The sequence below is a fragment of the Haemorhous mexicanus genome, chromosome 4 (assembly GCF_027477595.1).
Source record: "Haemorhous mexicanus isolate bHaeMex1 chromosome 4, bHaeMex1.pri, whole genome shotgun sequence".
In the NCBI taxonomy this organism is placed as follows: Eukaryota; Metazoa; Chordata; class Aves; order Passeriformes; family Fringillidae; genus Haemorhous; species Haemorhous mexicanus.
The window spans coordinates 72023868-72093671 of NC_082344.1; the positions used below are offsets into that span (position 1 = coordinate 72023868).

General features: G+C 47.0%; 3 protein-coding genes across 9 annotated transcripts; 2 read left to right on the forward strand and 1 right to left on the reverse strand.

Moving 5' to 3' along the window:
• Positions 1 to 2866: 2866 nt before the first annotated feature.
• SMYD1 (SET and MYND domain containing 1) lies at positions 2867 to 29973 on the forward strand. 2 transcript variants are annotated; one of them, XM_059845411.1, is made up of 10 exons: positions 2867 to 3282; positions 13215 to 13391; positions 14880 to 15093; positions 16492 to 16622; positions 18364 to 18402; positions 21063 to 21255; positions 24742 to 24834; positions 26291 to 26454; positions 27943 to 28111; positions 29553 to 29973. In XM_059845411.1, exons 1-10 carry the CDS (start codon positions 3146 to 3148, stop codon positions 29709 to 29711), a joined length of 1476 nt encoding a protein of 491 aa, XP_059701394.1. In that variant the 5' UTR covers positions 2867 to 3145; the 3' UTR covers positions 29712 to 29973. The 2 variants fall into 2 exon arrangements, with proteins under 2 accessions (XP_059701394.1, XP_059701395.1); XM_059845412.1 differs by lacking the exon at positions 18364 to 18402.
• A 1832-nt stretch (positions 29974 to 31805) lies between these two features.
• FABP1 (fatty acid binding protein 1) lies at positions 31806 to 34893 on the reverse strand. The gene is made up of 4 exons (XM_059845420.1): positions 34780 to 34893; positions 33589 to 33761; positions 32467 to 32559; positions 31806 to 31926 (listed from the first exon to the last, which is right to left on the reverse strand). The coding sequence occupies exons 1-4, from the start codon at positions 34844 to 34846 to the stop codon at positions 31876 to 31878; spliced, it is 384 nt and encodes a 127-aa protein (XP_059701403.1). The 5' UTR covers positions 34847 to 34893; the 3' UTR covers positions 31806 to 31875.
• A 9695-nt stretch (positions 34894 to 44588) lies between these two features.
• On the forward strand, positions 44589 to 53262 carry THNSL2 (threonine synthase like 2). 6 transcript variants are annotated; one of them, XM_059845417.1, is made up of 9 exons: positions 44589 to 44703; positions 45366 to 45593; positions 46248 to 46442; positions 46687 to 46839; positions 47539 to 47769; positions 48619 to 48767; positions 51427 to 51552; positions 52498 to 52637; positions 52760 to 53262. In XM_059845417.1, exons 2-9 carry the CDS (start codon positions 45371 to 45373, stop codon positions 52992 to 52994), a joined length of 1452 nt encoding a protein of 483 aa, XP_059701400.1. In that variant the 5' UTR covers positions 44589 to 44703; positions 45366 to 45370; the 3' UTR covers positions 52995 to 53262. The 6 variants fall into 6 exon arrangements, with proteins under 6 accessions (XP_059701400.1, XP_059701396.1, XP_059701401.1 ...); XM_059845413.1 differs by having other exon boundaries at positions 44595 to 44703; positions 45369 to 45593; XM_059845418.1 differs by lacking the exon at positions 44589 to 44703 and adding an exon at positions 44914 to 45037 and having other exon boundaries at positions 45369 to 45593.
• Positions 53263 to 69804: the final 16542 nt, after the last annotated feature.

Sequence of the window (69804 nt, forward strand, 5' to 3'; positions counted from 1 at the left end):
TCCCAAGAATTCTAATAAATTTAACAGACAATAGGGAAAGCTGCTGCTAATGGATGTCTGACATACTTTAAATTGATGCATTGCTAAGTGTGGGGGTTTTTAGTTTTTTAACTTGATTTTCATTATACAACCCATCACTCAGTGCTTAACCACTGACCAAAGCTATCCAATGAATTGTAGTGACTGCTAGTAATTACTTAGTAACTGCCTTGTAATTACCTCAGACCTAGTAGAACCTGTCTAGTAATTCCCAGTAACTACTAGAGCTAGTAAGTCCCTAGGAACTGCTCAGTAACTACAAGAAGAGTTTCTCAGTAACTACTAGGAAGAGTCTAACAACATTGCAATAACTTAATAATAATAATATTATAAAATTAATATGATAATAATTGTGGTAACTTCTGGTAACATCTTAGTGCCTAACAAATGCTAGTAATGACTTTGTAGTGTCTAATATCTAACATTTACTAATATAAATATCTAATAATTACTTAGATATATCTAACATTTTCTAATCTAAATATTTAGCAATTGCTAATATATATCCAGCATTTACTAATCTAATATCTAACAATCACTAAATTACTAATTACTGCCTTGTAACTGCCTAGTAAATAATCTTTTCTGCCTAACAGCTCCTAGTAGCTACTCAATACCTGCCTTACAATTATTAGTAACTGCCTTGTGACTGCCTAGTTCATTCTATGCCTAATACCAGCCCTTCCCTTCATGGTCCCATTGACCCAGTTCTTTTCAGGGCTGAATTCCCCTCAGCCCCCTTTGTTCCCACCCCAAGGAGAATGAGCAGAGTAATTTCCCCCCACTTTTCCCCAAAAAGGGGCTTCATTGAGATCAGGGCCTCCCCTCACCCTGTGAGGGGTCACATTGGGTGGTTAAAGCTGGATTGCAGTGGCAGGAAGAGTCTCAGGAGGGATTTTCTCCTCCTGCTTTTTCCTTTTTTTCCTCTCTAATTCATGGCTTGCCTGAGCTCTGCTCACAACAGTCCAAAGCTGCTGCCATTAAATTTGCAAAAATCGTGCTTTGGATAATTTTTAGAGGGCAGCAGAGGGTGCTGTTAGTTCTCCTGTGGGAGGATGGGGACACTCACCCCTCCAGCCCAGAATAATCTCCTGCTGAGGGCTCAGCCTTGTTCCATGCTCCAAAACTGGTGCCCTTCCCCAGCTGGCTCTGAAATTCAATGTTTTTTTCAAGGGGCTCAGAGTAGGTTCACTGCTCTAAATATGGATTGAAAAAGAAGGAATCCCTGATACCCAGCACCTACTTTGAAAACATAGATTCTTTGTTGTAATTTTATTATTCTGTTATTCTGTTCTGTATTATTTGTTATCTGGGAACCAGAAACAATGCTTGGTGTGATTAATGACTGTGTTCAATACAGCCACACTCCAAGCTGTGAGAGTTTGGGAGGAAAAAACCAACCAGCAGTGATTTTGAGGTGCTGAAGTCCTTCTGGCAATTTCTAAAAGATGCCTAGAGCCAAGGGAATAACCTCTGAACAAGAGATGAGACCAGAGCATCCTGACATCACCCACCACACATGCAGAGCCTTGCAGCTAAAGCTGCAATTGCTTGTAGGAGTTAATTGCCTGTAGTGACTTTTCTGGGCTGCACAGGATGAACTGGGAGCCTTGTGCTGGTGGCTCTGGGACAGCTCTGGCTCTCCTCAGGAGCAGTGGAGGTGTCTGGTTGTTATGGAAATACTGCTCAGAGCCACATGAACAGCCAGCTCACCCCGAATTTGTGGAGCTGTGGATTGATACTGTTTGTGCTTGGCACAAACAAGACAAGGTGCTTGTCTTGCAGGCAGGCCATAAGACAGGGATTTGTTATGATACCAGACTTCATCTGCAGGCAAGAAACGCTGCCAGAGGCTTTTAGCAGAAGCTGCTGAGCAGTTCTGTGTCTCAAAGAGCCCAGGGATACTTCCCACTGCCTTGGAAATGTAAAGGATTTTACTGCCACAGCATGCACAGGATTTGCCTTCTTTATTTCTCTGCAGTTCACTTTTGCTGTTAAGCAGGCAGATTTTCCAGTGCAGCACAGAGATGTGGGAAGAGGACTGCAATCACTGTTATCTGCACAGTGCTTGGAGCAGGACACAGCCTCAGGTTTGTGAGATTAGCAGGACACAGCCTCAGGAGGGGGAGATTAGCAGGAAGCAGCCCTGGGCAGTGCTGTTAAATGATAAAGAAATGCTGAAGGGCAGCGTGGGCTGGGCTCAGTTTTCACAGTGAGTTCACTCTTACACATGAGGCCCTTTCCTTGTGTCTCCCTGAACTTGCACTGGTGCAGAGAGTAAAGCCAGGGCCTTGCTGCTCCTGAGTTTGGTTTCTCTGTTGGACCATCCTTGAGGTGGGGACAGCTCTCAGGTGCTGGTTCAGAGAGGTGTGGTGCATCTAAGAGGGTGAGAGTATCAGGATGTCCTGCTTGCTCCTGCAGTCTGTGCTGAACTGTTGGTGTCCTTCCAGCTCCTTCCCCACTGCTCTGTACACACGCTGCCCCTGGCATTTGGGACGTGCATTCCTCTTTTCCTGGTGGTGAGAGGATGCTGAGAATGTCAAGGCACATGTTTCTCTGTTATCCCTGCCTCTAAACTCGCTGTCCATCTCTTGGAGGGTAAAAATAAAGCAGCTTTGTTTGATTTCTAGAAAAAGCCAGACGGCAGTGCAGGGGTCAGAAATAGGCATCCCAGCCCTCCCCATCCCACTGTCTCAGCTGTTGCTTCCTGAGAGACAGAAGCATGTGGTGGCTAAAAATATCCTGTGAGGAGAATACACTCTCTCTCCAATGGGAGAGTATAAATTAAGCTGAGTTGTAATATATACAACTTCTTGTGCTTGGGAGAAACACCTCCCCACGTCACTTTTGGAGAGGGTTTTCCTAATGAAGCAGAAACCCCAGCCCTGTCCCATCCCTGCATAGCTCAGGGATATTGAGCAGAGGATCTCCTGCCTCTCCTGCTCCCACCCCCTGGCCCTCCTATGGGAATCCATGTGCCCAGGGGAGGGGGCAGAGCAGCCCTCCTTTTATAAGCCTGGCCTCACAGCACACCCAAGCTGGCAGGAGTGCTGGGAGGTTTGGCTTGCTCTGAGATACCCACCTCCCAAAGCCTGGGGTCCCTGGGATGACCAAAGGAGGAATGGAGTCAGTGGAATTGTTCACAACTGAAGGCAAAGGCAGGGGTTTGAAAGCCCAGAAGGAATTCTTGCCTGGGGATGTCATCTTTGCAGAGCCAGCCTACGCAGCCGTGGTTTTTGACAGGTAAGAGAAAAGCACTTGGAAAACTCAGACCAAAAATAATCTCGCTGCAAAATTTCATCTGGGTGGTTTCTATAAAAGTTTGGAGCTGCTTGGGTGACATCAGAGAAGGGATCAGAGGGAAGTCAGGAGCACTTCTGGAAAGACACATCCACAGCTTGTAGGGAATGTCCTTCCCAGGGCTCAGAGCAGCTGGTCCACTTGCAGCAGGTGCAGTTTGTTTCCATGTGACCTTGCAAGGTGCTCGGTGTTGTAACCTTTGAGAAAAGCAGTGAAAGTTGCATGCATTCAGTGCCTCACAGAAGCAGCCCCGTGCTACACTGCAGAGACCTGCCTGGAGTCAGGGTAATTCAGGTACAGGAGTCTCAGGCTGGCTTTGCTGAAGTCTCTGGTGGGCAATACACGATAAAAGTGAGTTCTGTGGTGCTCTGCTCACTTTTACCATCCCCAGCTGCCCTTCCAGCTTCATCACCCACTGCCCTGGAGCGAGGAGCTGGTGGGGATCAGCAAGTGACACTGTTTCTGTTAAAGAGATTTAATGTTTACAGCTGGCTGAGCTAACTGGAGACAAACGTCTGCTTTTGCTCTTTCACGAGACTGGTTTTAAATTTATGTTCACACTGATGGAGCCAGACTCTGAGTTCTGCTGCAAGGATATTTTTCTTTTTTGCTGCTTGTTTTAATCACAACATTCACTCAACCTGTATGGCTGGTAGGTACCCACTTCTGCCCTTTGGATCAGTGGAAGATTCACTTAAATAACCTGGAAGAGAAAAGATGCAAAAATGGATTTCTGTGTTAATTTCCACAGGGCTAAGTCTAAATTAAAGCCTCTGACACAAATGAAATTTCTTCAGCCTTATAGCATGGTAACAGAGAACAGAATGTGGCCCAGATTTTTAAACTGAGGACTTAGATGGCAGCTGAAGGTTTAATTCTGAGCTTAAGAAAGTTGTGAATGTTCTTCAAGGGCATCATGGTGAGTCCTGAGACTGAATGTTTAGCCCCAAACAGCTCCAGTAAATACCCTGCACCCTAAACAGGGCTATGAGCAATTCTGCTGAGCTGAGTTTGTCTAATTAAATCGGGTCTGCTAATGAAGTCTGGGCACAAGCAGAGGCTGTGCTGCTGTATTAGCCCTGGTCATCTCATAGCTGAGGCTGCTCAGTGCCACTGTGTGAGCTGGCAGTGGCAGAGAACTGGATATTAAATAGGCAGAAGAAGAAATAAGCTTTTTATGTGTCTTTCATTCACTGTTTCTTTGTCCTTTAACTGTCAGTGGGTGAACATGATTATGAATCTTTGCCTTAGCAGGAATGACACCTTTAGTTTTTATTTTAATATGTCATTGTAAGAGCTCACATTAAAAATGTCATTTTTCACTTTAAAATGTTGGGTTCTTGAAGTCTTAACCCTGAGCTCAATTACAGGAGTTGGTGACAAAATCATTTCTCCTTGATGTGTCCTTTTAGCTCTTCAGTCAGTACTTCAGTTTCACTCGTGTCACTAGCTGGAATTTTGTGGTGATTTGCTTTGGAAGTGCCTATGAACAATTATTTCTCTCATATGCCTTATTAAAAAGACTTTATTTTAAACCACTGAAAAGGTTTTGACTTTTAATGGTGGATTAAAAATATTTTTTTCTTCCATGTACAACGTTGCACCATGCATAGAGCAGAGCTGCCCATGTTGAAGAGCTGCAACTTTGCTGCATTTTCAAATGCCACTGGTGTAATGTGAGATAAGGGCAGAAGCTGTCCCTGCACCAGCTCACACTGCAGGCTGGGACTTAGGCTGAGGTTTCCAACAGAAAACCTCAGATGTGTTTCCCTGCTTCACTCTCTTCCTGCCCAAGTTTAGCTCCCAGAGGGCAGGTCCAGAGGTTGAGCAGCAGAAGTCAAGGTAAACACAGCCCTTCTCTGCAAGTGTTGTGCAATAATAATGGGTTCTTACCCTCCTGTGGCACATTTCATCTCAAAGCACCAAATATGGGTCAGGGGTGAAACACAGTCCCAAAATCTCTGAACCAGACCAAATGCTTGTTGGTTAGAGCTTGGCAGGATGCAGCCTGGCTGTGAGATATAATGGAAACACACATTTTACTTGTGGCAATTACGCTGATGCTTTTCTTCCACACCCAGGGCTTTGGTTTTAAAGGTCCCTTCTACTGCTCTTCCTGGGTTTCAGCTGCATCAAACTCCATTGAATGAATTGCTGTCAAAGAAGGGTTGCCTGCATCCTCATATTCTTTATTCCTGCAGATTAAATCCACACCTGGCCTTGGTAGCTGGTTTTACCCTATAGCAACAGCAGTTGCCTCTGCATGGATGAAGAGCCCAGTGGAGGGGCATGTGCTTTTCCTAGCCCACAAACAATGGTGTATGGCTCCTAAAATTGCTGTTGAATCTACACTATTAAAAAAGGGTCTCAGCCTGCACAGGGAAACCCAAAATCCAGAGTCCCTCATCCTAGCTCACCTCAGTATCTCCCATGCCTTGCTGAAAGCACTGTGTATGTGTCCTATGGAAAAGGGACTCAAATAGAAAGGATTGCTGGGTTTTTTTTGGCTCAGGCCCTACCCAATATGTGACAGATTTTCCAGAGATCTCAGCTGTCTCTGTGCATGAAGACCACACAGATGCACAAGAGTGCAGAGCTGGTCTCTGCTTTGCAGCCCTTTGAAGAAGTCAGTCCTTTGGGAAGTCCATTCCCAGTCTGTGGGTATTGAGACCCTGAACTCCTTCCCCTGATTTTGCTGTTGAAAGGTGAATGGAAGGCAGCTGTAGTGCAGAGGCCACCCAGGGATTTCTGCATGGCTGCATAGGATGTGCAGGCAAAGCAAAGGTGTGTTTGAGATTAGTAGGAGGAGCTCTGCAGAGACACAGCACCATTGTGCTGTCCAGAGCACAGCTTAGAATGGAGATCAGACTGGGATATCAGCCATAATTTGCCTGGCCAATAACCAGATGGTCAAGTTTAAAGTCAGTAACAAGTTACATGTGGGAGATTTGACAAGCTGCCAGGCAAATCAATGCCATTCCTGTACTGACCCAGAAAGTCAGAGCTGTTATCACTGCTGGGAGCTGTTTGGAGAGGCTTTTCTATCAGCCCACTATGGGTTCAATCCATGTATATATATATATATATATATATATATATATATATATGTATGTATATATATATATATACTGTGGATATCACAGTACAGACTCCAACCTGACTTACCTGTGTAGATAGAGATGAATACCTAGACAAACAGATACATATGAGGAGCTGTCAAAGTAATTTTATCACCCAACTGCACTTTATTGATGTCTGTCTTTCAGTAGGAGACTGAGATTGAGGAAGTGTGGAGATTCTGTTTTGCTAGGAAAAAGGACAAATGTTTCCTTTGGCAAAACTCTGTCATCAGGTAGAGCCTAACCCTGGAATTCTGTGTCCAGACAAGTGAATCCAACATTAAATGCTGATGTAATCAATGGAGCTCTATATGTGCAGTGAGCTGAATGGCTTTCCTTTGAGCTGAATGGCTTTCCAGACCCCACTGAGTGTGGTGGTGAATCTCTACTCAGACTCAGGGGGTACAGATGAGCACATCTTGGTGTCTGAATCTACAGGCTGCATCCCACCCTGGAAGCCCCTGAAGGTCACAGGGACCCTGAGAGCCCCTAAAGTCACTAAGGTTGGTGAGGGCTTGTACTCTTCAGGCCAATGATGGTCATCTGAGCAGTAGTTTCTTACACAGTGCCAGAGACTTTTAATCCAGAAGTACGTAAAACTCAAAGAAAAATGAGGTTCCTATAAACACCAGCCAGCTCATAGTCAGATTTTAAGGCCAGAGTATGACTCACAAGGCTAACTCTGTTCATTCCAGAGGGGTTGTCCTAGGACTAGGTGACCTTTAAAGGTCCCTTCCAACCCAACCCATTCTGATTTTATGGTTCTATAACTTAGTTGCTTCACACGGTGTACACTTAGTGTTGACTCCTGTATCAAGCCTGCTATTTCTGCCTGAATGAGAGCAGGCTGCTTAAAGAAATGGTGAATACTGATGGCAAAGGGCTGCAGAACTCTGTGTGATTTCCAGGATAACGTGCAGACACAGCCTGATCTTTGATTTAGCCTTGCTGACATCAGCTGAAATATCACCCAGGAAACACCACTGTCAGGCTTTGCCCTGACGTGGAAGCAGAAAGCTGGAAATGCAGATTCTCAAGGGATTCTTTGCTTTTGTTGGGGTAATTTTTCAATTTGCAAAGGTCCTGAGCCTCTCACTGAAGCTTTCTCTAATCCTTCCTCCCTCTTTGCTTTCTCCTTGAAGATCCCAGGTCTCCTTTCCTCCATCACTTTCCTGACCATGGCATTCCCAGTGCCTGGGCTCTGTGTTCTGTCTGTGACCTTCTCCTCTGACACATCCCCTGGCTCTCAAGCCTGCAAGAGTTTACATTTCCTATAAGCAAGGGGATGCCTCATATGTCTCTGTCAGCCTTTGCCAAGAGAAGGTTTGCTCTTTAACCAGCAGGATTTGAGGGACAGTAGTCAAGGGAAACAGTGTCATGTGGTGGAAAGCTGAGATCACTTGAAGATCTGCTTGATGAGGGATCTGCAAATTGATAAAAAACTGAGATCATGGAATTTTTGCATGTCTTTTCATGTACAAAGAGGCCAAAAACATTTTCCAAGGAAATGTGGGGAGCTCTGCTATTGTAGTTAGGATGACCTAGACATATAAGAAATCCAAAATTATCCATAACAGCATGACTGAAAAGATTATGGGAACAAATTCTTTGAGCTGACACCAATAAAAACTGAGAGCTAATGTGATCGTATTCATATTTTAAAAAATGTTCTGAGGTTTGATTTTTTTATTACTACCTTACTTGTTCAAAAGCCTAATTAAAACCTGGGAACAAACACAGATTTTTTAAAGAAAATCTCACCCACACCTCAAAGAAAAGGCTGGGAAATCTTGTAATGAAAGACTAAAAATAAAATAGTCAAAAATTAGTCTAAAATAAATCCTCTTCTCAAATCAGAAAAACTAGGATATATCATCCCTGACATTTTAAAGATGGAAGTAGAAACTCCAACTCTTTTTTAAAGGAGTGAACCCATTCTTGTGCTAAAAATTCATCTTTAGGTAGCAGGTGCATTTTCTTAGGCTGTTGTCTTTAGTGAAGTGTTACAGCCTCTGCTTTGGAAACCAAGGAGACTTTGCCCTACATCTTAAGTTGTTCTTATGCTGTTCTCTGTAGCAGACTGAGAAGAGAGATGCCCAGCCAAGCAATAATAAATAGGATTTAGGTGTAAGTTAGGCCACCTCTGTGTATCATCTGTGATGTACAGAATAAGTTTAACAGTTTGGGAGCTGCTCACTGTGCCTATCAGCTCCTCAATGAAACCTCCTCTGTTCTTTGCACTAAAGCCATCTCACCTGGCTTTTCCAGGCCACTGAATGAGATGTTTTGTGTGCTGGGTGGCAGATGTTTGGGCTGTGCATGTCTCAGAGATGAGGTTCATACATTTCCTGTGACAGTGCTCAACCCTGGCAGGTCCAACAGACCTTAATCTGTCTGAATCCAATCCAAGCAGTCACAAGAGTTATTTGTTTCTTGTGCTTTCACTGCAAGCTGTGGAGCCATGGTTTAGTTGTCAGTGCTGTGTTACCTCTTGCATTTGTTGGCTGGCATGTTGAATCACTGTTTTTGTCACTGCAGCTGCATTCAGGATTAGTTGGAGTTGTGTGTCCCACCCAAGTGTAGGGGTCCCAGTTGCCAGGGTCCCAGTTGTTGGTTTCTCTGGGTCTGGATTGAAGGCACTTGAGACAGCAGTTCATGTTCAGACTCAGGTGTTTATTATTTCTTATCAGTAAAACAGTCTCACTACTGTGAGTTCTGCAGCCTTTCATTAGAAGGCACAAAATGGCCAACAATCTCTTGTTCCAAGGGCTTTTAAGACTAAACTATCCAATTAAGAATTGACACCTGGATTATTTTCCCTTTTAACCCAATAACTGATCCCACAGAGCCACAATGGGGACTTTTCTGCCCAATTACAAAATGCCACCCAAACCCAAGAAGAAGAAGGAAGAAGCATGAAGAAGAAACCCAGGATGACACCCTGTGCCCTCCATCTTGCTGCCATCCACAACATACTAAAAATCCCAAAACCTAAATTTCTCCTCAAGTGCTACACCTACACTACTCTCTAGAATCTATCCCACACTTTTGTGGATTCTGGTCTATCTTGAAGTCCAGGAAACTTTCTCCATGAATGAGGGTGACAGTCAGTGCTCCCCTGGGGGTCAGGGCACCCCAGAGCAGACAGAGGAGTATTCCCTGTGGTGCCCTGGGTTTCCACACCTAAGTGACACCAGAGCACGTGAGCCCTTCAGAGTTCAGCTCGGTTGATGCTGGGGTGGGAAGGAAAAGTGGCCAAGGAAACCTGAGGCTCCCCAGAAAGTCATTCAATGAGTCAGTCAGTGGCATCTGCCCTCTAAGTCAGCCCTAAATCCTGACCTGGCAAGCTTGTGATGGGCTGGAGGCATCACTGTACTGAAGAAGATCCTGCTTTTGGGCAGGGTGAGAACCAGTTCTCACTATGTGTGGAAAAGGGCACTGATCACCTCCGAGGCTGTGGAGTGCACAGACAGAGCAGAAGTCAGTTGTGCTGTCCCTGTGATGAAGCAAGGCAAGCTGAGCAGCAAGACCCAGAGGGTTCAGACCTCCAGGGTTCCTTGGTGGGTGCCACAGCAGAAGGCACCTCCCCAGGGTCCTCTACAGAAACTTTTAGCACTGCCCTTGTGCCTCAGGTTTTAGCTTTTATATTTTTCAGACTCTATGTTGCCTTAGTGTGTAATTCTGAGCTTCATATTAGGGGATCGTGAGCTCTGCACAGAGTAGGGAGACAAAACAATTCCTTCTCTAGCCGGGCACCAAGGACAAATGATCCAAATCCCAGGCCCAAGAGCACAAACAATGTGGGCTGGAGAGAGAAAAACAAGCAGGGTGGGACTGCCTGGGCTAAAGCTGGAATGGGACAATGAACTGCAAGATGCAAATGGAGCAGAACTTATAAAAGTGAGAGACCCTGTGACCCGTTGTGCATTTTGTGACCATTTTGGTTCATCTTGGGTGCAGCCCTGGCTGGGCTCTTGTGCTGCCCAAGGTGGAGCCATTGAGGCCTTCTAATAAATCCCTGCTTTATTCTTTAACTCTGTCCAGTCTCTGTTCTAGGTCAGCCTTCCCAAGGCATCAGCCTGGCCATGCATGGATGTGGGCTGCTCTCTGTACTGGAGGGGAGATCTGGAATACCTGGAACCATTTTGGGTTGTGTTAAACACTTTCTAGACCAGACAGAGAAGGTTTTATTGAACAATGATTTCCACAGGCTGAGAGACTTCAATTTAATCTCAGGCTGCTCCACTTGGAGAACCTCACCATTGCAGAGGGGATGAGAGAGGAGCTTGTGAACCATGCAAGCCTTTGATGTCTGGGTGTTGTGTGTCTCCAGGACAGGTGGAACCAGAACCCAGCCAAGGGAGAGCCCCACTTTGTCCTTCCCTTTTGGGGCATCCAGCTCTGAGCTCCTCTGACACAGCAGAGTCTGCACAACTGCCAAGGGGCACCTGGGGGATTTAGGTGCTTGCAGATATTTAAGGAATGCTAGTTGAGGTTTTATGGAATGGATCTCAACTACTTGTGTCTCCTGATTGTTTTGCTGCACCAGGAGTTGAGCCCAGGCCTCCAGAGTCCCGATAACACACAGTATCCACAAATCCAGTCTTCTTTAGAACCATTTTGGGGCACAGAGGATCCCATAATGGTTTTGTAAGAGCTGCAGTATTTCTTACACTTGCCAGTCAGATTACCTGGGAGTAATTGTTTCTGCAGTTTCAATACCACAAGGGCTGTTCCTTCACTTTTTCAGAAAGTCTTGTATAACATTTTTGGAGCATTTCTCTATCTCCTCAGAAATGAGGGATTTCCAGAGCTGGTGGTAAGTTCTGCCAGCCAGGTTTGCTTTGGAAAATCTGGACCCCCTCATGCAATAAACAGCAAAATGAAAAGTCAGCATGTCAATATTTTTTTATCCTCCTCAGGGAGCAATCTGAGGGAGAGAAGTACCTGGTAGAGGACTTGGATTTTTCTGCACCCTGTTCCCTTCCAACCTGTCATTCCTCTCTACAAGGAAACATCTTCTCTTTTTTTTTCTTTTTTTTTTTTTTTTTTTTTTTTTCCCACTTTCTGACTGCCCTTAAAACACCCGGGTGGCAGGAGGGACCCCCATTCCCCATGTGAGTTATCTCCCTGGGCTTTCTGGCACGATGTAACCATGTGGGTTTATCAGCTCTCTGGCTCTGCTTTGCCTTACAAGGAGTGTAATCTCTCTTGCACCTCTCTGCCCCCCTGACCTGACAGCTGACAGAGCACAGCCTGACATTTCTCACCAGCTCTCAGCTCTTCCATTTGACACAGTGGAGCTGGCTGCATCCCCCTTCCCAGACACATTTCCCCCTGCCCCATCCCAGGTTCTGCCTTACACTGGGCTCCCTCCAGCACTGCTCACTTTCCCAAACCTTTTTTTCCGAACCTCATTTTTGCATGTGGTTTTGTCTGATGTGGGTCATCCTGCTTTTAAATCTGTGGCCCTCTTTATCCTGCAAGGCACAGGGTAGATTAAGTCAGCAGCTCACATAATATTTTCAGAAAAAAGAAAATGCATTTTAAATGTACTGTGATATAAATATAAATGTGCATATGTATGTGTGTGCCTATGTAAAGGTGTAGTAGAGACAAAGGAGAATCTTTGGGCTGGATTCTCTGGGGCTGTGAGTCTGATTCCTGCTTGTGGCACATCCTCCTTGCAGGCTCATCAATACTTTTTTTATTTCCACATGCCTCAGTTTCCCCACTCTGCACCATGCACAATTATAAATGTTCCTTTGATCATGAAGCCTCTGTGGTCCCTGAGCTTTGTGCAGTGAGGAGAACCTCCCTTCTGGCACCAGCAGTGGCTGAGTGATGGGAATTGAAATTCTCCTGTACTGTCAAGCCTGGCTGGAGGCCCAGATAAAGTGGGTGGTTGCCTGGAGAAGCAGACAGCTGCAGACACCAAATCAGGCAGTGAAAAGCCTTCTCTAGCAGCAAGGGGAAAGTCCAAAAATTTTTTGGACAGTAGACCAAAGTGTCTCCCTTTCCTTCTCAGTGAATTAAGTTCTAGGAGCAAAAGCTGGACACCTGAAGGGGTGATCATCAGTATCCTTCCCCAGTCGTGGTTATGGTTACATGCACACAATTGTAGGATGCTTCTTGGAAATCCTGTTTTGAATTCCCCAAAGATTAAATACCCCTTTTGAAGGAGTCCCAGTTGTTCCATCACCATTTAACTTACAGCAACAGCACCAGGCAAGAACACATCCATTAGGCTGGGTGGGATGTTTCTCCATCCTCCCCAAAAATCTTGAGGTGTTCATTGTTGCAGTGTTGAGAGGGTCCCCAGGATGAGGTGAGAGAATCTGACTCCAAGTTCTCAGAAGGCTGATTTATTATGATATTATATTTTTTTTTTTTTGTAAAAGAAAATTATATACTAAAACTAAAGAAAGAGAAAGGAGACATCAGAAGGCTAGACAATAATTAATGATAAAAAACCCCATGACAGACTCAGAGAATCTGACACAGCTGGCTGTGATTGGTCATTAATTTAAAACAATTCACATGTTTGGATAAACAATCTCCAGACCACATTCCAGAGGAGCAAAACATGGAGAAGCTGAGGCTTGTCATCTTCGCAGGAGAAGAAATCCTGGCGAAGGGATTTTTCATAAAATATCACGGTGACAGTTCTTTTGTGTGCAGGGGTGCAAAACTGGCAGGAACTTCACTGGGCAGAGCTGGGCCTCCCTGATCCAAGGTGTCCTTCTGTCCTTGCAGCCTCACACATGTCATCTGTCACACCTGCTTCAAGAGGCAGGAGAGGCTGCACCGCTGCGGGCAGTGCAAGTTTGCCCATTACTGCGACAGGACCTGCCAGAGAGCAGCCTGGCTCAACCACAAAAACGAGTGCTCTGCCATCAAGAGGCATGGCAAGGCACCCACCGAAAACATCAGGTGAGAGCTGGCCCCTGTGGCCTGGGAGAGGACAGGATAGACCTGGGACACATTCTTCTCATGGCAAAGAACAGCTGGGTGGCCTGATTTGGGCAAGGTGGAGGTGGGAGGAGGTTTAGGATAGGCCAGGAGCATCCCTGAGATAGGGAAGGTATGTGGAGGAGTGTTGCAGCGTGGTTGGGGGTCCCCAGGACAAGGTGAGAGATGAGAATCTGACTCCAAGTTCTCAGAAAGCTGATTTATTATTTTATGATATTACATTATATTAAAAGAAATTGTATACTAAAACTATACTAAAGAAAGAGAAAGGAGACATCAGAAGGCTAGACAAGAAATGATAATGAAAACTCAGGACTAACCAGAGTCCTGACACAGCTGGACTGGATTGGTCATGAAGTTAAAACAATTCACATGCTGGGTAAACAACTCTCCAAATCACATTCCAGAGGAGCAAATATGGAGAAGCTGAGGCTTCTCATCTTGCCAGGAGAAGAAATCCTGGCGAAGAGACTTTCATAAAATATCATGGTGATGGAGGAGCATCAGTGGTGCAAGAGACGGGTTCTTGTTTGGGGTTTTTTTGTTGCTGGGCCCCAAAAACTCTGAATGTGGTGAGGTAAACCTTTCCTGCATGGTTTAGGAAGTGTGGGAAACTGGGGAGTAGGTGGGAAAGTGAAAGAAGAGATGGGTTCTTCCCCAGTTTGCCTATAGGATCCATTAACCTTATTGTATTTGCTGGGAATATCCCGACAAAGGCAGGAATGATGAATCTGACTCCATGTTCTCAGAAGGCCAATTTATTACTTTATGATACTATATTATATTAAAGAACACTATGCTGTACTATACTAAAGAACACAGAAAGGATACTTACAGAATGCTTAAAAGTTAATAATGAAAACTCGTGACTCTCTCCAGAGTCCTGACACAGCTTGGCCCCAATTGGCCAAAGAGTGAAAACAACTCACAGCAGAATGCAATGGAACAATCACCTGTGGGTGAACAATCTCCAAACACATTCCACATGAGCACAACACAGGAGAAGCAAATGAGATAAGAATTGTTTTCCTTTTCTCTGAGGCTTCTCAACTTCCCAGGAGAAAAACACTGGGTGAAGGAATTTTATCAGAGAATGTGAATGCCACATAACTTGTCTTCACATTCTGGCTCCACCATAAAAAATGAGAGGAATCCTCAAGGAAATGGGAGCAGCTGTGGAGGGCTGAGGACCTGGGGATCTGTATAACATCTCCACAAAAGAACACAGGTGCTGGGACAGCCCCCTGCATCTCCCTGTCCTTCATAAGGCTGGGGATGCTGAGCCTGTCTCAGTCAATCTACCTGCACACCATTTCCCCCAGGAGATGAATTTTGATGAATTTTGTTTTCTCCATGATGAATTTTGATGAATTTTGTTCTCTCCACGATGAATTTTGTTCTCTGCACGTGGTGCTGGTGCTGTGACCCCCGTGGCTGTCCCCTGGCCAGGCTGGCTGCCCGCATCCTGTGGAAGATGGAGCGGGAGGGCACTGGGCTGTCCGAGGGCTGCCTGGTGGCCATCGAGGAGCTGCAGAACCACGTGGACAGCTTTGGGGACGAGGAGAAGAAGGAGCTGCGTGCTGACGTGGAGAGTTTCCTGGAGTTCTGGCCACCCCACAGCCAGCAGTTCGGGATGCAGCTCATCTCCCACATTTTCGGGGTGGTATGTCCAAGGGCAGCAGTGCATGTGGGGGAGGTTTGTAATGCCAGCTTGGGGAGAAACTCTGCAGCTGGCCTCATGAGAGGATGGCTGACTTCATCCCATTCCCCACCTGCTTCTCCTCTGCACTGACACTGGGAAATTGAGGGGTGGCAAGGGCAGGGGCTGAGATATTTTTTCTGTCTCAATGTGCAGACAAGTGTTTAGCTCAATCATAGGTGCTGCATTTTCATCACAAGTCCCAGTGGGCATCTCTCTGCACCTGGGAGAGCTGAGAAAATATATTTTTAGTGAGTACATCTAGAATATATTTGAATATAGAAGATCTGGTTTAGTAGACACATTAATGTCTATTAATATTGTGTGCATTAGATTTTTTTATGTTGACTGAATATATACAATAAAAACAGTTAAAAATGGAAATATATTTAATAATAGCAATTACGAAGTTGTTAACTACAAATTTTTGCTCTCAGTGTAGCAGAGAGAGAAATTCCAGTTCAGGCTGAGCTGCTCTGTTCCCAGCCCTGGGTACCCCTGCATTACCCCCTCAGCTCCCAGCCCTGCCAAGAGGAGACACAGGCTCTGCTCACCCCTCTGCCAGTGGCTGCTGTGCAAGACAAGCTGGCCTTTGCCACTCCCAGTACAAGGAGAGGACACAGCATGCTTTGGTACCCACACCACAAGGAAAACCCAGTCCACTGGACACAGGGAGACCTTTTGTGTTAGTGACCAGCACAGCTTGTCTGTGCAGGAGCAAGGAAGTATAGAAAAACTACCAAATCAGTTTACAAAGGAAATAAAACTATTATCAGGGTAAAATAATCAGCAGCTGAGTTAATTATTTCCTTTGATTTATCCTATCATGTTTTCTTTTTGCAGATATTTCCATTATTTATGCTTGTGACTAAAACCTGCTCTGTTCATAAGAGTGTATCATATAAAAAAGTGAAATAATTTATTCTTGGAATATATGTCATGCAAAAGTAGTAATGCTGAAAATTCACAGCAAAGAGTAGTAGCTGGTTTTTATGAGCTTTGAGGGCAACCCAGCAATGATCAGGTTCAATACAGCAGTCAAGGTTAATTTCTAACTGATACCTGTTTTCATGAGTGTGAACTTTGCTTTCTGCTTGAATTGCCTCAAAGTCATTTTCCTGTGACCTTTCTCTGAATTATTTTCAGGAACCAAATATAAGGAAATCAATGCATGGGCCAACCAAGTTTATCTTAGGCATCCCAAGTGAACACTGACAGCAAATATTCTGTAACATTGACTCAGCTCTGGCCTGGTCCCTCTGCACGAGTCCTGCATTGTTTCTCTTCTGATGTTTTACCCCAACTGGAGTGTTTCAGCTTTTTCTCCCTTAACACCTCTTCCTGCCTGTGTTTTGGGACTAGATCAGCTGCAATGGCTTTACCCTCAGTGACCAAAGAGGACTGCAGGCTGTTGGTGTGGGAATCTTCCCCAACCTCTGCCAGGCCAACCACGACTGCTGGCCCAACTGCACTGTCGTCTTCAACAATGGCAAGTGAGTGGATTTCTTTCCTTTGGTGCAGCTGGGATGGATCCTAACAACCAACACTCAGCAGGCTCTGTCACCCCCAGTCTCAGGTCCATGCCCCAGAAAATGTATTAATTCTTCTTTCCTTCTCTAGCTCAGAAAAAAACCCCAAACAGTATTTTCTTGCTGAAGACAAACTGGTTTCTCTCCCTGTTATTTAAAAAATTGTCATCTGATGCACTAACAAATGCATAAGATTTGACCCCAAATCCAGCAACCAGCAAAGACTTTTTCCCTGGTTTCTTATGAGTTTTGTAACTAGACTCAAAATAGGTAGCTAAAGTAGTAAGTAGCTGTTTAACTCACTCCTTACCATCGAAGTCTCATTTATAGATAGCCAAGGAGTAATTCTACTTGCAAATTATCAAGGATTATGCTGAGTCTACAACCCAAGAGTTTCTCCTAAGCAAAGCTTGCAGTCAGCTGTGTATCACTATCTGCTGGTGTGTTTCTAACCATTCCTAACACAACCCCCATCTGCTGAGAGTGTGCCATCTCAATTAATCACTGATTAACTCTTTAGCCATGGACCTTAGTAACAGTTGTGATTGTTATCTGCAAGCAGAGTCACCTGAGAGTGCAGAATGCTCTCAGACTCTGGGCATTCCCTATTCCCACCCCAGTCCTGTAAGAAAACCTCTGCAGGATGAATGAGAAGGGAAAAGATTCAGTGGGAAATGGGAGATGTTTCACCAGAGCTGGGAGTGGAGGTAGCCCACAGGAGCGATGCTCTGCCCTTCCCAGTTTCCAAGCCATGACAGGTACAAACTGCTGTTGATTCAGAAATTTGCAGTGTGTGCAAAACATTAACTGTGGGAAATTGCTTGACAAAAATTGCACAGCCACAGGATTTCCTCTGATCTTTCTGCTACTATTTTACAGCTACCTGTCTTCACTAAACTTTAGTGCTATAACTTAACAACCCCTCTTCCCCCCAGCCTCTCCTTTTTTAACTAACACTGGTTCTGCACTCCAGTTATCACTGCTGGTTTTCCCTGATAAAACTGCACCAGCACTTACCAAGCAGCTGGTAAACAAGCCAAGAGAAAACAAAACTGGATTATTACCTTGGTGGGAAAAAGGGTCTGATCCAAAGTCAGGTTGGAGTCTGTACTATGATATCCAGTTGCCCTGGATTGGATCCATAGTGGGCTGATAGAAAAGCCTCTCCAAACAGCTCCCAGCAGTGATAACAGCCCTGACTTTCTGGGTAAGTACAGGAATGGCATTGATTTGCCTGGCAGCTTGTCAAAGCTCCCACATGTATCTGGTTACTGACTTTAAACTTGACCATCTGGTTATTGGCCAGGTAAATTATGGCTGATATCCCAGTCTGATCTCCATTTCAAGCTGTGTTCTAGAGAGCACAACTGCTGATGTCAGTGGAGACCTTTCTGTGCAGGAGATCCAGTCCCCTTGTTCCTGCCAAATATCAGGAGCAGGTTTTGCACACTCCCTGACCTAGACCACTCCTAAAATCACAGTGCCAGGGCAGTTCTCCACCAAATCCTCTATGGCCCAGTCATGGACAATTTGGTCCTGGCAGCTGCACATGAAAAGGGAAGCTCTCATGCAGTGCCACATGAGCCAGCAGAGGCAACCCCCTTGTCTCCTGTCAGTACAGTGTCCAGTGCTATGCCATGTACCCATTTTTTTTGTTGTTGTACTTGTACATGTGTAAACTGCAGATGTCTGTTTTGTCTTTCAGTCATGAGGCTGTAAGATCAATGTTCCACACACAGATGAGGTGGGTCAGACTTGAAAGCATCATTCTCCTCCATTACCCTGTACCCCCCATGCCCCATGTCTAATGGAAAAGATGCAAAGACCCCAAGGGGCTCCCTCTGTTTACTCCAAATTCCACTTCTCCTGTTTTCTAAACTTCTCCTCTCCCCCTGTGTAAAGCCCCACTAAACTCAAACCTCACTTAACTCTGCATTTTGTAGTAAATTAAAATAATAGTGGTAATAGACTGTCTTCCCCAGGGTGAATTCCCTCTCTGCCTTCCCACCCTCTCCCTTGGCTTCCTCCCTGTCAGTAGTTCTCCTCTCCACTTCTCATTTCTCCTCCCCTGACAATGGCAAGAGCATGAAAGTCAGAACAAGGTCTTGCTAATCTTGTACAGCCCAAAATAAAGCCTTGCATATTAGGAGATGAGAAATGACTGTGTTACTGACACACTAAATTCTCCATGTTTCTCCTGCAACAAACTCTGCCCGAGGAATGTGTTACCTACAGTAGCAGTACCATGAGATGTAGGTTTCAGTTCCTTTTTATCATAATCCATGATTAATGTTCCACCTTTTAATGATGCCACTGTTACCTGATCCAAACTAAATAAATCACAAAAATATGTGCAAAAAAAGTCTTTGCTTTACTCATGGCATTTGGTATATTATAGTCAGTGTTCTTAAGGGGACACTGTTGCCTTTAAAATTTAATTTCAAGCAGGCATGTATTTTCCTCAAAGAGGATGTGAAATACATTTGAAATGCTCTTCTTCACCACTGAATCTTACTCAGTACATTATAAATAGGGCCATAAAAAAAGGGGGAAAAGATTTTCACTTTGATTAGAGTTGCTATTTGGGGCAATTTGAGTTTTGAGCTACCAGGCACTCGCTGTGCCTGTGCATGCAGTTCTCAAGGTCCCTGCTGCTCATGGCAGGCACTGGGGAAAGAGCCCTTGACAAGCTCAGTGCTGTGCTCCTGGCTGACAGTGTCTCTTTAACTACAGTATTTAAAATATGCCATGTGTTTCCTGGCTTACCCCAAAGGCTATCAATGCCCTCCACACAAGGGATGGCTGCTTAAAATACCCCTGTGGAGCTTGGGCTATCAGGGGCATCATGAAAGTCAGAGGCTTGATTTTGCTTCTCTGGTTGCATGACTCACTTTGATGAGGATCCTGTGAAGTGTGAACAGGAATGTTTATATGTGTAAACATTCAGATGGGAATTGCTCTTTTTTGGGCACTTCCTCCTGGAGTAGCTGGTTGCACCTTTCTCTGTCTGGCACTTTCCTGTGGTTGTGACATAACTAATAGCTGCCCTTTGTGACAATGGCATGTTTGGTGGTAAATTTTGTATGAAGTTTGTTGCTGATATGGCAACACCCAGAGAAGATCAAGACCAGCCTTGGAGAAGAATTTTGACAGCAGCTTTAGCAGAGCTGGAAGACTCAGAGCTATGCCCTTGGTCCTGAGAGCCTGTAACAGGAATTCCAAGGGAATTAAAAGGGAATTACAGGAGAATTACAATCCCTTTGCAAAAACATGATCACACAGAATAAGTCGTGTGCTTCCCAAAAGCACCAGGTGATACCTGTGAGTCCTCTGCCACCTCTGCCTTTAGTGAGGCTTTTGTTGGGTTCCACCTAGAGCACCTCACGTTCAGGTGGGAGCCAGCAGGTCCCCCCCAGGTCCATCTCAGGACAGACATGTACATTAAACAAACTGTTGTAGTTGGGAGAGGAGGTGGATACCAAAGAACCACCTCACAGTTGGTATTTGATGGATTTTTTTCCCCATTCTGGCCAAGTTCTCCAGCCAGTTGTGCCTGTTTAGCCCCTACATCTGAGAGATGGCCCAGAGTAACTGGGACATTCAGTATGTAGAGTGAAAGAGCAAGGGAATAGTTCTGAATCTCCACATTATTTAAGACCTTTTGCAGGGACTGACATGAGGGAAAGGCAGGTACAAAGGTCTGGCTTTCCAAATCCCATCATCAGGGGCTTGCCATGGATTTCATTAACAGACTGGCAATTGAATTGTGGTAATAGGTCAAACGAGCAATTTAAAAATAGACTCTCTCCAGATAATTACTTCTAAGCTTTTATGTGGAAATGCATGAACAGGTTGAGGGCATCTCTTATGCAGCACCCAGAGGGAATTTGTCTTAACTTTTCAAAGTGAAAATGATACCAAAGGCAGCAGAGCTCAGGATCTGGGAGTGTAGCCAGGGGTGTGTGGGTAGCATGCAAAACAGCACTTAAAAAAAAGACCCCAAATCCAGACTCAGCATTTTGGTGTGTATTTCTGATCTCAATTTTTTTTTCTTCTGGTGAGATCTCCTGCAACAAACTAAAAATTGATGTCTAGGTTCAGCCCCCATACGGATAAATTAATGGAGCCATAATCTCTTTATAGCTCAGACCTTTACATATCCCTACCAGGGACTTGTAGAAGGGCAGGAAAAACTGGCGTGACAGTGTTGTTGCTCTGTATTCAGTTAACCAGCCTGCTTATCACCTCTGCACTGCCTCCCTGAAGAATTAAAGCAGTGCCTTAGGGCGAGGGCTCACCTCTGCAAGGCAGGGCAGGCTGCAGGATTTGTCCCTGCCGGCTCTGTGGCTGCACTTCTGCTTCTGCTGCTTCTCCAAGCACACATCCCATCTCCTGTGCCCCCAGGATCGAGCTGAGGGCCCTGAGCAAGATTTCCCCGGGGGATGAGCTGACAGTTTCCTACGTGGATTTCCTCAGCCTGAGTGAGGAGCGGCGGACGCAGCTGAAGAAGCAATATTACTTCGACTGCACCTGTGAGCACTGCAAGAAACAGCTCAAGGATGACCTGATGCTGGCAGTGAAGGCAGGGGATAGCAAGGTATTGTTTGTCCTGCAGTGTCCAAACCCAGTGGTGGCTGCATCTCCTCTACCAAGGCATCTGGGCGTCTCTAGGACTGTGGTTTCTCAGCAGTCTCGATAGGAACATAGTCAGATTTTGGCAATGTGAAAAAATGAGAACAGAACTGGACCTTGATTGGGCACAACAGCAATTCAAGCCCACCATGCAAGGCCAGTTTAATCCTTATTATGCAAGATAAGCACAGTTTTTAATTTTAAAAAGCCCCCAGAAGTTGCCCTTAACCTAAAAGTCTAATAATAGACAGGATGCAAAAATATTGGAAGATTAGGTCTAGAGCTGAGAAAAAAAATGCTGGCATTTTGAGATTGTGGTGGTTTTTTGGTTTGGGTTATTTTTTTGGTTTTTTGGTTGGTTGGTTGGTGTTTTTTGTTGTTGTTTTTGGGGTGGGTGGTTTTTTGTTTGTTTGCTTGTTTGTTTGTTTCCTGAAAAACTGCAAGGGACTCTACATTTTGAGCACAGAAAGAGAAATGTGTTGCAGGTGATCCATGGTGACAGGACTAACGAGTGCTGCTGGAACTCTGTGATTTGTACCATCACACTGGCTCCAGGAATGTGGGAAGCCTGAACTTCCAGTCCCTCTTTGCAAAGGCCTGTCACAAGGAGTTTGCACCATCACTTGACATTTTTACATGCTTGCTGTGGGCAGACTGACTGTGAGGAATTTACATGTTGAACTGCTCATTTTTAAGTAATCTTTCTTTTCCTTGGAGGTCTCACAAGTCATCCAGTAGGAGGTATAAGGCTGTGTCTTGCTGTTGGCAGTGGCTTGGCCAGCAGCTCCAGTTTATGAGTGTGCTGACAGCTCTAAGAGCTTCTTTTTAGTTCCTCTGCCCAAGGATATAATTGCTCATAGGTTTTGTGATCTCTGTTACCTTGGGGATTTCTACTCCTGCAAGCCCTATAAAGTGCATAAGGGAAGGCAGAGCAAGGCAGAGCAATAAGTGTATCATCAAGTCATTGATCTGCAGCTTTGAGCAGTCACACCATGAATCAAACAGCCCAGGGGATGATGTGGAGCAGGTGGGAAATGAAACAGAAAAGTTGGGATAAGGAAATGTGACCTCACAGAAGCAGTGCCACCAGGAGAGACTCAGTGAGATGCAGCTTCCTGAGAAGGAGCACAGAACTCTCAGCCTCCCTCTCAGGAGGTGCCAGGAAGCCAAGCTCAGTCCTGTAACACTTTCAGAGAGATGGAGCCAGGAAAGGCTGGATACTGCAGAGTGTACATCTGTCCTCGAGAAAGGTTTAGAGAAATAGCATTGAACTGATATAAGGGAGTTCCTTTACAGGAGACAGGAGATGGAACTACAGCAGACCCTTTCCTTGCTGGGTCAGGTTCTCCTCTACTGCAAATGACCCTGCTATAAACCCATTTTAAATTATCAAGCTTCATTTTACAGCTAATGCTGACAACTGTACCTCTCCACTCATAATATAAAGCTGTTCCAGAGCTCAGTTCTCTGATGCAGAAGGATTTTTATCTGGGTTTCTGCAGGAGTATTTTTGAACACATTCTCCAGTAGACAGCATTAAAAAAAATCTCATCCCTCATTCAACACCTACTATCAAATCTTGAGTGAACAGTGAGACCATGAATCACAGAATGATTTGGCTGGGAAGGGACCTTATAGATCATCTCATTCCATCTGCCCTACCATGAGCAGGGACACCCTTCCACTAGACATGCACCACCCCCTTTTTGTGAGCACAGCACAGAGCAGGAAAACGTGCACTTCTGGGGGAATGTCCTCCACAGTGTGAAGTGCTTGTGCAGAAAAAGCCTCTGAGTATGCAAGGTGCATGATTTCAGCTATTAAAAATACACCCCATCCACAGACAATAAGTATCCAGGCTGACCTCAGCCTCAGAGCACGTTGGCTGTGTCACATTTCCTGAGCTCAGGCACACTTGTCTGGGGGCAGCAGCACTCACAGCTGCATGGAAAAAGTGCTAGGAATACATGGGAGATGGACAGCTTCCATCCTCAACAGCTGCTCTGACCTCCAGTCCTTCACCCCTTCCAAAGAGTAGCAAAGTTCCCATTGTTCATAGTGGCAACTGACTTAGAAGTCTAGTAAAGGCAAGGGAGGATTTTTATTAGACAAAGCCACTGTGGAAATGCTGTTTAAGGTGCCTATTCTGGGAGCCTTGACTCAGACAGCATAACAGTGTGATTTGCACTGACATTAACATTGCCTTTGGATGTGCTCTGTGCCCCAGGACACCCTGTGTGCTGCTCAGGCAGCTGCCCAAATCTGATTAGCTATAGTAGCTTCAGTATAGGACTATAGAATAATAAATCATAACACAAATGTTAACATAATAACATCTGTAACAGATAGGGGTAACTGGATCTGAAAATTATGAGGTTTTCTTCAATACTAGACTTTGAAGAGGATCTCCCAACTAGATGAATTTCAGATTCCTCAAAAGTCTAACTGACCAGGTGTGGAAAAAAGATAATAGGACAGTCCTACAGTCCTGACTCCCAATCTTTGCATCATCCTTCATTGCAATATTGGGACTCTGCTTTTGATCTACACCCAGAAGTCTTTCCTGGCTGCTGGCTCTGCTGTGTATCTCCAGACCAGGCTCTTCCCAAAAATTCCCAGAGTCACATGACTGTGGGCTGAGTTCAGATTGCCTCATTTATGAAAAGGAAGGTCATGATTGCTAGAATAGTTGGGAAATGCAAATTTGAAGGGCTCAGAGAAGCAGAGGATGAATGGTTGCACTGGATATCATGTTATATTTCAGTATTAAGGGAATAAAGAAGTGGCAGCTAATTATGAGCTCATCAGTGTTTTGCCAGGTGTTCCTATATGTGCTTCATGTCTCTAAATGCATGGTGAAACACAAACTCCTTTGAGGTGTGCAGGAAAACACATTTCCCTATCAGGGTGCAGCAGAAATCTGAGCTCAGCCATCTTAGGGTATTTGGAAGCAATGACAGCATTTCTCAGGATAGGTAAAATCCAGGGATCTTTCCTATTCCACTGATCTCTCATTCAAGAGCCTCATTTTTCTCTAGCAGCTGCACTGAGAGCACCTGATACTCACCAGCTGGTGGCTTTCACAGCCTCTTTGGTATCTCACGAGACCTCTCAGTTGCAGGGTGAATTCTGCCCCTTCTCCAGAAGGGAAGAGTGGTGGGGAGGGTTGAGGAACCCAGTCATGCATCTCAGAGGCACATGGCCACTCCCCTGATGGGAAACACTGAAGTCAGCAGGACCTTCACCTTTTGACCTGGAACTGGGACATTGCAGCCCATTTCAGCCTTGGGCAGGTCTGAGGGGCACACTGGCATTTGCAACCAGCAGTAGGAAGTGGTGATGTGGGAAGCATCCCACCAAGCTGATTTGGCCAAGCATTCTTTCAACCAGTACACCTTGGCGTGTGTGAGGCAGTGCCTTCTCCTCATGGTGTTCCCACTGCTGCCCCCAGCCCTCTGCAGACATGGTGAAGGAGGTGATCCAGCTCTCCAAGGACACGCTGGAGAAGATCAACAAGGCCCGCATGGAGGGACATTACCACGAGGTGAGTCCTGGTGCTTCTGCTCTCTTGCTGCACACACACTGCCCAGGAAAGGAGGCCTTGTCCCCCTCTACATTCACAATTTATGGATGAAACTGTAAAGCACAGCCATGTCTGAGGCACCCCAGACTAATTTCTTTTGTAGTGATGACACAAAGAGATTCAGGTGACTTCCAGCATCTCTGACTGACACTGGTGTTGAAGCCAGGGCTCCTGGGTGAAACTCATGAGTTACAGGGCTGTAACAAGTCAGCTCTGCCAGGTAGCCTCAAAAAAAGAAGGACAGTGGGTTTGGGAAAGGAACAAGATCATCATGGGTCTTTGTGTTGCTCTCTTCAGTGTTCTGTGTGGCTGATTTGTTGGGTGCCGAGGATAGGTTTGGGTGAACCATGGAGTGGTTGGAGCCCAAGCTGCAAGGGCAATGGGTGAGAGAACTCAAGAAATTTCTTTTTTTCTCTCTCTTTTGCTCACCCAGAAAATATTTAATTGTTCTCCTCAGACAGCACTCCAGGTTGAGTAATGACCTCTGGGATTTAGCTCTCTTTGGGAAAAGGCTGAAGCTCCCTGGAACAGAAATCTGGACACTGACTCATGGCTAGATCAGGCGTGGAGCAGTGCAGCTCTGTGTCTCCAGCCCCAAGGGGTCATTGAGAGTATTCCTTGCATTGAATATTTTCAGGAGGCTGGTGAGTGGCATCCGGATATGAGTCCTATAGGCACTTGGTGTCTGACAATACCCAGCCTCCTGGACTTCTCCTGAGCAGTAGACATCACATTTTCCTCACCAGTTTTAGCAGTGTAACCCTGGCAGAGAAAGCTGTGAGTACCAATCATTTTCCTAGGCTGAATTTTCTCAACAAATCAAAGCACATCTCTTCCCCAGCCTTCACAGAGGCTGGCTCAGCTCTGGGACTGGTATGGACTGTGCAAACCACAGGGTCTTGGGGTGGCAGCTTCAGGCCCAAAGGTGGAGGAATGTGCCTTCTGTAGATGGAGTGACAAAAATATCCTTTGTCCCCTTAAAAAGGAAATCAGCCTAGAAGCTTTTTCTTAGATAAGGTGAAAAAGGTTTCTTATAGGCCTGGAGGACTTCACCTCAAACTTAAGGATAGTTAATTGGACAGGAGCCAAAAAATCCTGCCTGGGCAATTCACTAGGAAAAGAAGAGAACAAAGAATCTAATTGCTTTTGTGAGGTGTTTTACCAGGGGCAGAAGGGCCTCTTGCACCTGGATCGGTTTTTCTCTGTAAAGTTTTTTATTTTGCCTTTTATTAAAACCTTTTTTTTTTCCAACACTACCACAGAAGCCATCCTGGTAATTTTATGCCTTCTAAGGTAGCTGAGCTATCTTGGGTGTGAAATAGACCTCCAAGAGCTTGTGAGACCTGGCTTGAGGAGGTTCCTATTTCACAAAGGTGCTTGGACTCACCCTTCCTGTCCCTGCCTCCTCCACACTCAGGTTGTGAAGCTGTGCCGTGACTGCCTGAAGAAACAGGAGCCTGTGCTGGGGGACACCAACATCTACCTGCTGAGGATCCTCAGCATTGCCTCCGAGGTGCTCTCCTACCTGCAGATGTTTGAGGAAGCAGCTGACTATGCCAAGAGGATGGTGGATGGCTACCTGTGCGTGTCTGCCCTACTCCTGGCAGCTCTCTGTGCTCGTGACATGTTCAGCAGTTGTTACAGGAATAATTTTCTTAGTCTGCTCCCATGAGGGCAGTGGTGGTGAGATTCACATGGAGACCTTTTTTGTACCACCAGACAGAGAGGGCTCCCTTCTTAAATGCACAAGGGCTTCCAAACGCCTTGATTTACTAAACTGGAACTGGAAAATGGTTTAGGAACATCTTTCACTGGCCTTTTTGTTTTGTCTCAGAGGCATCTCAGGGCTGCCCTTGCCCTGCAAGACACAGAGCCTGGGTGCAGGACAAAGAGGCTGTGACTGCAGGAGATGTCACTGCACCCTACAGGAAGGAGAGGTCAAAGAGAAACACGTCGAAGATATCCCCTCACTCCTGAATATTACATGGATTTTCTCTTGGTTAATTATATAGTCCTGTGGTAAAAGCTTAGTGAGAATAATGAAATTCAGTTTTAGATCCAGGGTAAACCTCACATTAAAAATTACATGCTTTATTATTACTGAGGTTTTATAACAGGACTGATGAGTATTTAACAGAAGGGAAAAAAAAAAAAAGACAGAAAAATAATGGAAATTTTTGAGAAAAGCCTAATTCATCATCTCATTCAGCCTCCTGGTAGGACATCTCACTCATTACTTGTCTTTTTGGTCAGTTCTACCCCAAAGGCTTGTTATATTTTGTTCTTTTGCAGAGGGGTGACAGAGTCACCTCCCTAGCTTGCAGGCCTGACAAGCAACTTCATGTCCCTGGTGCTGAGCTAAATTGACTGAGAGAAAATTCCTTCCCCTCTGTGTTCCTCAGTTTTTCAGCCCGTGGTGAGGACCTTGGTAGTTTCCTTTCTCGCTTTAAGTGCCAATTCAAAATTCCAAAGAAGCCCTTGAGGGCAGGTTTTCAGCTAAGTCCAAGCAGCTTCTAACTCTGCTTCAGCTTTCAAAGCTGGATGTAGAGGAGAGGTTTCATTTTTCCCACCTTAGGCACTGAAAATTCCCAGATGAAGGGATGCATCTGCAGCGGGTGAGATGAACATTTCTGGAGTCTCTGGAACCACCTGTTTCTCTTCCTGCTTTGAATGAGAAACTGGTGATTGTTGCATTGTTACCCCACTAAGTGTGTCAGGTTAAGCTGGAGCCAGCTGAGCTGTAGGCTCAGATCTGTGTTCTGCTTGTGCCAAAATATTGACACAGCGTGGTTTTCTCTTGGCATGAGATGACAGAGCTTGGCTTTCTCCAAGCCAGGAGTTGAACTTTCCCAGTTCATATCCTATCTTTCATAACTCATGTCCCTGTACAGCTCTGTCCTTGAGTAATGTGTCCCCACCCCTTTCTAAGAAGGGCACATTGCAAGGGCATTGGCTGCAATAAGTTCTTTACCTGAGTAAACAATCTGCTCTTTGGCAAACATACCATGTCAGTGACACTTTTGGGAACCCAGATTTCTCCTGAACTAAAATTACCCAATGTTTTCCCAGGAAAATTTACCATCCCAACAACGCGCAGCTGGGGATGGCCGTGATGCGGGCGGGAGTGACTCACTGGCACGCTGGCCTCATTGAAGCTGGCCATGGCTTGATCTGCAAAGCCTATGCCATTCTCCTGATAACCCATGGGCCTTCCCACCCAATTACCAAAGACCTGGAGGTAGGTGTCATCTCCTGTCTTGTCTCTGCTCTCTACCTGGGCAAGATTACAGTCAAGCTGTAGAAACAACCACCTGTAAGAGCTGAGAGATGTATTAAGTGCTGACTGCTTCTTACCAATGCTGTGGTTTTATCTAGATTCTTATACATTCTGCTGGGAAATGCATGTTCTTTCTTATTGGAAATTTTCATCCCTGAAAGACAGCTTTTATTTTGCACCAGAACATACATGAGAAATGGCAGCTGAGCCCCTGAATCTTCTTTGAAATTGCTGTGCCAAAAGACTGAGCCCCCCATTCTTCTAGCAAGCTGATTTCACTGCTCTCAGATGGATGACATTGCAATTTGAGTGTATCAAATGTGGTGCAATGTGGTGCATGTGCCCAGTTTCCCACCTGATTTTCTTTATTGGTGTCCATTCTTCTTTATTTACCACTCTCCACTCCTTCTCAGCAGCAGTGTGTTTTTTCCTCAGATGACTGATAGGTGCATTTCCTAGCTTAGAGTCAAGAGTGGAGATCTCTGGGAATTGCATCTGCTCAGATGTGAGGAATTATTTACAATTGCAGCTGGGATCTATTATTTCTTTAGCCCCTAATTCACTTCATGTGACCTGTTTGCTTTATAGCATTCTCCTTTATTGCCCCCAAAAAAGTATAGGATACCAGATCAAATCCTTTATTGATATCTTAGTCCCAATATAACAGAGCTATAACCTTTATTGGTGTAATTTTATATCTTCAGAAAAATTAATATCTACCACTAAATTGTATCTACTATTGCAAACCTGTTGACTGTTTCCATATGTGTAGCAAAGGATGAGAGACAGCGCCTCCATTTCTGTGTTTTCCTTCACATTTTAGGAAGAAAAGAGTGGATATATGGCACATGCTCATCTCTGTGCTCCTAAACAAAGGGTTGAATAAACACACAGGTGTAAATATATACCCTAGAATCCCTTCTGATCCTCTGCTATAATGCAGCACTAGGAATGACTGCTGCTGTTGAATCCTGGGGTCTAAAGGGTACAACTGTGGGACTGAGCAACCCTCATTTCCCACTTAAGGTGACCCCACCCTGGTGATGGACCACCCCAGTGGCCAGGCCCTGGGTGTGGATGGGAAGTGCACTCATTTCCTGGCTCTGCACAGCATCACCTCTAGGTCCTGCATCACTTTTTGGAGTGTGAAGCTTCCCCGTAGCCTGTGGAAAAGCTGGATGTGGGAAAGGCTTCAGCCTGCAGGTAAATGGGAGTGAGAAAGGAGCAGAATGTCTGTGTCCAGCCAGCTTTGGTCCTGCTGGTGGGACACTTCGAGCAAGGTGCCTCATTTACCGCATGGCCTAGGACATCCCTTGGGGACAGTGCCTGATGTTGGCAGTGTTTGACTCACGTGCTTTGAGGTCCCCTGTGTCACAGGGTTTGTAACCTGCTGTGTCCCCAGGTCATGCGTGTGCAGACGGAGATGGAGCTGCGCATGTTCCAGCAGAACGAGTTCATGTATTACAAGATGAGGGAAGCTGCCCTCAAGAACCAGAAGATCCAAGTCATGCCTGAGCCCAGCAATGAGAATGCACCAAGCCTCTTCCACAAAAAGGAATAAACCCAGAGCTTGGCACCAATTCATGCCTGCAGGTTAACATCACCCGTGGCACTTCCAAACACTGGGAATGTGATACAGCAGTGGGATATATCCACAAGGATTGTTTCTAGTGGCACAAGTCTGACAAAATGGACCTGCTGGGGGAGAATCCCAAAAACTCTTCTGAGGGCTTAAAGCAGAAGAGGTCCTGGCAGAAACAACATCCCTTTTTCTATCACTAAGGCATTAAATAATCAAAGAAAAAAACCCTGTTATAAAAATATTTACATTTTTATTGGAAGCGTGTTTTTCTCTACATATGTCCTGGTTCTGAATTCCTTAGTTAAATTTTGATTGATTGTTCCCAATAGGTTCTACTACTTCCTTGGGACGACATAATTTCTTTCCAGTGGTGTCCAAGGGATGATAGAAGTGGGAAGCCAGTCCCAAGAAGTGTCATGTACATCTGTGGGCAATGAATGCAAACTGAACAAGACCCACAGATGGTGTTCTGTGTTAAATGATGTTTTTTCTGATGAAAAACTGCTGGAAAATTATTTTGCAGCTGACACAGGTGCAACATTGAACTGTGGGCCATTTGCAAGTGAGACTAACTGGAATCCTTACATCAAGATAAGTTAATGGAGATAAATTATTCTCCTTAGTTACAAATCAGAAAATGTCCACAGTGATGGACACGGGGCCATGCCAGAAGCCAGTTGCTGTAGTTTGGTGTACTGACTGTATGGACTGTTCTAACTGGACAAGCAGTTTCCAGGGAGGGAAATCTACCCTTGCTCATCTTTAGGGTGAGCTGGGGGCTCTGATGCCTTAGAACACCTGCCTTTTAACTTAGGTGTTTAATCAATTTTGCACTGAGGAACAAAGGATAGTCCATAGATCGGCTGTCAGTGGACTGCCAACAGAATTAAGGAGAAGTCAAAAGTTGGATTTCTAGACTTAAAAAAAAGTATTTGTTGTTTGCCCATATGTCTCAAAATCCAACTGATTTCCTGCAGACTTTAAGTGGCAGCCATGAGAGGAAAAGGTTTATTCAAGAAACCCCAATCTGCTCCTCAGCACAACAGCAAGAAAACAAAACCAGATCTTTTCCTCTTTGATATTTCTTAGTGACTTTGCTGATGTTTCTCCAGATGTGAGTTCACTAAAGACCAACACCTGAATTTTAGGCATTATTTAGCTAAACCCTTCCATTTGTCTGTGAGGTGCCTCTGCTGCCCTGTGTGACAATCCATATTGGTTCAGTTCTTGGCATGAGGATCAGTGTTGATCTGTAATATGAAAAGCTTTCCTGGGCACAGAGGAGTCCTGGCAGCAGCCTTGGAAAAGGCAGGTAAGAGGAAAGAGTTTCCTTTCCTGTGGGCAGCAGAAAACCATATCTCCATTTGGCTTGAAGTGCCAAGCAAAAGTACAGGAGATGACTTTGGAGCTCCCTCTGTCTACACTGTGAACAACCAGCCCATCTCCTGCCAGGAGAGAAAACCTGTATTTCAGCCTGGAAGAAGTGTTTCATTCCAGTTCAACCCAATTTATCAGGTGCAGCCTAGGTTGAAACACACATAGGATACCTGAAGGGAGTTATGACCCTCCTGCTGGTGGAAAGGGGTGGGGAGGAGATGGGGATGGAGTGGCCAGAGCCTTTAGGGCTGGATCCCACTGCAGAGGTGTGAGGATGAAGGCAGCAGCTGGTAGACCATGCTGGTTTCTTTCCCAAGGCAGCTTTCCAAACAGGATCACTGGTGCTTCCTTGACACCACTGAAACCACGCCAAATCCTTTGGCCCTGCTGGTCACTCTGATCACTTTGGCCATGGCTGCAAGGAAAGGGAACAGAGCCCTTTTCCTGTCCAGTGCTCCTGAGCCCAGATTAACCATGAGTATCCCCAGCAGGCTGGCACCTGTCCCCAGAAAGGGCTGGAAGAACATTCATCAGCATGTGTCACTCAGTGGCTCTGAGCCTGTGCCTTGCCTCAGCTCCATTCTCCAACCAGCACACCCTTGGATCAGTTTGTTGCCCAATTTCTACCATTGCTTCCATGAGCTTTGGAGGCTTGTATCTATTTATAGTACCAATGAAGAGGTTGATAACAATGAAGAGGATTCAATAAAATTTTTATTTTAATGGCCACATTTTACACAGTAAACTATTGGCATGTGTAATATTTCTAGATTCTCTTGCTGACTCTCTTCATGGTGAGGTCACCCATGGTCACAGTCTGAAAAAGAAATGGAAAGTGTCAGATTTTATGAATTTGTAGAATCATTGAATATCTCAAGTTGGAAGGCACACATAAGGATCATCATGGTATTTAGCTCCAAACTGTACTTAGGATATGGTCTTGCAAATCAAAACAGGACTGATCCCCAGTCTATCTCTCATAAACTGGATTTTTAAAGCTTTAAATTTCTTCATGACTATTCCAAAACACATAGGGATAAACTGGCATCCCTCAGGTGGGACCAGTTTGCCTCACCTCTCTGCTCTAAGAGTGCCAAGCCCTGGCACATACCTGCTCCTCTGGGTGGGGGAGAACATGCCTTCTTTATCTGAAACTTTGATCAGCCGTGTCTAAACTGGGGTCTTAAAAAATACTTTCTGAATCATACTCTAATGAGAAACTGCCATCAGCTCCTGGTTGCAGAGCCTGTGTGCAAGCACATGCTCTGCTGAAGCACCTCCCAGTGCCTCCGTAGCTTCCTAGGGCAGGCTCCTGAAGACAGCCCTGTTGTTCCAGCCATTGCCCTTCTACACTCACATAGGTGATGGTGTCTCCGTTGAGCTCCATGATGGATTTCATCCCTTTCACCTCTGTGATCAGTTTGTTGTTACCCTCCATCTGCACAACAACCTGGTGGAAGACAGAAGCATTCATGTTATTGCTGGAGACCACCTCGATCCCTGCAGGTTGTCCTTCCCCTGCTGTAGCAGGAGGGGACTGCAGAGCCACCTGAGCTGCACGTCTGAAAAGGCTACAGACAGCACCAGCACGCCCAGGCAGCTGTCACTGATCAATGAAATAATCAAATAAATAAGACAGCAAAGCCCATTTCTGTTTATCTGTCTTGCCCAGCTATAAGATGTGTTCATTTGCCCTGGAGCTGCCGATGTACAGAGGCTAAAATCTTCTAATAACTATTTCCCCCTGGTTTATGCCAAAGGGAGTGCAGTGATGCTGGAAATGGTGACACAGCTGGTAGAGCTCTCAGAGCCCCATTCACAGGGCATTTCTTTGGTGATCACCCCTCCTGCTTTCAAAAGTCCCTGCAATTCCATCTTCTCCTGAGGCAGAGATGAGAGGCAGATTTCGCCAGTGGTGTTGCCTTGACATTCTATGAACCATTGGAAACCCATGTCCAGCAAAGGGAGCACCTGAGTTCAAGGGTGGTAACTCCTCACCTTGCCAAATGATCTTCCCCAGGGTAACCTGAAGCAGTGGGAAAGGCTAGCAAAGAAGCTAACAGCTACTGGGACTTCGAAGGAGAGATTTATTGCTTTATGATTGATGATCTGATTTTCCTGCACTACCTTTGAGTCAACAAAATTAAAGCAGAAGTATGTTTTGTGTTGCAACATGATACAAAGTCAATCCTTTTCCATCTCACATCTTTCAGAACTCTTCCTGTCAAAATTTTTTACCAAAGCATCTCTATTCCCCTTTTCCAAATGGGATATTAAAACACTGGTTTCTAGTGTTTCCCAAAATCACTATTGAAATAGATTCAGAAATACAAGGCTTCTTCTGCAGGAAGGGCTGTGCATTAATTATTACCTGTGGTATGGTCAGTCCCTTTGCTCATATGCAGAGAGAATGGCTGGAAAAGAAATTGAATGTCCCTGAGCCCCCATGGCCCTGGCAGAGGAGGGGCTGCTCACTCACCTTTGCTTTCTCTCCATTCAGCATCTCTACCTCACTCTCCTCCCCAACGGTGAACTGGTTTTTTAACACTTTGGAGCCAGCATTTAAGGTAACTGTGAACTTTTTCCCATCCTGCACAATTTCTGAGATGGTCTTGAGGTCCTTGCCCTTCTGGATCTGGTCCTCGGGGAGCCCTGCCCAGGAACAAGAGACATTGAGTGCACGGTGAAGCCATCTGTGGGCAAATTGCTGCTGCTGAACAAATCAATGGAGCAGGATTTGGTGACCTACAGCTGGGAAAATTTCTATTCCAATGTGGAAAAACCTTTCAGTGATGGTGCTTCCCCAAGAGCCATATGTCCCTGAGTCTGCTGGGGAGGAAGATTAATACTGTCATCCTGAATTTTGTGTGGGAACTAGACATGTCCCGTGTCTTGCTGACCTGACTGGAAGTACAAACACCACCTCCTGTCTGAGAATAAATCCTTCACTGACAGGCAAGGAAAAATGGATTAAATCAAGACAGAATAAATGAACAAAGTGGTTTTTTTATGAGATTCAGGCTTCCTCAGAACCAGTTTACAAAATCTTCTCCCAAAGCCTGAAGGTGATCTGACAGGTAGAGCCCTTCTGGCACATCACCATGCAGAAATATTGCAAAGCCCCCTGGATCCCTGCAGGACCACATTCCCTGTCACAGACACAAGTGGAAATCTATCAGACACATTCGTCATTTAGCATTTAAACAACACCAACTATTGTTCTGATGAATGGTGGGATGTGAGGCTGTTAAGCACCACAGCACAGTGGCTGAGCAATGTCCTGCTTGCCCTCAAATTTCACAGCCTGATGGAGCAAGTCTTCAGTGCCCCTAAGCCACCAAGGTCCTGTGGCTTACCACATGTGTGCAGCACTCAGCCACACTGGCCAGTGGCTGCAGAACCTGCCAGGACTGACTTCCTGCAAGCCATAAAACTTCACCCATCATCTCCTGATCTCCCACCCCAGACAGAGAGATGCCTTCTCTTCTATTTTGAGATCACATCTCCACACAAATACATTTAAAATCCCAATAATTACAAGGTGACAGACAGAAATAGGAAATCTCAGAGATGTCTCAATCTACATCATCAGAACATCAGCACAGTCAGCTCCCAAAAATCAGTGGGATTTGCAGAGACAAAGCAGTACATAGCACATGCAGGCACATACCGAGGGCTTTCATAAAGGGCTCAAAGTTTTCCTGGTACTGGAGCTCATATTTTCCTGTGAAGCTCATGGTGGAAAAGCTCTCTATGCTCCTAACACAAGAGAAGGTGCCTTGCTGGTAAGCAGAGCTTGGTTTTATATCATCCTTCTGCCTTAAAAGTTGGCCAGAGTTTAGATGATGTAATTGGTTTATGGGCATGTTCAAACATTAACGTAAAACTGGGCAATGGTCAGAGATAAATTGCTCTTCATTTTACAGATCACAATTTACAATGTGGGGGCAGGGGAAACCCCATAAAATACATTTTATGGAGGTTGCAATGTGGCATCCATAAACAAAAGATAAAAATATAATAATAATTGGCCAAAGAGTCTCATTATCAGAGGAAAAAGCCAAATCATCTAATGAGTTTGCAGTCTGGAAGCACGTATGTGGAGGAGGAGAATGTGGTGACTGTGTGTCCCCTGGGGCTCACACTGGGGGGTTTCTGCTCACTGGTGTGTGCATGGTGGATCTTTGGCACTGGCAGAATAGTGGCTGCACACTGGCAGGGACTGACTCACTCACAGACCTGTGCTGGTGGGGTTTGGTGTAACCCAAATGTAGCAGCAGCACAAACCCATCGCTGTCTTCTAAGAAAAATACTCCAAATCAATTCCTGGCTTTGCACTGGCCCACCTGAAGACTGCAGTTTGAATCAGACAGACCTCTGTGGTCCTGTGTGGATTGAGAGCTGGTGCCATTAGCGATCTACCAAACCACTTTCATCTCCTTTTCCCATAGGAGCCACATTCACTCGTGTACTGAAGAAGTATTCCAGCCCTTGGAGCTGCAATCCTCTCAAGTGCCACATCAGAAGGGCCAGCAGCAGCCTCCAAGCTGAGCCCAATTCCTCCCACCAAAGCAGGACTCAGAGCTGGGCTCCTCTTCCAGTCCTGTCTCTTTGGCTGAGCACCCCAGCATTGCTTCATGGCATCTGAGCATCCATCCTCTGGGTCTGAACTCCCAGGCTGGGCTTCTTGCCTCAGTGAATTCCTCCTCACTCCCAAAGTCAGCTCACATCTTTGTCCTTTTTTTGAAGTGAAATAATATATAAGAAAGAAAAAGACTTATCTCCTTCCAATTTAGAGATGCTGTCAGAGCCTTCTGCTGCAGTCTGTCCTGCTGCTGCCTCCTCAGCCCTGCTCTCTGTGCTGCAGTAGTGAGCCTCAGTTTCTGGTTAATTAAGACAGGCAGTGTCTGCCAGATGAGGCAAGAGAGGGAAAACCCTGGCTGGTGGGACAGACAGTGGATGAAGTTGGCTGGGAGAGGGGAAATTCCGCAGGGACATCATCCCTGTGCACCCTGGAGGGAGCCAGGCAGATTCAGAGAGCATTCATGGAGGGATGGATTGATCAGCAATTCCTCCAAAAAGCTTTTTGGTTTGTTTTTTTTTTCCATTTTATCCCTTCAGGAATGATGTCACGTTAGAAACTGCATTTGATTTTTATGCCTGCCTCAGGTGAATAGCCCAGTGTCACATGGGGCTGTGCTGACATGTCCCTTTTCAGTGTCCTCTTCATGGGGACAGCGGTGACTGACCTCTTTTGCTGTGTCCTGGAAGCACCCTGAGCTGCTAGATCCCTGCCTCCTGTCAGCCAACATTCTCTGGAAGCACATGTGTGCCTCCCACATTTTCATGTCCTGGACCTCCAGCTGCTCCTCCAGGCAATTCAGGTTCCCTCTCTTTGCATGATGGGGAGAGAGATTAGGCTTGAAAAAACTGCAGAGGTCCTAGGCCCACAGCATCCATGGAGATGAAGCTTCTAAGGGCTGGATGTCACTCATCAAATGTTGAAAGGGGAATATAATTGTCCAGGACTCTCTTGGTAATAGGGCAGAAATTTTTCCATTCACAGAAATGGAGAACTCATGAGAGAATTCACCCCATTTGGATCCCAAGCCATTTTCTGTAGATATCCTCTCCTCCTCTGCTTACTGTGAATAGCTATCACAAATCTGTGCTCCTGATTTGCTATTGCTAAGTGGGGAATATGGGTCACTGTTAGAAAGTTTGGAAATGTGACCAACTGATTTTTGATCAATGAACAAAAATAAAACCTCTTTGTTTTCTGTTGGGCTCAATGTTCTTTTATTTTCTTTAGCAAAGATATGCAGTTCATTCTAAAGAAAGGAGAAATGCTTATTGAATGAAATTTGGCCAAGGTAATTATTATCTAGCCAGGCCTGCTGAGCAAATGGCAGGTGAGATAAACTTAATCTCAATAGCAAAGTTCAGAATACTTGTACATCTCCCCAACAGAATACAGCATCTTTTAAAGTATGATATAATTTAACTTTCCAAGAAAATGCACTTGATTTTCATTAACATGAGGCCATGTCTATTGATAATTTGATAAAAGTGAATCCATACCCTAAAACTTGAATCTGATTTGTATAAAGAGAAAATGCTTGGATCATTTTCAAAAATTATTGAGGAAGCTACATCTTGAGGGAAGCCAGCAGGTACTTCTGTCTTTAGGCTGCTGTCTTGAAAAAAAAGCTGAGGGTCTTAGAAGCTTGTCAGAAAAAAAAAAGACTGAAGTATCTTAATCCTGATTTTTGCACCTGAATCAGAGATAGGGACATCCAGAATATCTTAGGCAAGAATATCACCAGTGGATCAGACATGGTTTTGGCCAAATTTTAAACCCCACCTCCTCTGTCTCCCTGGGATTAATCTTCCTCATCCTGGGTCTCCAAGACCCACCTCTTGAAGGAGAGGTGCTCAACCCAAACCTCCCAAACTGCAATTTGTGGCTGGTGCCTCACATTACAACATCTTCCATAATCAAGAAGAGTTTGGCTCTGTCACCTCTGTAGCTGCCTGTGGAGCAGTTGCATCCTTTTATGACACCCCCTCAGCCCTTCCCTGGGATTCCTGAGCTCAGCTCTCAGCTCTCACTGAGAGCTGAGCCCTCAGCATCTGGGAAACCACCCTACTTCCTGCACTGCTTGGTAAGTTGGACATTATATCTAGATTTTCAGTTTTATGGCTCCTACAGGAAAAAAAAAAAAAGTGTCTGCCTCCTCCAGTTCAAACTGAAACTCTTAATTAAGTTCTGAACTACGAAAATGACTTTACAGCCAAGTATGGGGAGAGGCACTTCCTGTAGCTCAGGGTGAGGTCCCTGGCAGCCTTGTGGAGGTCTGGGAATGTCTTCATGCATCTCTTCTCTATCACCTCACTTGCTTCTCTTCTCTATCCCACCAGTGACTCCCCAGATTCCAGTGAATCCAGCACCTCAGAGTTTTGGGAAGCCAGGGTTGGGCTCTACACTAGGATTTTCTTGGCCCAGATGTGAAAGGTTACAAGTCAGGACCTTTGATGATTCAGTCCTGGATTTTTCTAGTGCAGGTCCATTTGAACACCCCAAAACCCTAGACATTTTTTTAAAAAGCTTGGTCACAAGCTTGCCAGTCATGGATGCCCAGGTGGACTCTCCTCTGCCTCAGCCTATAGTATTGTGGGGTAATTCTATTTCTGCTGCCCTTGAACCTGGAAACTTGGTGTGCTGCCAGGTTTTCACATCTCTGGTATGATTATTTTGAACTTTAAGGAACAAAGGTTTCTTCATTCAGGCCACATGGCTGCATTGCTTTGAAAGGTTGAATGGGATGGAGAAGATGCTGCTGCTGCCAAGAGTTCTCCACCCCTCTTGGTTTTCCTTGTGCTGTGTTACCAAGACAGCACTGAGATTAAATACAGCATCTTTCCCAGATTTTTCTCTTTTTAAAATGCCCTTGGCAGTCTGCTGAGATTCCTGCCTCCAAGCTGTAACTTCCAGGCTGCAGATATGCAAGTGCCATTTCCTATAGGTTTATATTAGATATGTCATTATCAGAGCCCTGATAAGAATGCAAAAGCAGGAGCTTGTGCAGAGAGCTGCTGCTTGATAAAGTTTTCCATTGATGCTGATATTCAGAGAAGAGCAGCCCTCAGCCCTTGTCATCTTACTGCAAAGGCACCAAAGGGAGCAAAGGGCTCGTATTGCTTCTTCAAGGTCAAAGTGGCTCTGTCACTGTTAGCACAAGAGCCTTAGCTCTGCTTATCAATGGTCACCTGGGGACCAGAGCTTACAGAAGAGTTGGACTTTGCTGCTGGGATCTTGCTTAACAATAGGAATAAAGCTGCTGCCACCCACTTCCCATTCTCTTGCCTCTAGCATCTGTGGTGTAGAGCTGTGGCCTCTCTCCAGGCACAGGGACCCTCTGTTTATGCCCTCAGAGGATGTGAATTGACCCAGCAGATTGGCCTTTGGTGAGGTGAAGCTGCCCTCCATCCCACAGCCCAGCTCGTGGAGTCAGGGTAAAGGACTGAAAATGGTGCTCATTGCTTATGGAACTAGTTTGTGTCAGGATAAGGAAAGAAAATGTTGGGAAAGAAATGGAGCCATTAGCAGTCAATGTTCTTGAGTGAGGAAGGTCTGGAAGAGACCCCCAAAGCAGAGCCAGTGAAGATTTAACTAATGGTGCATCTTACCCCACCACATATCTGCAGTGCAACAATCTCCCTCTGATCCAGGCATATGAAGAGCCCCTGAGACACAGTGGGGACAAGGAAACTTTGATCTGAGCAAGTGCAGGAGACTGGTGTATTGGTATGGAAAGGACAGCAGCCTCCAAATGCCCACAGGTGGTCAGATGAACTCCAGTCCTGGAGGGACACCTGGCTGTCACTGTGGCCCAGTACTCACCTGTCCAGCTGTGCTCCCCTTTGTCCTGATTTATCAAGCACAGTGGCTCACACAGTGCTCCTCACAGAGGGTTGCAGGTGATTAGTCAAGGAGAGCATCTTGGGGCCAGACAAGCGTGGGGAGGAGCCTGTTCCTGTCTCTCCCTGAGGTAAATACATAACCACAATCTATATATAAAATGAAGGAAAGTCCAAGCAACAACCCCCAAGACCTTCCCTGGCAGATGGTGCCCTTTGGCTGGGGAAAGCAGTGAGCCAAGAGTGATGCACCAACCAGAGGGTCAGTGCTGAGGCTCACAGCTGTGAGCAGGGTAGAGAATTGCATGGAGTCTGACAGCAACTGAGCCTTCACCAGGTTCAGGGCCACAGAGGTGCTCCATGGGGAACAACCATGGTGCCAGCAAGAGCAGAACTGTGGACAAAGCCCAGGATTGCCACTGTCCACTTGGTTATGTTGTGGTTTTATAGTCCAAGCACCTCCCTGAGCACAGGTACCCCCTTTTGCAAGTTATGGAGCCTGACTTTTCCAAAGTCATCTGGAGAAGGCGATAAAGCATCCTCCTTGTCCAGTCCCTAACTGGGGGTCGTAGAGCCCACATGCTATGGGATTGCAGATTTTGATTAAAAATATGGCTATGGGGTATAATGTAAACTTCAGCATGGTAGAACCAAATTGCACAATCTTCTCCAGGATACAACAGCTTCTCCAGTATTCCACCAGGGATGCCAGCACTGCACAATTCCTTGAGCTCCTTTACTGCTCTGCCTTTTGAGTGGGTCCTGCACTTTGGCCTACAAGACCCAAACCACAGCACAGATGTCCTTGATGGTTGTGAAACACCTTGCTCTCAGGCAAGAGCGTTGCACCCAAATGTGGGAAAAGGGCTGACATGCTGACAGCTCCTTGCCCTGCAAAATCACCAGAGGTGGAAATGTCTCTATGTGCACATTTGCAGATGAGAGGAGGAGATCTGTGAAGTTCTGCCTCATGTCAGCTGAGATATTGGCAATTTAGATCAGATTTAGAAACTGGGGGAAAGAGCCACCTTTGCTGTAGCACAGATGCAGCTTTGTACAGTTTAATTTATTTACAGTCATATGTTTCTGTCTTATATCTCCTTGACATGAGCCTCAAATAAATAATTCTGGGTGCAAGTTTGCCTGTGCAGCTGCAGACATTCTGCAAACTTCCTTAGTCCCCTTTCTGGTGTAGATTCTGAGCCTGACTAAGCTATGCCTGCCTCTGAGAAGGCACAACTGAAATACTTTGATTTCTGGTCAGAACTTTGCAGTTTTTACCTAGAATCTCCTTGTTCTCTCTGTGAATGTTCACACTTCTGCAGATGAGAGAGAAGGGGACACATAACTTCAACAACCCCCAGTGATAAGCTCCTGTAGTTTTTCTCAGCTAATGTAACACACTTCCCAGTGGGAGGTATTCTGTACAGGGCAGTAAATGGCATTGCAAAATCCCAAATATCCTCGTCACTGCCTTTCTAACTTGCTTGGTGTTGTCTGGTCACTTACATGTCTGAAAGTTTTTGTCTGAATGTGGTTTTCAGACCCCAGACAACTTGTGAGCAGAGACAGGACTGGGAATAATGGGGACATTTTTGATTTGCTCACGGTAATGTGTTACTTTTTTATAAAATGTGGTGCTTTTTGGACCTGGATGAGAGTTGGGCTCCTCTCTGTGTGCCCTTTTCTAAGGGTCTCACTGGGGACAGGAGAGATCTTGCTGAAAAGAAGGTAATAAAATCCCAGGATGGAAACCTCTGGGAAGAAGATGGGTGAACATGAAGAACCTCCTTCCCACCCCGATGAGCTCCTGCATCAGCTTTATATCCAACTTCTCTGCCGCAGGACACCACCCGTGCTTCTTTTTCCTCAGCTCCAAAACTTGGAGAGGTGTTTCCCGGCTTTTGTTGGGACAGCGTCCGTAATCCGAAGGGCGGAGACACCTGTGGGAAGGTGGGAAAGGCTGGACGGGATCAGGGAAAGGGATGTGCAGCTCCTCCAGCATGCCTGGACACAAGGCACTGCCGCCATCTAGTGACTCGGGATTCGCCGGTGGCTCCGGCAGAGCTGCTGGTCCTCGGCGCTCCTGGGGATGCTCTGCCTGGGAAATGGGCCGGGGACCCCGACCCAACGTGCCTCTTGTGCTTGGGACATGAAGAGGGGCACATTTTGCTGGAGAGGATGGAAAAGCTGCTCAGCAAACACGAAGTTGAGAGTATTGCTGTGCTTGTCTTTGAGTGCTGCAACGTTCGTGGCTGAGAGATGCTATTTTAGGGGGACTGGTGCAGGAAAAAAAATTTTTTTTGCTGTTATACATGTCTTTCTGCTTCCTCAGTCCTTATCGTGCTTTGGGATGTCTTTGGAAGGTGGAGAGGTTGAGGAAATCCCCTTGGAGGGATAAAAAATGATGCATTCCAAAAAAAGAAAAAAAACACCAAAAGGAAAAAAAAACCCCGTAAAGTCTGATACCAGCTTGAGCAGGGGTTTGCAAATACAGGTGATTCCTGACATATGAGTCCAGAGACCATGAACTGCTCAGGAATGGACAAGGTCCAAGGCAGAATTGCAAATCCCAGCAGAAATATGGAGGCAGTGAGTAAGACCACGTTAATTAGAGGCTATTACATTTTCTAGCTCTCCATCGGTTGCTGCAGTGGATGAGTCCTGACAGGCAGCATGGGCACACTCCTCCCCTTGTTTTCTTAAAAATTCAAAATAATATTAAAGAATCATAGAATGAATCATGGAATCATGATTGTTTGGGTTGGAAGGGACCTTAAAGATCATCTGGTTCCAACTCTCCTGCAGTGGGCAGGGACACCTTTCACTAGACCAGGTTGCTCAGAGCTCCACCCAAAATGAAATGGCACTCTAAACTTGAGTTCATGGAAATTGTAGGGCTGAGCACGGGAAAACCTCTCCAAGTAAATGGCAGGGTCATCCTGGTTTGTGTCCCAGGCTGTGTTCTGTGCTCACATGTGACTGCCACATCAGCAGTTCCAGCACCCCAGCAGTAACCACTGACCTTGTTAATGAGGGTTATCACTGCTGACAGACTCAGGGCATGGACACACCTGTGGCAACAGCCTCTTTGTAGATGCAGAGCAGCAGGTATCCTGCTGTAATCAATTTTTTTTTTTTTTTTTTGCAGGGCTTGTACATCCCAGAGGGATGTAATGCTGAAGGAATCATCAATCTAATTGTAAGCTCTTCACTTGGAAAAAAAAATTGCATGCATTAATGAAGTAATTTCACACAGCTAAAACACACATTAAAAGAATTAGACATATGGTAAGTGAATGCCCTGAGACATAAGGTCCCATGCTGGTGGGAAAAGGTGAGGTCTCATTGAAATGTGCTGGGTGACTCTTGCAAATATGTACATTGGTGATATTAAATACTTGCATTGGGAATAAAAACTATCAGCTTGTGAAGTTCTTCCTATGGATTTGATCCTGTCCTTGTTCTAGCCTGAATCTGAGCTGAGCTCAAAGTGTGCTCTGCCTCTGCATGGGCAAGGAAGGAAAATTCTGAATTCACCTTGGAACATCATCATGGAAAAGGGGAGAGGTTAGAACTGAGGAGGCAAATCACATATCCTGAAGCTTTTGCTATTTCCTTTATTCCTAATATTTCAGATGCTTCGTCCAGAGATACTACTTGCAGTTTTTTGTGTCAGCTACCACTGGAGCATGTTGAGGAACCGACACTGCTTTGGAGGCATAAGCCACTCCCCTCAGCATCTAAGTAAAGCATCCCTGGGAGCTTCCAGTGACTCCAGGGATGGTGATGGGGAGGTTTCACCATCAATTTAAGCCTGACCAATTCCTGAAGAACAAGGTCCAGCCTTGCTGTTTTATGCAGAACCTTCAGAAAAGACCTGGATCTGGAATGGGGATATACCTCCATTACAGGGTGAGCACTCCACTGCACACCAGTGTGCCTAGAGGATCTGGTGACCACAGGTACAGGGAGGACCTTAGGGCCACAGCAGGTTTGGCTGGCTCAGGCTTCATCTTTGCAATGTCATGAGGAATACTGAGCACAGAGATGGTGGGGAGATGCAGGCTGGTTGGTGATATAATTTATATAATTATAGATAAATAGCTCCCTTCCTAGCTGATTTCCTAGAGGTGTGCTCTACTCTGGCCCACTGTTTGAGCTCAGATACATTATTAAAACACCTCTGTTTGCTTCCTGCTCTGCTACAGCTGCCCTGTTCAACCTTCAGCAACAACATGAAAAGCAGCTCTGTCCAGAGCCTGAAATTTGCCTACTGCCTCCACCTAAAGAGCCTGCAGAAAGAGTCTTTTGGGATGTTGGGTGTAGAAAAGTCGTTTTCCACACCACTGCCAAGGCAGTGACTGGACCACTCTCCACTAGATATTTTTGTCATTGCTCCAGTTAGAGCCATGAGATTAAGAGAGAGGCAATGTATTTAGGGTCAGACTCCAGTGCTTTGGCAGGTGGTATGTCCTTTGCTGCAGATGTGGGCTCTGTGGCTCACAGCAGGCTGTTATCAGCCATCCTTTGTACCTCTGCTCCTGCCTGCACTGAAGTCCTTTTGCTTTGTCCAGCACTGAGCTGCGTCCTGGGTTTGTGCAGCCACGGGCCCTGTGCTGACTTTGCCCTTCAAAAAACGCTGATAATATTAAAATAAAAAGCAGCAAAGGGATGCACAACCCTTCCCTGCGAAGAACTGGATTTTTTTGCACAACTCTTCCCATGTCTCCTCTCTCTCCTGTGCCTCAGTTTCCCCGTTGATGTGACAGGGCTGTTGGGGGGCTGAGACTGATTGTGCTTGCAAGGGACTTCTGGGATTTCCTGACCCAAACCCTTCTTTAAGCAGCTTCAATCTCAAATTTAAGTCCAAACTCCCGGTTTAATCAGGTGTCTCCATGTATCCCCACTCGAAGTCGGAATGTCTCTACAAGAGACCACAAAGTCTCCATGCCCTGTGCCTGATCACCCTCAGGTTAAAAGCTGTCTCCTAATATTTAACCAGATTTCCCCCTAGCTGCAGCTCGCACCTGCCGCCCCTTGGCCCGACTCCTGGCACCGGAAGAAGCAGCCGAGCTCCGTCTCTCCCGCATATTCCAATTCCAGGCTCGCTGCAGGCCGTCTCTGCCGCGGCACCGGGAACACCGGCGGCTGCCACTGGGGACAATTTTCCGTGAGCACAAGAGCAAAGGGTGGCCGGGCTGGAAGCGGTGGCCGCAGCTTCTTTGAGCACTTCCCCGCCGTGCTGAGCCGCGCTGAGGGGGCAGCGCTGCCCCAGGGCCTGAGGTGGCACAGCTGGGGCGGGCACAGGGGCAGGGGGAGACCGGGCCTGTCCCAGCAGCGCCGGCGGGATTTGCGCCAGTCCGGAGGATTTAGCTCAGCCCTTCCTACACTGCGTCAAATCCTGTCCTTAGTTTAACCCCTTTGAACAAAATCAGCCTGCTCTGAAAACGTAGTGATCTCTTTTTTAATTTAAAGCTCCAGCTTTTGCAAACAGCCCACAAAAGGTTCATGACGTGCTTCTGCAGCCACTGCTGCGCCGTCGGGGCTTTTCCTCAGGCGGGAAGTGTCTTCCTGGGCAGGGTGGAGGGAGAGCCGGACGAGGAGGCTCCAACCTTGGCACAAATCCCAGGCAGCCTTTCCACCCTCTGCAAAATGCCGAGTGCCCTGCACTGACCCCGGCTGCTCCAGCTCCCTGTGGGAGGAGGTGGTTTGGTCCCTGTAGAGTTCTGTCTGCCCGCAGGGGAAGTTTTGGAGGGGTTCTTTTGGGATGAGGGTCTGTTCCTGATGTGGGGGAGCTTTGGGATTCTGGCAGTGATTGCGGTGCTTCCTCAGCAGCCATGGAGTATGTCAGCACACGGGGAGGCACGGGGGCCGTGGACTTCGAGGGAGCCCTTTTCTCTGGCTATGCCCCCGATGGGGGCCTCTTCATGCCCCAGCACATCCCCTCGCTGGACAGGGACACCCTGCGAAGGTGGAGCAGCCTCTCCTACCCTGAGCTGGTGAAGGAGCTGTGCTCCCTCTTCATCCCGGCTAAGCTGGTCCCACGGAATGTGCTCAGCGGTGAGCTGAGTGGGGAGCTGCTTGTGGGGACGAGGACAAGGGTTTTGGGGGGGTCTGGATGCTTCTGCCTGCCTTTCCCCATCCTCTTCACAGCCCCCAAGAGAAGGAGCCTGCTGCACATTGCCTGCTCCTTTCTGTAGCCTGCTCTCTTCTGTCACCTTGCTGGCACTAGTGGAAAAGGTGTCCCCTGTTTAAAAATAGGGGTTCTGGTGACAGCAGCAAGCTGATGTTGTGGCCCTGCTCACTGCTGGGGCTCCCTCCAGGGCTGTCTGCTGCTCCACGCTTGCCTTGATGTGTGTTTTTAAATGTTTTTAACAGTTATGAGCTATCTTTTCCACCAGAGGGCAGCTGCAACCTCTGTCTCAACAACACATTGGTATAAACCTCGGGTTTCCTGTATTTTATGTTTTAATATCGTTTTCTGATTGTGTGGCATGTCCCCTGGGATTGCTTAGCACAGAGTTATCAAACAGCATGAAGCTGGGCTGGTTCATTCCTAATAACCACAAATAACTTTTGGGGTATCTGTCACTGCACAGAGCCTTTGGTTGTTCAGAAAGGTACCCAGGAGCACAAAGAGCACAGATGGAAGAAGCCGTGGGTCAGAAAAACACTCCTTTAATTTAACAGGCTATTTAACCATTTTCCCTCTAGAGCTGATCGACAGGGCATTCAGCAGATTCAGACACAAGAATGTTGTGCATCTGTCCAAGCTGAAAGATGGGCTGAACATTTTGGAGCTCTGGCATGGTGTTACGTATGCATTTAAGGACCTGTCCTTGTCCTGCACAGGACAGTTTTTACAGTATTTCTTGGAGAAAAAGCAGAAGCATGTCAATATTCTGGTGGGTGAGTATGACTCCTTGGAGGTAAGGTTCTTGGGCAGGCCTTTACCTTGAGAGCCATCATCCTACAGCCCTCCCCAAAGATGCCCAGGATGTATTGCCTCATTATCTCCAGGCAATGCCAGAGTGGTTGCTCTGGCCAAAAACATCTCATGGAGCATCTCTGCATCTTTTTCTTAAAGTTCAGGGGAAAAAAAATTGACACAGCAATTTTTTGCTTTTCTTGGTGCTTCCTCACTTTGAAACAGGGACTTCAGGGGACACGGGGAGCTCGGCCATCGAGAGCGTGAGAGGGCAGAAGAACGTGGACATCTTTGTTCTGCTGCCCAAGGGGCTCTGCACCCAGATACAGGAACTACAGATGACCACTGTCATTGAAGACAACGTCCACGTCTTTGCTGGTTAGCACTGCTGTTTGGACTGTCCACTTTATGGCTGTGCTGTGTCCAAACCTTGACCCTAAAAGTCGGAGGGGGCTGCTCAGTGGGGTTTGCAGCTTTAGCAGCTGCAGCCAGCTGGGTCATTGCTATCACCATGCCTAGACATCTGGCTAACAGGATACAACATCAAGGTTTGACAACCAAGCAGTTTAAGGCTTCTTTTTCTCCTGGCTGTAGATCAGAGCTGCCTCCATGCAGGTGGTTGGTTGAACTAAATTCAGCACCATTTTTTGTAACTAAAAGGATTTGGAACCATCTCTTCCCTCTGTCCTCTCGCCTTCATGGGTGATCCACCTCCTACCACCGTGCCATCCCCATGGATTGGCATCACTACTGGGGGCTTGAGCTGCTTGAGTTCCCATGGACTCCTCTGCTCAGCCTGGTCTCACCTTGGCATCTCACAAGGGGATGCAGCTTTTGTCTTCCTGGCAGGTTTATATTTGGTAGAAGCAAGAACCCAGAGTGCTGTGTCTGCAGAAACCACCTGACATCCACAGGGTGCCACTCAGGCCCTGGTTCACACAGCCCCCAGGGCAGATGGGCAACTTCTGGCCACAGCAAACCACAGGGCTTGAGACCAACCCTATTTCTGAGCAGAAATACCTCGTGCCCGATGCACTGCTGCTGGCAGATCTAATCTTTCCTTTCTCCTTTTGACAGCTCATGGGAACAGCGATGAAATCGATGAGCCGATCAAGGAACTGTTTGCTGATGTCAATTTTGCTGGAAAATACAACCTGATGAGCTTGAATTCTGTCAATTGGTCCAGGATTATGGTGCAGATTGCCCACTACTTCTATGCTTACTTTCAGTGCACCCCGTCCCTGGATACCACCCAGCTGCCAATGGTGGAAATTGTTGTGCCAACGGGAGGAGGAGGAAATATCACGGGTAAAGGGAAAAAGAGATGGGTTAGATAAGAGAGAGAGAATGCTCTGATCTATGGACCAAAAGCACTTTGCAGATACTGGGTATTGCTATTTATTAAAACACCCACTCTCTGGTAGGATTTCTTCAGAACCACTTATATTTTATTACTCATGTATGGTTATTACTCAATTTAGGTGTCACTGATGATTTGCAAGGTGCAGAAAAACCCAAACCACTCTTTGATGATGACTGTAACTATCTTGAGGATGGGCACATTAGGAGAGGACAGAATGCGTTTGATGCAGAAAAGAGGGAAAATGCTGTGGCTCTGATTTCTTAAGTGAGACATTAACAGAGGTGTGGAGTCCTGCCTGGTCCTCTCTGGTTTGCATGGTAATGCATGGTCAGGACAACCACTCTTAATTGCATAATCTGGCCTTCTAAATGAGAGTCCTTGATTGCCTCAGTCCCAGAATAGGTGTAGAACTGTCTTATGAAAGCAATAAAGGATTTTATATATTCACTGCTCTTTCAGGCTGCCATCAGAGGGGCTAAAGCCCAAAATCTTAATCTCTTCTGCTTGCCTGTGAGCTGCCTGAACTCTCTATCCCCTACCTATCCACCAGTAAAAGTGGAGATGAGCAAGGGTTTGTGTTCAATGGCAGGTGGGGCATTGAATCCCTGGATTTTATAATCTGTGCTCTACCAAGCCAGTGAAGTCAGATATCTCAGAGTCCACTAGGGAATATCATTTGTGCCTGCTTCTGAACTGGATGCTCAATCAATTTGTACAATGACTTCTTTGGTAGATCACCTTCAAATGTTTCTTCATCAAGCATTCATGCATTTTTTTTCACTTCTTTTCCCTAGCTGGCTGCATTGCCCAGAAAATGGGTCTCCCAATTCGACTTGTTACTGTGGTGAACAGCAATGACATCATTCATAGGACTGTTCAACATGGAGATTTCTCAGTGGCAAAGAGCGTGAAGGCTACCTTAGCATCAGCCATGGATATCCAGGTATGTAGTCAACTGGCCAAAATGCAAAAATAAAAAATATTGCTGGGGTTTTTTTTTTTAATCTTGCACTCTGTTCTACCTGTAAAATTCTGCCACTCAATGATGAATTAGGAGGTGTGACTCATATTGACCATTTATGCTATAGACTGCTGAGCTGAGATAGATCAAACTCCTTCTCCCTCACTTTTTAGAGTCTGACTTTCTGATCTTTGTTGTTGAGTGCTGGGTTTCTGGGGTTTGTTCTGTGCAAGCTTAGCAAGACAGGGACATTTCCACAACATGAGACAACTAAAGAAGTAAAAATGCCATCATGTCACAAGGGTTGATGCTTCTGATAAGCTCCACAAAGAGCAAGAGGAGAGACTAGGAAGGAGGTGGAGAGAAGTCCAGAAGAAATGCCTTGTTCATGGCTGCCTGCAGCTTGCTCAGAGCAAAACAAGTCCCAGCAGGCAGAGAAAGGCCTCAGAAAGAAAAGTCATGGAGGTACATAAACCAAACACCTGGAAGCACATACCTCCCCTTTCATTCCCACCCTGGGATCCCCAGGGATTGCATCTGCTTCCAAACAAGTGATCAAAGTGGGAAACCCTTGGTGTTGTATCTCTGTGGCCTTAAGCTACCTGGATTTTGCAAAAGCTGTTCAAACACATTGGGAGGACCTCGGAGTCTGGAGGGACTGCCATGCTTTGCAGTCACTAAGTCCCTATGCTCCTTTCAGCAGGCTGTGCTCTGCAACTTGGCTTTCCTTCTGAGCCAGGAACTTGTGGGGCTCCTCAGAGCTCCAGGGGTAACAGGGCTTCTCTATCAGCCCATCTCCCTTCAGTAGTACTGGTCAGCAAGTGCCAGACTTTGGGATCTTGGGGACAGAGTCATGTGAGGAGATTTCCTGAGATTTCTGAAAGCTAGATGAGTGAATCCCCCTGCACATTCCTCTCCATGGCTGCATGGAGATGTCACTGTTCACTCACATCTGAAGCATCCATGCAAGTATTTCTGTAGCTAAAGAGAACATTTGTTCTGGAGGGGAGTTCAGGAGGTCTCTGTTTGGGACTTGTTTAAAGCAGGTTCAGCCTTGAGGTCAGGTGAGATTGCTCAGGGCTTTGTCCATTTGGGTGTTGGAAATCTTCAAAGATGGAGAGTGCACAGCCTCTTTAGGTTGCTGCTTCTGCAGACTGAGATAAGGCAGAGAAAACTTTCCTGTTAGATGCTGCCTGAAGAGTTGAAGGTGAAGCAGAAAGTCTGGTGTCGATGAGCCTTGCAAGGAGCAATCCCAGGACAATCCCAGCAGATGCTGTGTCTTTGCAGCCAAGCAGGGGCTTTTCTCTGTCCCTGAAGTCAGGAAGAGCCACAGAGCTCATATCCACACTCCAAAACTTTGTCCCCAGCATGACCTGGCCTCCAAATGGGGCCCCAGCATTCTCCTGGAGAGCTCTGGTGGTTTGGGACAGAAGGAAAACCTTACTTAGATGGTGAGGCTGGTACTCACACCAGTGCCTGGCCCAGTTCAACTTACTGGTGTCACCAGAGTGTTCTGTTATGGAAACCATAAGGCTGGTAGGAATGGAGGGTCAAGGGGAAATGTGTGAAGATGTGGGAAGGATGTGGGAACAGCAGAAAGAAGGACAGGAGAAATGGTGTCCGGAGCACAGTGTTGGAAGCATGTCCAGGAGCAGGTCATGGAAGTCCAGGCACACTGACCAGTATCTTCTCCGGACAGCCTAAAACAGGGGACAGCCTAGAGCAAAGGGCAGGATACACCCAGACTAGACTGAAGATTAGAGGCTGGAGGCTCTGGGAGATGATGGTGGGAAGATGAAGAACAGAACTGAGCCCATAAGACACCCAGATAAGGACACAAAAGGCTGAGTAAGTCCTGATGACTTGACAAGGTAGGACACGATAGAGTGACAAAAGGTCACAGGCACTGTCAGCTGCTAAAAGTTTTGAAGAGTTTATCCAAACCCAGCACTTGAGCCCAGGAGGTGAGATGAGTACTCTGTAAATTGGTGCCCTTGTCCTGTCTGTCCCTACAAGGTATCTCAGCCAAACCACTTGGAGGAATATTTCTTGGTGCTTGTAAATGTGCAGGAATGAGGCAGGGCAGAGAAATTGTTTGGGACCCTCCTGTATGGTCTTGCACAGAGTTCTGCTGCAGTGTTGCAATGCTGATTGCTACACAGCCATATAGGCCAGTCGAGCCCTATATGTGCCCTATAAATTCATGGAGATTATCAGCCAGCCCTGCAGCGAGCTGGGTGTCTCATTAAGTCACGCAGGAGCTGGGTGACTCACAGCAGCATCTGCTACACTGAGTAAACAGCTGGATATGTCTGCTTCTCCAATACACAGTGTATTATTAGCCTGGGCTCCTCACAGTGATGGTACAGATGTGGTCAAGCTGTTGATTCATCAGCCATCCCTTCATTTTCTGTTTTAATCTGATGGTCACTGTCAGACTGCTCTGACAGGTCAGGGGTTCAAAAGACATTGTGTTCCCAAAGACTTGTCCTGAGATGTAGGTGAGCAAAGACAAAAGGCCCACCCTGGCTTCCACCAAGAAAAACAGTGGTAGGACCTCAGCCCTAATGAGACATCAGAGAATCCACAAGGATGCTTCCCCCCTATTTGAATTTCCTCACCTCTTGCCTTGTTATCCCAGGAGCCTTACAACGTGGAGAGGATCCTCTGGCTGCTCTCAGGCTCTGACAGCCGCCTGATAAAAACTCTGATGGAGCAATTCAACATCTCAAAAAGGCTGAAGCTGCCAGAGGATTTGCACAGAAAGGTCAGTTCCTCACCCATACAACACTGTGCCTATGTGTGTGTGTGTGTAAGGAGATTATTGCTACCAGGTATTTCCAATTCATTCCATTCCCAAAAAAAAAAAAAATCATAGTGGAGAGTATGCAGCCAAAAATCCAAAAATTTAAGCATGACTCCAGAACAGTTTTATATCAATGTGTGTGCATGGAGATACTAAGACCCCCCCCCCCTTTTTTTTTTTTTCTTAAGAATGCTCTCTCTTCTTCACAAAAGTAACTTAAAAATTACCTGCAGTTATTTAGATAGCATATGAAATTGGCCTATCCTTGGCCATACACTGAGGCATTGTACAGTGCATGCTGGCACAAATGGGGTGTTTGGGAGTGGGTCTGCTGAGTTTGGTGCAATTCAGCCTTGCTGTTACAGCAAAGGGGAGCACAAAAACAAAGCAGAGAGAGACACAAGAGAAAACCAAAGATTTGAGTTGTGAGAGGGCCGGGTACAAAAAATTGGACAAGTACCTCTTCCTGTCCAATTTCTGATGTGTTCTCCCTCACAGAGCAGCCTTTGCCCAGTGCCCACTCCTGCTTGTGCTGCAGAAAGACAAATATGAAACAATTTTATTATTAAAAGCAAGAAGAGCTGTTACACTGAGGTGGATTTTACAAGTCCTCAGATAGTCCCTCAGAGCATGGAAATAGCAGTACAGAGGTGAGGAGCTGAGCCCTGGCTCCTGCTCACCCACACTTGCAGCACCTCTGGACAGAAACCCCTTGCCCACACTCTGTCCCTGTGCTTTATTCCAGCAGTGCCACATCCCCAGGCTGCAGCAGCAACCCCTTTTTCCTTCAGTCTCTGGGGGAACCCATCCTCCAGCCTCTCCATTTCCACCTGCTTTGCTGAGTGCCTGTGGCACAAAGCCAGCTGGGTGGTGGTGCCCTGTGTGAACCTCCCTGTTTCCCCACAGCTCTCCAAGACCCTGGGATCATGCTCAGCCTCTGACCAGGACATTGTGGGAGCCATGCGGCGCTGCTGGGAGGAGAACCAGTACCTGCTGTGCCCCCACTCTGCCGTGGCTGCTCACTACCACTACTCACAGCCACACAGGTAGGGAGAGCCATGGTCAGGAGCATTAGGGACTGGACCATCACTATCCCCTTGCTCCTGCAGCATCTCCAGCCCCAGCTCACTTACACCATAAGTTTTCTTTGCTTGTTTTTCCTTTCCAGCATCCCCCGGTGTTGCTTGGCTCCAGCCTCTGCAGCCAAATTTCAGGATGCCCTTCTCCGAGCTGGCCTGGCTCCCCAGATCCCCCCTGAAATCTCTGCTCTGACAGCAATGGAGACCAGGTCCACTCCCCTGGAGCGGGGACAGGACTGGGCACAGGTGCTCCGGGGCCGGATTGAAGCTGTAGCACAGCAGTGGGAGGCACAGGCAGGTCAGTCTGCACCCCAGGGCAGGTAGTCACACAGACATGACTACTGGGCACAGCTGGACAATGCCTCCTAGGGCTCATTCTCCACTCCTAGAAAAGCCCTGTCTTATGCTGGGAGTCTCCATGCAATGATATATTAGCAAGAAATCACTTCCCTGTGTAATTGAGCTATCTCATAACATTTTCAGTAAGGAGTTCAATTATATGGACAATTTCATAACATTTTCAGTAAAGAGCACTACAATTGTATCCCTTTTTCCTAATAAATCAGAAAAACTGATTAAAACTCTGAGTAAACCTGGCTGTTCCATCATTACTGGCTGTTACAGAAAGCTTTCATAGCGCTACCCAGAGCTGCCTGCTTCTTGAGCATTATCCAGTGATTCTCGCTCTGTGCTGGGATGTTCAGCCCAGCAATCCCAATAGCACCCAAGATGCTCAATAGGAAACATACAAGAGTGGGGTGGATCTTTACCCGTTCCTGTAATTTAAGTAGTGCCAGGGATTGTTCCCAGGCATTGAAACTTGCTCTATGATAGTGTTAAATAGCAGATGTTTTCCCTGGACAAGTTCCTCTTAAAGAGTTATTTTCCAGTTCTGTATTTTCCAGCTTTTGGTCCTAGTCCTGCTTCAGACTCTTCCCAGGCAACTTCCACTGTAACAAGTAGGAAATGGGAAATTCCCTTTATCTTCTGCCTGAAACTTCAGGTCTTTCACTACCACATTCTCATCATATACATATAAATACATAAATACCTTGTGTGGGAGCTGCCTCCACAAGTCATGCATCTGGCAGGAATCTCTTCTGCCTAAAAAAAGGGGAAGAAAAATAGGAATAATTATACCAGGGGGGAAAAATCCCCCTTTGCCATCAAAAAAAAATTCCCCTTTTGACATCAAAGGAAGTCGTGTAATGGGAAGATTAATTTGAAGGGTTAGTGGCATTTAACAGGGTAAAAGAAAATTCTGTGAGGTGATTCAGCTTGGGATGTTGCAGAATGTGCGGGAAGAGTGGGAAGTTTGGCCTGGGCTGCAAGCTGCCTTGCTGGCATCCAGGCAGCATTTTCTTTGGCTCCCTCTGGCACAGCTGGCCCCGTGCCACCTCCTTCCATCCCACCGAAACCCTGCAGGAGAGGAGGGACCTGTGCCTCCTCCAGGGTGGGGGCTGAGGCTGGCCCATACCAATTAACGGGGATGAGGGAAACAGCTTACCTGAGAATGATGTAAAAACCACTGCACTTGGATGCTTTTGATGCTAGCAGCTCTACTTGCAAGGATTGAGGAGCTGAGAGGTGGGGTCCAGGAATAATGTTTCATGAGGCCATCATTCACCCTTCTTTAAGAGCCTAGCTAGCAGAATACCTCTTCTTTAAGCAGCAGCTTCATCCTTACAAATAACCTTTCCCCAAAGCATGGCTTTGCACTGGGGGTGGTGCAGGACATCTCTGGGGTTGGCAATAAGAAACTTCCTGATCCTTTTGACCCACATGATCAGCTTCCCCTTTCATTGATGCAGATGTTATGTTCATTGGACCCCACTGCCCTTAGCACCTGCCTCTCCAAGTCTTGAGGTTCTCAGCCAGGCCCAGTTGCAGTTTAGCCCTTAATCATATCTCAAGACACCCTGCAAGAGGGGAGAGGTCTGAAATTGCACCCAGTTTTGCACCCAAGTGACAGGTTGCAAACCTGGCTGGCAAGACCCCAACGCCTCACTGGGGAGCACTGTGAAGGATGGGGTGAGTGGGGCTGGACTTGCAGCCTGACAAAATCCTGGTGTGTTTTGCAAGCAGAAAGCGTGACAAATACATTCCATGCTCCCATGCCAGTGCCCTCAAGCAGTAGGATAAGTAAAGGGTCCAGCCTCATTGCAGGGTGAAAAGGAGTTTAATTCTCAACCATCCCTGAGGATACCCTTATGGGGTGGGGATCCTACATCTCCCCCGAATCAGACCTTTTTTTAGGGCAGGACACTATGAAATCCTCTCTGAGATCTCTGCAGCAGAAGAACAGCAGGAAAAGCCTGTTCTATGCCTGGAGCCAAGGCAGAGGGAGCAAGTCAGGCTTGGCTTGCAGAGGGGCTGTGCTCCCAGAGAGAACAATGCACAGCCATGTGTGCCAGCCTGGTGCCTGGGATGTGGGAGTGAACCTGGCCCCGTGGGTGTGCTTTGTCCCACCACCTGCTCAGGGACCATGGCATCAGTGGCCACTCTCACACTGGGGGTTCCCACTCTGTCCCCAGAACTGGTGCTTGGGGCTCTGCCTGATCATCCTTGGGTCTCTGGCTGAGAGGGAAAGTCAGCCTGGTTTGATGGAAGGATGGAAAATGGAGGGAGGAAAGTCACACAAAAAGTGGTACCTCCTCACCCAATACTGATGGGTGCCTGCAGGCTCTGGCAGCTTCACATGTTCCCGGGATTGATGGTATTTTAGTCCTGCACCTTCCAGAGCTGATCACAAACCCGGGACAGGCTTGTCAAATAATTGATCTCATAAATCAACTGCTCTTGCTTTTCCCCAGCAAAAATTCCAGTTTCAGGTCCCTGACTCCAAGCATGTCAGACAGGTCATCCAGGAGATAGTTATGCCCACAAACTGGTGACCATACTCCATGGGCACACTGTATTCCCCCACTGAGGGACATGGCTGAGACATGCTCCCAGCTCCTACCTCAAGGAGAAAGTAATGTCTTAGGATGGACATGCAGTGTGTTGAGGTAGAGGAATAGGGTTATAGCTCAGCTGGAGTTTCTACTCAATAACTCATATGTACCAAAGCAGCTTGCTGTCCTGAGCCAAACTCACTTGTAGTTGGCTTGTCCAACAAGGGATTGGGGTGCCTGTCCTGGTGTGGTTTGGGATCTGTTGGACTACAGGTGGGGTCTGCCCTCTAAGCCATCAGCCTCTGTGCCCCATGAGGGCTTCATCTGCCAGCAGAGCCATGCTGTGGTTCAACACTCCAATCATTAAAAGTGCCATTAAGAGATCTATTCTCTAAAGGGGGACGTGGGATGACTGCCTGTCTGCTGCTCTGCCTGAGATAAAATTGTGAGGAATATAAAATCCTGAAGGAGCTGTGGGTGAGGAGTCTCTCCATGAGCAGAGCAGTCCAGCCTTCCCCTGTGCTTTGTCACAATGTCCATTCCCATCTTCCAGCTCGTGGCCACCCAATGAATTGATCTTTGGGCAATCACCCCACTGACTGGGCTGTCACGTCCTTCTACTCCATTTATGAACTGGGAGGAGCCCACAACGTGGTGAATTATAAGCCAATGCTTTAAAACAGTGTTCTGAATTATTATTTATAATGCCCTGGGGCCCCCATGTAATTTATGGACAGGTATGAAGACAAGTAGGCGCTCAGACATGGGGATGAGCCCGGTGTAAATGCTGAGATAGAAGGATAGATAGATGGATGGATGAAGATAAGCTTCTTGGCCAAGAGAACTGGAGACTGAAAAACTGGAGATGGAGAAGGTTGCTCAGACATCTCTGCTCTGCTAGGGTGATACCTACACTCCCACTACTCTCACTCTGTAAAATGTCATCTCAAACGTGGTGCAAATCATTTGTTTACTCTTATTTTTTTGAATTTATCCAAAGTGCAAGGAAAAAAAAGTAAAAAGGAATTGCTTTGTTGTTGCAATTTGCTGCTAGGCATTCCTATGTGTGCTAATGATAAGTATTAATTAAATAGCTTTCTGTTGTCTTTTAAATGCAGTTCTTTCAGGCTGTAATTAAAAACAGACACCCAGCCCTTTCTGTCTGCATAGAAAGAGGCAGGTAGGCCTCTGGAGCTCTGCACTTCTTTCCTTGTAACAGGAGAGAAGTGGAAAATGAGGCAAAACCAGTTTCCACTGAAAACTCACTACCCTGTGCATGTCCTTCACAGGGAAGGCAACCAGCCTAGGGAAATTAAAGGAATGTGACTTCCAAGATCTCAGCCCTACAATCAAAGTAAGTTTATTTGCCCTTAAGATCTCTCAGCTTCATACATTTGAAAGGCAGAGGAGATCACTTTGTTTGATCTCTGGGCTACACAGGCTGCTGAACATCCTCCTGATGCATTCATCATGCCCAGAAGAAACTTGTTGCCTTATGAACATTTTGATCTGAGTAGCTGGAGATAGGATTCCATCCCTCTCATTTGTTTCTTTTTTCCCCAGTTTTTTTTCACTCTTGCTGCTCCTCTGGTCATTATTAATCTCCTAACTCAGGCTGTGCTGCTCAGGGAAACTGGAGCTCCCCCCAGCCCTACTGCCCTCTCCCTTCCCAGCTTAAAATAGACTAAAGCCCCCTAGAAATGCAAATAAAATGTCAGACACTCACTTGATGGAAAGCAACCTCCAAATAAAATTTCCCCTTTGCCCACAACACTGAATGACACCTAAGATCAAATTTTTTCTGCCCTTAAAGGCAACTGGGCTTCATTTATTTAAAATGCTGCTGTTAATCAATAAATACATGGGAAGACAATGGCTGTCTGCTGTGCAGCTTATGAGAGTTGTGGGGGAAGATGCAGCTCTCTCAGAGGATACCTTGGTCAGGGATGGCCCATGAGAGAAAAGTTTCTGTGTTCAACAGCTGCATATACTTTTTTTTTCTTTTGTGAATGGAAACATTTAATTATATATTTGAGTAATTGATAACCTGAGATGTGTAGAATTTGTGGAATAAATACACAGAGAATATAAGACAGGCACATTGCCTGTGAGGGGATCCTCAATTTGGGGCAGTGCAGCACTTTGGTCACGCAGGGTGATGCTCCTCTGCCTTGGTAACTCCTCACACAGTTCATAAAACAGCCACAGCCCTTTTGGGATTCTATCAAGGATTTGCTATGGGTTTTTCTGTCTCTCTCAGCCCCATGGCTATGTCTGTCTTGTGATTTTTATGCAGCTGGGCAGTTATCCACAGGGAATTGGGAACACAAGAAGGGGTTTGGGACACTCTGAAACTCCTTCCCTGGTGAGAGGAGCATGGGGCTGGGAGCATCTTTGGGGCTGTTGGTGGCAGCAGCAACAGAAGTGGCTCAGAAGGGATTTTTTTTTCCTCAATTATTTGTGTTTTAGAAATTCTGAATGCTTACGTTTTTTTTCTCTGATTTTTCCATCCCATTTCTTCTTAGGGGAAGAAATGGGATGGAAAAATCAGAGAAAAAAAAAGTAAGCATTCAGAAATTAAATAATTAAAAAGGAGTTTGAATTTTTCTAATTGAATCAAAAGATTTTTTTCTTTTCAGCAAACATGAGCATCTTTTGAGCAGAAACTGGGAAAAAAGAGCCTTAGAAAAGGTATTTTTAAAGGCAAAATTACTCACTTTTAGCCCAAATGATTAAAATTATGTTTCAGTTTTGAGAAAAAGAAGGAAATGTAGAAATTTTTCAAATTCTAGGAATATTTACAACACCATATCACAAAAAAGAAGGTGTTATGGGGGAAATGAGAAGCAGAACAAGAGGGCTGGAAAAGACTAGTGAGCAGCTGCCCTGTGTGGCTCTGTCCTTGCCCTGACACCCCTGAGATCACCCGGAGCACTTTAAGATCACGAGATACTGAGAACAAAGAGTTTGTGTTCTCTTTTTTGCTCTGTAGTTCCCTGCATTTTCAGGCTCCCAAAGCTGGTTCAGCACTTTTAGGGCAGGTTAGAAACCAATTCTTAAAGAAAGCAGAGCAGAAAATCAAATATAACGTGGCTCCAGGAGGGTGATGCTTTCAGAAAAATAGCAAAACTAATGATTCCTGAAAAACAAATAAATTAATAAGTGATGAGCACAGGTCAGTGATATTTTGTGCAATTCCTCACTATTCATCTTGTTCCTCTTGCCTTGGGACCCCTCAAGCAGAGCATGACAGGTATTTGCAGAACTTTTTTCTCATGGAATGAAACAGCAGCATGGTGCTGCAGTAAAAGAAGTGGGAAAGGGAGAAGGGGCTGTGTCTGAACATGGCTTAATTTTGGTATCTGGCATAAGGAATGGAGCAGGACTGACTGTGCTAAGTCCTGGACTGACATGGGAAAAAGAAGATTAAATATTTTGGTATTGAAGTTAGCAATCAGAGTTTAAACAACAGGTTTTGAGGATGGGGTTTTTCTGTCACTGACTTTCTGTGTGACTCTGGGAAGGGTCGAGGTGAGGAGCAGGGGGACCCTCCTGCAGCTCCCCCATCCTGGTCACTGCCACCTGGGGGACTCCCGGGGTCCCACAGTGCCTGGGGACCAGGCTGCTGCCACCTCCTCACCCTGAGCTTGATGCCCTGCAGCCCCACTTGGTCCCTACCTGCCCGGCCCAGCACCAGCACCCTGGGAACGCCTCGCTTCCGCTCCTCCGGGATGCTTGTGGGGATTAGCCAAGCTCTGCTCCCTAAACCCATCACATGTGTTTCAATAGTTTTAATTGTTGCCTTTAAGATAATTACAGGCTGGAGAGCACGGACAGGAAGAGCCCTGTGGATTTGCACCGGGGCTCGGGAGCACCGTTGTGTATGGAATGGGATATCTGCCACTTGGAAGTGTTTTTCCTGCTTGGGAGAGTGGTTTGCATGCCAGAAGCAGGGAATGCCACAGATCCCCACTTCCCATGGCTTGAACAACTGGAACAAGGTGTCCCCCTGCCCCCCACTCCACCTGCCCTGGGGAAAGAATCCTCCATCACCTGGCTCAGCAGTTGCTGACCCTTGCTCATTTAAGCTGCAGCTTTTCCCTCCTTCCCACATCTGTTCAGAAGGGAATGAGAACCTGAAGTGAGCAGGGTGCTGAAAATCAGGCTGAGAGTGGGGTAAGGAGCATCCAGGGCTCACCTTGCTTAGAGATGAGGAGCAGCAGCCAGCCCCAGCACTCTCCTTGGCTCTTAGTGGGGTGGACCATACTTGGGTTTTTTACTATATTATGGTTTGTCCTGGTCCCTTGCTGGCTATCCAGCTTTCATCGCTGGAGAAAACACTTTCCTGATCTTAACGGGAGATATCTCTGTCCCTCCTGTAGCCTGGAGTAATTCAATATTGAGTGAGAGGATTGCAGTCACTGCTTTTCCTCTGTTTGCACCTTTCTTGCAATTATTTTGTTAGAGCTCCCTGCTGGAGGGCAGGGCAGGCAGCTCTCAGGAATAACACAACTTCCTGGATGCTGCCTTGCCACAGAAGAGCTGGGGCAGCACTGAGGACCCCTCTTGGGGCACAGACCTTCCCCAGGGTTCACCACACAGCACAGGATTTCTCCTGAGATCTCCAGCCCCTTGTGTCACCACAAAACCCAGCAGGGGGTTCTTGCCTTTGCACTTGCAGTAACTATTTTATCACTGATGCTTTTTAAAATAAAACCAAGAATTTATTTACATCCAAGAGTTTGCTCCAGTGCAGCCTCCTGGATGCAGGATGTCTCATGGCTGGTGTGGATCTGGAGCATCTGGCTGGTTGCACCCAGACACTGAAACCTGCAGTAACTGGAGGGGTGATGTGGGGCCTGGCACACTGAGGGTGGGATTTGTTTTAGCATTCAATCCATGAAAATCCATTTAACAGCACTTCCCCTAAAGTGCTGCCTTTCTTCCACTCAAACTCCTAAAATGGAAATAATCACGGCAGGGAAAAAATTTGGAAGAACTCATATTAAAATGCAGTGAAGGTGAACTGGCTCCTGGGTGGAGGGGACAGGGATGGGCCCCGTCGCTGCTGCCAAGGTGAGTTCTTAAGACCTGTTCAGACCTACATCTGCTGGCAGTCAAACCCACCTGAAATCCAGATTAGAAGTCAAACCCACCTGAAATCCAGAACTGAGCATCCTGAGGGCTCCTCGAGGATGGGATATTCCCCTCCACAGGCTGCCGATTTTGGCCCAATAATCCTTCCCATCCCATCCCATCCCTCTTCTCCCTTTCCCCTTCCCTTCCCCTGTGATATGACACATTGGCAGAGGAATAAAATAATCAGCTATTGCTTTATTACTTTTTCCACCCCTGCTTCCCTCACGGGCAACTGTATTTCAGCAAATGTTTTTAATATTTGTTAATAAAAGCAGTTCCAGTAATGACATGCTCCCTCCCAAAGACAAAATTACCGGGACTGGCGTTATCTAACAAACTCGTTTTGGCACAAGCGCGTCTGCGTTCGAGCCATTTCTGCCCATTCACAGGATTATCAGCCATCTCTGCAGCCAGCCCCAGCCCTCCTCTCTCATTCCTAGTTAATTGGTGTGAAATTGGAGCAAGTTCTCAGGTGATAATGTGTTTGCATTTACTGCTTCACTGAACCACCCTAGCCACTCAATCCCAGCTTCATTAAAGCTTCAATCTCAGCTTTTGCTCCTGGCTGTGAGCTTCAAACCCTATTTCCTGCGTGGCAGACATACAGCCTAACACATGTCAGGAAGACAGCTTGAGCAGAGCTGCTGGGAACAAGCACAGCTACTGCCCGGGCGCCGCTCCGGGAAAATCACGTTCGCGGTGGGAAAGATGCTTGGAGTCCCCACGATGGCTTCACGCTGCGTTGGTTGGCTCCCTGCTCTGGAAAAAGGCATCTTTTATACCCTTTAATTATACTTGATTAATGAATTAATTTTAATTTTTTTTTTTGCTGCAGCACTTTGAAGATAAAAAACCCCTCGTCTGAATTCTGTGATTAGTATTTAAAGACTCAAGTGAAATATTTGTAGGCAGAAAAACCTAACCGAGGAATGCCTGTGTTCAAGCATTCAATAGGGCCTATTCACAGAATAGATTCCAGGGTTATTATTAGCAATAAGGTTATCTTTGGCATAATCTTTTTATGCACAACATGCTATTGGATTCCACCCTCCCTTTTGACTCAGGCCCTGGGGCAGAAGGTAGACAAACCAGAGCTGGTTCAAGCCTTGCAAGTGTTTTTCATGCAAGTGGAGCTGAAGCCTGGCAAAGTCTGCCATGGTTATATTTAGGACAAACCATAAGGGTTTTTTTTGGTGCAAGATGCACGCCCCAGAGTGCTTCTGCATGGAGGGAGAAGTGTGCTGCCCCTGGGGTACCTCCAGCCCTGCCAGCACATGCTGTAGGGGACCTGCTGCACACTGGGGACACCTGTGACACCCTGTGGGGGGTGACCCTTCCATCTGAGTGGAGAGGGATGGATTGGGCTGGTCCTATGACCGCAGGTCATGGAGGCAGCTCCGAGCGTCCCCCGGGCATGAAGAGATTTCACAGTCCGGACACAGCTCTGGGCTTGGGCAGGTCTGGACACAGCCAGGAGAGAAGCCCTGCCAGCCACACCAGCGGGTGAATCTCCTCTGGGGAGCTGGAATTGGCTCTCTGCTGGCATGGATGTGCCCTGGGGGTCCCACCTGCCCCCAGCCCCAGCCGGGAGGGCTGACACGAGTGGGGCTGCAGGTCCGCAGCTTGATGTGGGCATGAAAGGAGAGAGCAGCTGTCACCTGCCTGTCTCTTAATTTGGTGGTATTTCTAGCTCTCATAAAGCTAAATGTAGGAGGTGGGGTTTTGTAGTTGGTGGTGCTTTTTGGTGTTTTGTTGTTTTTTTTTTTTTAATGAGTGGTGCGTGTGATTTTTCAAACGCGTTCCCTTTGGCACGTCTGTGCCAGCAGCGTTAGTGAGAGCCCCAGGATGCCTCTGCTGGAGCCCGGGAACACCTTCCTTTGAAATTTGCCTTCTCTCTCCCCAAACCCACCACTGAGCACTGGGGGTGGGAGGAGGTGAGGCCTCCTTTGGCTGTGGTCCTTTACCCTGAACAGCTCAGCTGCTGCACAGGGTCCCCAGGTCACCCCAAAACCAGCCTCAAAAATTGATCAGGGCTGCTCCTCCATGGCCAGGCTCCCCAGCCTGGATGCAGGCAGAGCCAAAACACACAGAGGCACATTAAAGGATGGCTGGTGTGGCTTTGAAATAGCAAATCCCCTGTAGCCTAGTTTTTAGAGAAAGTATTTTGTAGCTGGTTTTTCTCTTTGTGACTAAACATGGTTATTAAGGCCCCAAGTGCATCATTAAACCTGTTATTAAAAGTAAACATGCTAAGGAGAATGTACTGCTGTGTAGCAAGCTCATCCAGGGCACTGGACCCTCTGGAAAAGTCATTAACATTTGTATTTAAAGTGAACATAGTTAAGAACATATTGGACTAATTCAGGGCCTTAGAGCTATTAAAATGACTGCCATTAAAAATAAATATGTTGGGCAGAATATGTTGCATAATTAAAATTATTACAGTGTTTACTCTGTTTTTTATGCTGGCCTCTAGTTTAAGAGGTTATTTGTATGTATATAAAATATATACCTGTATTTTATATTTATACCTACACAGTAATATGTCTAACTATATATATTTGGTTATCTATTGTCTTAAAATGACTCTGTAGGATAAATTTGACTTCCTTGTTGCAGGATGAGACAGAGCCCTAGTGGGGTGAAGTCTTGATTAAAACCATGGGGGAAAAATAATAAATAAGTCTTGGCTATATGTAAGTGTTGTGGCCGCAGTCCAGTGGCTGTTGAGTTCAGTGGGAATCTTTCCTTGACTTTGCAGTGCTGGGTCAGACCTCAGGAATGTGTCTCTTGCTTTGATGGTTTTGCTATTGGTAGGTCAGCTTGGAAAATCAGCAAATCAGCAGCTTTACTTTCCACGGGCCATTCCCAGGCGAGCTCCACCAGGTTCTCACTTCAGCCTGGTCCCCTGCAGCTCTCCTGTCCCTGGGGAGGTGGCAGGGTAGGACCATCTCCCTGTCACAGGGTTCTTCCCACCTGTGTGGGAAAAGGTGCTCCCAGGGAAGAGCAGAACTTCCCAGGGAAGAGCAAAACTGCTCCCAGCAGTTTTGGACATGAGCAGTGACCTTTGCCTTGCCAGTGCCTGGGACATGTGGCATCTCCTGCCAAGGTCCTGGTAGATCCAATCCACATAATGTATATAAATGTTTTATAGAGCCAGAGAATAGTCCAGGTTGGAAAGGACCTTTCAAGGTCATCTGGCCCAAACTCTCCTGCATCTTCAGCTAGAACCAGGGTGCTCAGACTCAGCCCAACCTGACCTGAATGTTTACACAGATGGGACATCCACCACCTCTCTGGGCAGCCTATGCCAGTGCCTCACAACTCTCCTTGAAAAAAAAAAAAAAAAAAAAAAAATCTCTTTCTTATATTTGGCCTGGAACTCAAGCAGGGGCCATCATGCAAATGCAGTTACCTCCCAGGGACCTGAATGGGACCTGAGGCTTTTGTGATTTTGGGAGAGTTCATTAGGAAAAAAATTTTTGAATGCTCACCATACCAGCCAAGGGCTGTATTCCAGTAATTCCTCTGGGATTCCCAGTGACTCCAGCACCCCACAGGATCAGAGGTGGTGGGAGCACAGGTTAGGGTGGAAGAAGCTGTACTAAGTACTGAGGAATTGCATGGGATGGGGGATGTCCCTTGAAGAGCAACCTATTGGAGGGGTTTCACTGTGTTCATTAATTGCTGTGAAGGGGTTAATTAAACCCTGATTGGTGGCAGTGACCAGCACCTTCCCCTCCAGCTCTTCTTCCAGGAGTGCTTGGGGTCTGCATTCCCAGTAACCACAGGGCCACCCCGGATGTCGGGGGTGCTCTCAGGTGCCCAGGGCTCACCTGCGGGGATGCCCCAGCAGCACGGCCCCGTGCGGGTGTTTCTCTGGCTGGCACGACCCCAAACGCCGATCACGGGCGGAGATAAACGCCGCTGGCTTTCGAGGAACGGAGCGGGGAATGTCAGCAGATGGCACTATTTCTTCTGCCATAGGAGCTGCTGGTATCCCCCTGCTCCGAGCCGTGCCTGGACCCGGGGAAGCTCCAGGCTCAGGGCAAAGCGCTTCCAGAGCCCCAAAGCGCTTCCAGAGCCCCACCAGCCGTGGGCTCCGCCCGGGATGTGCCCGCCGGTGCCGGGAGCAGGGCAGGGAGTTCCCAGGGTCCCCATGGAGACCTGTCCTGCTGGATGTTGCCTTCCCATCGGCTACGGTGCCCGACTGTGACTCAGTGATCACCAGCACAAACCTCAGGCCGCGCTGCCAAACCACTGCGCTGCTTTGTTTTGTATCGGCTCTTTTTTTAGGGTTGAAAATCGGTGTTTGTTGCTGACTCTCCAGGTGGAAAAGGAGGAGAAGAGAGTTTTGGTGCCCCTCCCTGCTCCCCTTCGTCGGCATCCCACTCCAGGTGATACTGCTGTGACCAATGTCCCCAGATGCTGCGAGCCGGAGAGATGCCTACAGCCAGGGGTCTCAGTTGGACGAGTCCCAATGGGATCTCACCACCCAGATCGGCCCGATAAGCTCCTTGTATCAGCTGCAAACCCCTCACCCAGCTCTGCCCCAGCACTCCGGGGGCTGCACAACCCTGGGGCTGCTCTCTTCTGCCCCATCCTTGATTTCAGGCACCAGGGCTGCTCCTGTGGCTGTACCTGTGCTGCAGCACTGGCTGCCAGTGGCAGTGGGGGGACATTTTCCACCTCACTGAATTAAACTTCATCTCCGAGAGGTGCTACCCAGCGCAGCTGAATATTTAAATAATGAAACGAAACCGTGCTGGTGGGAGTACAGCTGCTATTACACTTATTAGTTAATTGTGGCGGTGTTTCAGAGCCCTAGGCATGCACCTGGACCCCTCGTGCTAGGTGCTGTACAAACAGGATGGAGGAGAAGACTTTGGCGTTTAAAGGCACTGAGTCATTCCTTCGCCCTCTCATCTGAAACCTCAGCTTTGTGTAAAACCTTTAGGATTTTGTTTAATGGGCGCAGCTAATGGTGAGGTAATCAGGGAGCCTTTCGACACAAAACCCAGCGATCAGTGGGTTGGATGCCTTTTGATCTCTCTGCGGAGCAAAGGCATCGAGAGGAGAAGCTGCGCGGTGGGGTACCGGGAGATGCTCTGCGAGTGGGCGGCAGAGACCGGCCCGGGGCAGCATCTCCCACACCAAGCCCCTTGTGTTAGGATCCAGCTGGGGACCATCACCCTCATGCCATGTCCTGGGGCAGTCTGGAACCTCGTGGGCACATCTCTGACTCTGGCTAAGATCACCCAAGAGAAGATGGAGAATACTAAGGGTGACTGTCCCTCCCTGCTTCCTGCAGAAAGGAGAATATCTGTACAAGACTTCTGCTTGCAGAACATGGGTTTTGACTTATGGTCTCTGAAGGCACCCAAACTGAGCAGTGGGTGCAAATCATGCCCTTCCCAGGCTCCTGGATGTCCTGCTTTTGTCTGGCCATCTCTACAGCTTTGCTTCCCAGAGGAAACCATGGAAAGAGGAGAAGGTCCCCAGCAAGTTCCTGCAGCAGAACAGTGTCTGATGGGTGCTCACAGAAGGGGTGGATTATCTCCTCTTGGGGGTTACCTGGGGAGCCCAGGGTGTCCCTCCTGTGGCTGTGTGTACAGTGCACAGCCAGGATGGAGCAGAAGTCCTCTAGGCTGCTCCTCTCCTGGGATGACTTCACCAAATCCTTTGGTGTCTGGCAACATCTGGCAGGGGCTTGGGCTGGGGCAATGAACGGCAGAGGCCCCAAGGTGAGCCCTGGAGCTGTGCTCATGGGTGCATTCTTTGACACGGATCTTGGCCTGGCAAGCTGGTACAAGCTACACCTGCAGGACTCTTTTCACTTTCTGCTGGTGTGAGCAAGGTCTAACTCTGGAGATCCACCTCAGGGTGGTGCTGCTCCTCTCCCATCACCTGGCACCTTGGCACATTGTATGGGTGCGTGGGTCAGCTTTGTAGCCCCCCAAGATCCCAGCCTTGCAGTTTTTTGACTAAGCTGGGACCAAACTTTGCCAGGTTAGTGTTCAGCTGGATGAGCCACTGCATGGTAAGAAGGAAGGGAGAAGGGGATATATGGATAGAGCAGGGGATGGATGGTTTGGGGTTAAGGATACAACTTCCTTCTCAGGGCTAATGCTAAGGCAATATCCTTGGAAAGAACCTTGCAGAAGTGTGTTTAGAAGTGCTAGAGTAGAAACAGCAGCACTGAAGGTCTCCTTTTCAGTGGCAGCCAGCTCATGGAATGGGGAAAGAAGATTGATGGCGATATGGCTGCTCCTGCTGGTGTCAGATTAAGATGTCCCAGTCTGTTTAGGATGTGCAATATAAAGAATAACCTCCTCTACAGTTATCGCACCTGACAAGCAACCAATAATAAATAATATGGAAAAATGATAATTTTATCATAATTTCTTCATCATAAGGAAATGGAATGAACAGGGTAATGGAGAGGGTAATACAGCTGGAGATCACAGCTAAAGCTGTAGCTGAGCACCAAGTCATCCTGTTCAGCACTGAAAGGGAAGGTTTCTGCTCTGCTTAGCATTAAATGTCTGTGTCTGAAACATAGGGATGTCAGGCTGGGAGACCAGGCTGCTCACAAAGATGCTTCTCAGCAAATATTGTGGTAGTCCTGACAAACGATATCTCCCTTGGGCTGGCCCAGTGAGGTGGGTTGGGTTGGTGCAGTGGTAGATCAGCTTGGTCAAGCTAAAGCCAGAGATGGTCTGACTCACTATGTCACTACATGGCAGTGCTGAGAGCCCAGGGGCTGCCACTCACCCTGCAGGGTGGCTTTAGGTGGGGCTGAACACCCACTCTGTCCTGGGAGCTGGCATCTGCCACTGGGGGTGACAGCTCTGCCCTGAGCTGTCACCAGCGCAGATCCTGTCCAAGCAGGGGCATCTCTGTGGGGCAGAGATAAAATGTGATATGTGATATGCTAAGCATATCACAATATAAATTTAACAATATAAATTTCTTGCCCATTTTGCTGATTTTTCTCCTTGTTCCAGCCATGGGCACCTCACCTACCCTGGCTAATGCTCCACTGATGCAAATCTTTATCTCAGCCAGCTTCAGTCACCAGGGGTGGGAACTGTATCACTAAACGCAGGCAGGTAAAAGCCCCAGAGGTCTTGCTCTGTTCTTTTCATAGTTGATGGAGATTTAATCTGCACAGCCAGGGGAACTGAGGGTGCAGTTCATCTTGTCTTGAAGCAGTTGCAAGCAGGCTGGGTGAATTTTACCTCCAGAGGGCCTTTGGTGACTACAAAGGGAGCTGAGGTACCTGCTGTGCTCCAGGTCAGTGCTGCAGAGACTGACTGTCAAGTGATGCAAATGTCACCCTGGTCACACTTGGCTCTGGGCTCCTTCAGCAGAGAGTGGATAAAATGCCTGTAGGGCAACTCAGCCTACCTGGCCTAGACACGTCCCCAAAGGTGGAGCAGGATGGGCCTCTGGGGCATCCTCTCTCTTGCTGTGGACAGTAGATATTTTAGGTGGCTAAAAGGTGTTTAGAGGTGGGTTCTAGAAGGTGACTTAGGAGATAAGCATCCTCCCTACCTTTAGTCTAAGATCACTGCCTCTCACCCGGCTGCAGGAGAGCTCATGGGTGCCGACCCATCACTGCAAGAGGGTGGCTGCAGGGCAGAGAGCCCTGAGCTGTGTGCTGCCTCTCCCACTGCAGGGCAGCCCCGAATCCCACCAGCATGCCCAGTGGGTTCCAAATGGGGCTACAGCCCTGCCCTGAAAGGCTATGGGCCCTGGGAGAGCCCACCTGCGGAGGTGAAGCCTGTGGCTTGGAGAGGAATGTGAATGTGGGTGGAAACCCTAATTTGTCAGGAGAGGACACTGTCAGGGTCCAGCAAACAAACCCTGGGGACCAGCCTATGTGTGTAGAAGATATCTTGTAACTGGTTCTCCCTTATATTTCTCCTTCCTGTATCCAAACAGGTGACACTTGGAGAGTTTCTGGGAGCTACCATCACCCTCTATATCCATGACCATGTGGCCAGGGGTGTGGTGTCCAGACATGGGACCTGCAAGGACAGTGACCTCATCCCTGGCTTTCATTGACAGCCAAGGGCTTTGGGCCAGCTCTCTATAACATGACAAAAAAGAGACCTGCAGACTATCCCAGCAAGGGAGAAGGACAAGTGGCACAACATGACTGGAGCTGGGGATAGTGGGATGCTTGTCCCAACATCCTGCCATTTCCCCTGGTTTCAGCAGCTCAGCTGAGGGTGAGGTGTCCCATGAGTGTCCCAGGGCCAGTGCTCTGCTCTCCCTCCCTCCCTTTATCTGCAGATCGTGCTATGCTAACAAGGCACACGTACAATGTTTGTGTGTGCATGTGAGGCAGGGCGCTGACTCTGGGCCAAGTGAGAAAAATCATTAGTTACAGGCTCTGCAGGACTGAACTTGACGAGGAACTTGGGGCTTTGCCCCGACAGCGCTCGGCGCTGGTGCATTATTCAGTTTGTGGCTATGTTGATTTGCAGATCTAATCACTCCAACAACACATACAGAAAATTAATTTGGACGTGGGCCTGGTTTCTAGAGAAAGTTGGACCTAAAGGCGGGAGGTTGGTCGTGTGGCTCAGGCAAAGGCCCAGGCTGGGGAATATCCCGTTTCCAGCCCTTGCGCCTCACAAAGGAGGTGGGATGGGGATGGAGTGGCAAGGAGAAGTGGTGTTGAGTGGTACTGGAGCATGGGATAAATAAGATTTCATCTCCACTGAGTCTTTCAAAATCAAAACCCTAATCACTCCGCTCTGGCTTGTGTTCATACCTCTTGCATTCATGGGAGATGAGTTGGATGAAGGGGGAGATGCTCTCCTTTCCCCAGCCAAGGGATGGCCCCCAAGAAGTGTTGATTCAACAGATTGATTCAACACATTTCTAAAAATACCTCTGGTTGGAAAAACATTGCTACTGAGAGTCAGACCAGATGCACTATTCCTGGACTGCCCAAGCCTCCAGACCCTTTCCCCTTCCTCACCTTGCTGACAGTGCCTGCCCCCACCAGAAAACAGCATCTCAGTGCAGACACAGTTCCTCCATGGAGAATCCATGGGTTTGGGTTGCTTCCAGCTGTGAGGGATGCT

Bases quoted from the DNA above. Each gene is read 5' to 3' on its own strand.
- SMYD1 (XM_059845411.1), top strand. From the start codon at position 3,146: ATGACCAAAGGAGGAATGGAGTCAGTGGAATTGTTCACAACTGAAGGC. The intron at 3,283-13,214 runs GTAAGAGAAAAG...CTGTCCTTGCAG, and splicing joins GCAGCCGTGGTTTTTGACAG to CCTCACACATGTCATCTGTC. The intron at 24,835-26,290 runs GTGAGTCCTGGT...CTCCACACTCAG, and splicing joins TGGAGGGACATTACCACGAG to GTTGTGAAGCTGTGCCGTGA.
- FABP1 (XM_059845420.1), bottom strand. From the start codon at position 34,846: ATGAGCTTCACAGGAAAATATGAGCTCCAGTACCAGGAAAACTTTGAG. The intron at 32,560-33,588 runs GTGAGTGAGCAG...GTCTTCCACCAG, and splicing joins TGAATGGAGAGAAAGCAAAG to GTTGTTGTGCAGATGGAGGG. The intron at 31,927-32,466 runs GTGAGTGTAGAA...TTTCTTTTTCAG, and splicing joins ACGGAGACACCATCACCTAT to ACTGTGACCATGGGTGACCT.
- THNSL2 (XM_059845417.1), top strand. From the start codon at position 45,371: ATGGAGTATGTCAGCACACGGGGAGGCACGGGGGCCGTGGACTTCGAG. The intron at 46,840-47,538 runs GTTAGCACTGCT...TCCTTTTGACAG, and splicing joins CAACGTCCACGTCTTTGCTG to CTCATGGGAACAGCGATGAA. The intron at 48,768-51,426 runs GTATGTAGTCAA...TTGTTATCCCAG, and splicing joins CATCAGCCATGGATATCCAG to GAGCCTTACAACGTGGAGAG.